Source organism: Empidonax traillii, unplaced genomic scaffold, assembly GCF_003031625.1.
Source record: "Empidonax traillii isolate 1590-97213 ecotype Southwest subspecies unplaced genomic scaffold, ASM303162v1 scaffold1325:size547790, whole genome shotgun sequence".
Classification (NCBI taxonomy): Eukaryota; Metazoa; Chordata; class Aves; order Passeriformes; family Tyrannidae; genus Empidonax; species Empidonax traillii.
Genome location: NW_020956518.1, coordinates 11,878 through 68,988, shown reverse-complemented (window position 1 = coordinate 68,988; position 57,111 = coordinate 11,878). Strand labels below are relative to the sequence as shown.

Genomic DNA, 57,111 nt, shown 5'->3' with positions numbered 1-57,111 from the left:
CCCACAAGCCCGTGAGCAGGAGAGGGGAAAGACTCCAGATTTCACTCTTAATCCTCAAAGTTACTCATGCTACCCCCATTCCCCAGCATTAGGAAGGACAACGTTCCCTTATATGGCCAAGAAAAAGTGGAGAATATCTGCAAGACATTCTCACATCTGTGCTCAGCTGAGCCTGGCAGCGTGTCCTCGTGAATGCAGAGGTCGGAACCGCCAAGAGCTGTGGAGCAAAATGCCTCCACCCTGCTGTGAAAAGGCAGGCAAGGGGGATAAACAGATACGGGTGGAAACATTGCAAAATGGATCACATTAAGCAACGCTGCTCGTGGGTTTATGGTATCTGATCTGGGATGTTTTCCCGTGCAAGCCTGGAGCCCCAGTGGGAAAAGGAGACTTGCAAATGTGAAAACAACAGTAAGAAAACACTGCAGGGCCAAGTCCTGGAGGAGTAACCAGAATGGGGCACGTTGATCCCCAAAGGACCCAGAAGGAAACTGGTCCTGCTTGCTCAAACAAATAGGTGCAGGTTTCCCCTAATGAAATCCTCCAACATCTTGTCTAATATTGAGGTCAAGGTTTGAAACTGTGGAGGTTTAGAAGGAAGAAGGAGGTTTCCAACAGGATCTTCAGGGAAAAAAAAGACATGACCATTGGGGAGATTCTTCAAACAGGTAGCATTAGGGATGTAAAAAGGGAAATTCAGCCACACTTCTCTGCTGATAGAGAATTGTGGAGTATTTAATACCAGTACCTGTGCCACCTCATGCACAAGACACATCTGAGATGTTGCCCAGGCAGTGTTTGCCCAATTAATGATAAAGCTCTTAACCCCACTGATTTCTTAACACCACACCTAGATGTCCAACTTTCTTTCAGAAAGGATCAACTATTTATCAAACAGATTTAGTTTCTGCAAGACCCTTGTATGTACATTAAAGAGAACCAAGCATGTTTTAAAGTGTAATCCACTACTCTGAGAGTTATCTGGGCTAGTGAATATTCAGCCTGTAGTGCTGAAGTCACAGCATGTATCACATCCCTGTAGTGAAACCCAGAGCAGTGTGGCCGCTTCCAAACCAGGCTCAAGGACTGCCTGGAGTCACACTGTCCCAGGCCAGAACAGTGCCAGGGTGTGTGCTGATGACAAAAGTATGTTTGGCTGTGACCTGCTGGTCTTGCAAAAGGGTCTTTCCAGGATACAAGATGCCCCTTCCTCCCCTCCTACTACCTTAACCGGGGCTCTCCAGCCAAAATTCCCCATGATGATGGTTCAGAGGGGAGGTCATTAGGCAACCAGGGCAGCAAGATGGGCTCAAAGACACCCTGGGTTTCCTTCCTGCCTTCCATGTCCAGTCCTATCAGAGGATGTTCCAGGCCCAAGGACAAGACTGGGATCAGAGGTTGCCAGGGCTTGTCTGGCGCTGAGGCATGGACAGGAGGAGACAGACACAACCTCATCTGGATTGCCCCAAATTTCTTTCTTCTGATGAACATTTGGATTCGACCTGGGATGAGACAGTGGAGAAGAATGTTCTGTTTAAGTCACTTGTAGCTGGCTGAAAAGGACACAGAGTTTCAGAACCTGGAATTGCTCATAAGCCCCCTCACCACCTCCAGCCCCAAGGAGCAATAGATGCTCTGGAAATCAGGCCTCCTGTGTCAAGCTCCATATTTGAGAAACTAAACAGAAGCACTCTGATTTTCAAAGGTGCCAAGAAATTTTATCTTCATTTTCCCCTAATGGCCTTTGTTGCTTTCTTTTAAAACTAGAACACTTAAAAAAAAAAACCTTTAACATGTAAGTAGTGTTTGGGGAACATCCTGTTCCAGAACACGGCTTTACACATCAGAAAATGGTCTGATTTTCAGCAAAGACCTTTCCTCCCATAGAGCACCTTTTGAAAGCCAGGCATCTTAAAAGTATCTTGATGCAATAGTATTAAAAAAAAAAAAAAAAATAACACTGGGCAGTAACCCATGCAATGTCCCCCAGCACTCTCAAAGAAGAAAAGCCCACCATCTCTACATCCTGGAGTCTATGCAGCCTCAGGAAAACCCAAAGCCATACTGTTGTGATGAAAAATACCCCAGTGTTTTGATTTTCTCCTGCAAGCTGTATGAGGAGACGTGGCTGGCAGCATGCTCTGGGTCAGCCCTGCTCCTGTTACAAACATTCTGTCCCTTTCTGCCAGGTCTGCAGCAAAAACATCCCTGTCCAAACACATGGAGGGAAAACTTCTTTGAAACCTCTGTGTTGAAGCAGAGGTGACAGGACGAGGATGCACAGGAAAAGTTGGGTGCTGGCTAATTAGACTCCATTTGTGAGCAGGTAATTAAGTGTAGCTGCAGCACTTTCTGATCTTATAGCTGCAATGAGAGACATTCCCGTTGCCTGGATGCCCCTTAACTCTGTGCTCCTCTGGGAAAAGCCTGACTGTCAACAGCCTTAGAGCATCCCTTGAAGGGGGGATGGAGGAAGGAAGGCAGGCTCCAACACAGGAGACTACATCCAGGTCCTGAGAGTGAGATTCCAAGATATTATCACTGCTGTACAGCTTGGACATCCAGGCCATTGGTCAGACACCAGATATGGAGCACTTGGATACAGCAATTATTTAAAAGCACCTTTACTGCCAGTGCCATGATGTGCCTTTTCACTGCAGGTCAGGGGTTCTCTGTTCTCCATCTGCAGAGCATGGCTGGGATACAATCATCAGCAGAGAACAACCTTCTTGGGAAAATGACACTGGGGAGGAGATTACCTGTGTTAGATGGGCACAGACAGCATGGTTCCTCAACCTCTGGCAACTTTCTTATGTGTTCTGCCTCCTTCTTGGTGGTGGGAACACCATGTGTTTGATGTGTTCACTGCACCCCCTCTGCTGCTGCAGCCGCTGGGGCAGCGAGTACAGAATCCATTCCCTCTGCCTTCACAGGCTCCCACCTCCTGCTTTTAAATAAAATTTCCCCTGAATTCATCAATTCTGTTACAGCCAGAGAAGATCCCAGCAATGCCCCTTGGACATGTCTTTGTTTTGTACAATGAATGATGGAAACCAATGACCTGTCTCAGAGCCAAGGTCTTCTGAGATACCCTTTGAAAAATCTACCAGATCCTGAAGTTAGAACATCCTCTATTTTATAATGATTTCATTTACTCTGTGGGAGGCTCTGGAAGCCCCTCAAGGATGAAGCTCCCTTTAGCTGAGTGCTTTGCAAACACATACAGAGACGAGTTCCCTGCTTCAAGGACCTTCACCCAACCTTCCCCAGCTGACTGGGTGAAGAGGAGAGAAAACCCTGCAAAAGAAGAAACGCTCCCCAAAAGTAAGGTGGAAGCGCCCTCTTGTGTCCTCGGAGTGGGTCATGTGGGTTCGTTATCCAAAAATAGATGGGTACACACTGTTCTTCAGCTCGTTGTGCAGAAGTCGGAAACACCATCGGTACCTAAAGTTCAGAGCATGAGGAACAAGGAGTTTTCCCAGTGTGACACTGTGTTCCTGGGAGAAGCTCAATCTCTTTTTGTAAACACAGAGGAAAAGACTGTGCAGAGGTAGAATAGAAATGGGTTCTATCACACTACTGAGAAACCCAGCGCTGACCCCACCATGCTCAGGCAGACAGTTGTGGGGAGGAAAATGCCAGATGGAGGACAGCAGTGAGGGGGTTTGAAAAAATAAGCTGCGCAGAAAGATGAAATAAACTGGACTGATAATCTTAAGCATATTTTTGCCTTCTGAATCCTTTCCAGGATGGGACGTGGTTGAGGTACTGACTTAGGGCATCTTCCAAGAAAACTTTTATGCCTCAAACAAGTTAAGCTGCTTTAGTGTTTCCCAGTCCCCTCTTGGCATAGTGCTCCTTCAAGCATGAGGACAGCAAAGAAGTGTATGGCACTGATTACCTCCATCCATGGAAACGGGCTCTGACCAAGGTGTCTTGTCCCTGGACACACACATCGCTGTAAGCAGGACCCTTGGGCATCACTAGAGGAGCCTTGTCTCGAGCACTGCCCCTTTGCTCACTCAGCTGTGGGCGAGATGCACCAGGGAGAGCAGGGTGTGGATGGAAGTCTCCATGAACAGGCAGACAGAAAACTCAGAGCAGGTGCTTCAGGACAATCCCAGAAGGAAGATATCTATTTGGAATAGTCTTATTTGGAAGCAATACTTCTTGCAGCAGCCCCCCCCCAAACCTGCCATTTTCAGTGTTCTGCCTCCTTTGTGTGGGCAAACTTCCCAAATGCACTTTGGGGGTACTCTTGGCCATTTTACAACAAACCCTCTGAAGTCAAGAGAGAACCGAATCTCAGTCATTCCAGGTAAAATGACTGCAGCAACCCATATTTGGAGGAAAAATATTGGTTATGGAAAACATATGCAAACTGCATGACAACCACTGTATTTAGAGTATTTGCTCCTGAAGACGTGAAGACGAGACAGAACAGGGCTGTAAACAAAGAAACTAAGCTCAAAAATGCAAAGAGGTCAAAAGAAAGGAGACGGGGGGAGAGGGGGAATGCAAAAGGGGTTTGAGTCTGTGCAGTTGAGGGTTTATTCACAGCATCTGTCCACAGGTAACCCTGAGTTTTCCACAGAGACAGCAGAAGTATCTGGTTGAGCGGGCAGCAGCGCCGCCAAATCAGCCTCCCCCCACCACCGCGTGTGCTCCGTGCTCGCCGACTCCTCTCCATCCACAGCCCGCAGCTCCCACAGGGTTTGGTCTTGTCAGAGGCACGATAAGCTCCTGAGGGCACATGCTGTACACGCCTGCCGACACACTCCTCCATATGCCCCCGCGTTGCTGCAGACAGACAACCTCTCTCCTGGTGGGGACGTCCCCAGGGCTCCGTGTGTTTGACAGATGCGAGATGAGCACAGGCAGCTTCCGAATCCCTTAATGCACCATTTCCCGTGGCTGGAGAGCACTCTCTGTGTCTTGAGTAAATGGTGGCACCACGGGCTGGGAGGTTTCGCAAATCTTTCTCTTTGCAGGAAACAAAGAGCTGGAAGCGATCTCTTATTTTTACCTACTCTGCCTTTCATAGACTAGAAGAAGCACGCCACTGTTAATAATAACAATAATAATAATACTGAATAAATCTCACTTGGAGCCTACTTTGGTATGCAAATGATTCCTCCTTATTTGCATCTTCCCAAAGATGCATGCAGATATGAAACCAGATCTATTTCTTAACAGTCGCATCAAGTTGGCACGTGAAGACCTCCAAGATAATTACACGGTATTCGGGAATACAGCTCCTCAGTGAGGACTTGCAGGCATTAAAGTCTAATAAAACTGATAACAAGACAGTTCATCTATAGCCTGCAAGCCCTTGCAGCCCACTGCCAAAAAGCCCAATAGTATATATCTGCACCTTTCAACCTACAGTTCCTTCTGACATCTGATCTTGAAGGTCAGACCAGGCTTGGGGGGGAAGGGGAACGGGGGAACTGGTTTTTAGGCTAACATAAGCAGTTTTGAGTCCTGGCATAGGCAAGGCTAATGCAATTCTGCCCCATTTCCAATCCCCTGGCCCAAAACCCTTTCCCTGCTCCTAACCATGCACCAGGAGGGAGCTCAGCCCAAGAGGAGGCGATGACAGCTGCCAAGCGCCCCAGCCAGCTGGAGAGAGGCTGAGGATGGAGCAGAACTGTCTGGGCTGGGCCCTGGGGAGGTGCCCCACCACCTCCCAGCATCCCCGGATCCTGAGGCAGCCTTCATGCTCCAGATACGCCCAGGGCCAGACCCCAGCTGAGAGCGATGGAGCAACACACATTTGGCTCCTCGTGAGACGAGGCCGGCCGGGTTTGCCGCCTGCGCGGTGACGCAGGACTTGAGCTGCCTCTTGGCCCCTCGCCCACCCTGCTGAGCCTGACGTGGGGAGCATCTCCCCCTCACCCAGACATACATTCCCAAGACAGATCTCAACAGATTTCCCACATCTTTGCTGCAAGGCCAGTGGTCAGGGCTCTGGCAGGCAGCAGCTGCTCGGCCAGATTCCCCAGAGCTGCTCTGCAGTGGTGCCTTTTCTCTGAGTCTACATTTTCAGGTACAAGAGTTTGCACTGCCAAGAGCCTCTAGAGCAGGCATGGGGGATAAGAAAGGGCATACCAGTGGTCACCAAACCTTTGCACACCTTTCAAACAATCCAAAAATGCACTGTAAACTGTGCACAAGAGCGTGTTTACCAGGGAGGGCAGAGATGCTGAGAGGTTGCTGTTGCCTCTCCCCTTCCTTTAATATCAGTGCAGTGTGTATGCTCCAGGTCCTTAAAAAATAAGGAGAAAAGCCTTATATTATGGCTTTTGCCCCATATTATGGCTGCACCCAGCCCCATGTAAGCCCACAGAGCACAACAGCACAGCACATGCACACTGAGTAGTTTGCAGACACGAGCGTGCACAGAGCCCCACAGTGTTTTAGAGGCAGCCAGGAAATATTTCCTCCTCACAAGAAATGTATTTTTGCTGGTTTTAATTTTCAGAGCTTCCCGGGGGGGAATAAAAAAGACACTTTTCAATGAGAAGTTGAAGCCTGAACAATCTGCGGTTTCGCATTTTGCTGGGTAAAAAGAGGGTGGAAGAAACATCCACCTCCGAACACTTTCATAAAACCATCTCAGGCAACCACCCCTTTTCACGGGGAAAAAGCCTGTGAAATAAAAACATGATCAGCTTGAAGGGACACTGCAGCCCTATATGCAAGAATATGATGGTTTATACACCAAAAGACAAGGTCTTTCCCTGAGAAAAAGCAGTGCATGGGATGAGCAGAGCACTCAGCATAAGGAGAGTTACCCAGCTTTTAACTGCATTATCTCATTGAATTCAAAATTAAAGGTAGCTATAGTTCTTCCCTCCCTTCCTTCCTTCCTTCCGTCCCACCATTTGACCATTCATTTTTCACTGCCATATAAATGGGTGGTTTCCCTTCTGTGATAAATAAGTGAAGAGTTAAGAGATGTCACTGTGGAAAGATATGGAAGAAATCAGGGGGATTTGGGGAATGGTCATTTTACTTTGAGACCACCTCAGGAAAGTCTGGGGCATGGATCCACAGGCCCAGTTGCAGCAGTGCATCCTGATCAGCAGAGGAAAACCAAGGTTCCCTTCCCAAGCATCAGCACAGGGGCCCCATGGTGCAGCCAGTCGCACCACTGGATCCATAGAATCATCATAGAATCATAGAATAGATTGGGTTGGAAAAGACCTCCAAGATCATCAAGTCCAACCCCTGATTCAGCTCACGATTCCCACGGATTTATACAGCCATGGGGGTAGGCACATAATCCCTCTGGGAACAGGGCAAAGCAGGTTTTAAGCAGCAGCATTTGGGGGAGATGAGTCAGGTTCTCCCGGGGGGATCTCACGCCTCTGTGATTAAGATGCACCACAAGAGGATGCGAGCATTGAGAGGAGCCAGTGTCTCATTTTCTTACAGCCCAGAGGGAACTTTATCTTCACACATCATGTGGTGGAGAGTGAACTTGGTGGTGGGTGCATCTGTGGTAACACTGATGTCCTGAGGGCCACATCTTGGCTCCACTGGTCCAAGATTTGCTACCTTTCATTTGCTGAGGCCAAGCAGGAACTAAAGTTTGCCTCAGATGTCTCCATAACCTGAACGCTGCATCGCTGGCCATCTCTGCAACTCAACCTCCATGTGAATCTCACAACATGGAGGTCCAAAAAAACTTCAAAATTTTCTTTATCATCTTCTTCTTACCTTAAGGGAGTCAGAGGCCATACAATTTCCTGAAGGGAAAATTACCAAGCATGGTATTTCCAGCCATCGCAAAAAACAGCCACAAAAGAGGTTCCCCCAAGAAAACCCAGTCCCCCAAGCTTTCCACCCTGAATGGGAAAAAAAAAATAAGAAAAAATTAAGAAAAAAAAGACTTTGCAATCAGGGAATATTCAAACAGAACACACAGCAACAGTTTTCCCAGGCTTGCTCCTGCAGACCACGGATTTGTGTTTCAACATGCTGGGGTGAGACTGGGGTGAAACTGGAGTCCCGTGGTCCTGGGGGCACGGAGAGCCCGGGGTGAGCACACACGTGGGCTCCCTCCCCAGCACGTGCCAGTGCTGTGGAAGCTCATTAAAATGGACCAGGGGATGTGCCAGCTGTAAATGCAAAGACAGGTCTTTTCAAATAAGCCCCATTAGTTCCACATGTGCGTTTGATAGATAATTTTTTTTTTTTTTTGGTTACGTAACACGAAACCAATAATTATGGAAATGACTGTGAGGATCCAGATACTACCCACAAGAAAAAGACAGAGTGCGGAGAGCAAACAATACCAGAGAGTTTGCAGGGATTTTTCCTCCCCTAGTGCACCCATCCTTACTAAACTCCTGGTACAGAGCCCTACCCAGCGGACCAAAGGAAAGGAATTGGCTCTGGGAGCATCAGCTCCCTGGAGCTGCACAGGGCCTTCAGCTACGGGATTAAAAACTCACTATGCAGTCACATACCCGACCCTGAGGCCACACAGGCAAACAGCTCTCCTCACCCCCAAAAAATGTGGAGAATGTGCTGGAAAGAGTGCAAAATCTGGTTGTTTCCTCCACTGCTTGTAGCTAGTTTGCCGTAAATTCCCTGACCAAATCTGGAGGAGACACACATCCCAACTGGAATTTTTCAGAGAAGTATTTATGCATCAGTCTGTTTGTAACAAATAGCAGATCTCTATTCACACCCAAAATGAGTTATTCCCTCTCGTGCTCACTCTCATCCCACCATCCCTGCTCACACTCATCTGACAAGCGGGGCACAAACCTGTGTGCAGCAAAGCTGGGCACAGGGGGGAAAAGAAAAAGGAACACACATATTTTTAGTGGGAATACAGCTATCAAAACAACATTATACAATTAGGGGGGAAAAAAAAAAAAAGAAAAAGAAAAAAAAAGTAGATGTGATTATGCAAACCGCTGTCCCTGTCTGGTCAGCACAAATCTCATGTGGGCTTAGGTCAGTCCATTTGACACAGCTAGAAATGACTGCCTGTGTTAACCATTAGTAGCTCCCAGTTCAAAGTTCCCTGCTAGCTGTCTCTATCCCCTGACAGTATTCGCTCTGTCTGGCTCAGATAAGATGCAGGCAGCGTTTCCCACCCCTGGCCATGTCCATGCTGGAGATCTCAGCACTTCAACAGGGCATGAGATACCAAACCACAACTTCCAGCCGGGATGTTCTGCTCCAGAACATCACACGTTGTCTGACCACAGCAAAGAAAACCAAAGAGCAGGCCTTATTGTTCCTGGTGTGGTGGTCAGGAGGTGTCCTGGGCAGGTAGTGAAGCCTTGTAGTGCCTGGAATAAAATTCCAGCCCATACCATGGAAAAGTTGCAACCACAGGACAAGGGAGAGTGGACAGGTCTCACAGGTAAAGTTGTGACCCTATAGAGGAGCGTGGCAGTGGCATAATTTGCTGCCTGTGGAAGCATCTGAAAGACTTTCTACCTCCCATTTCATTTTCTGCAGAGAAATCCTCATTGCTTAAGGGAAAAGAGTGTGATTTGGTTATTTCTCATTGAAGGAGAGAAGCCTGGCTTCTTAAAACCTCTCAGCTACCTTCTCTCACAAGATAAGACCCCACAGAGGTGTCATCAGGATGGAGGTACACGTAAGTAACCAGGTTTTCCCACCTTTCTGCAGGAAACACAGGAGGTATTTGGGGTTGGATGCTCTTCTGGGGAAACTGCTGCAGCTAAAACATCATGTCCCATCAAAGCTTTCAGTTTCTACATGAGATCTCTTCCAGCTTCTCACCAGGCAAGACACAAACCCCAAGAGTCTTCAAAAGTAGTAATTTCCCTTCTTGGCTTGTGGGAGGAAAAGGTGTTTTGGGGACTGGTACATCCAGTCTCTTCATCCCCTAACTAGTCCCCCACTGCCATGCTTTGGTACCTGGAGGCAAATTCGGGCACCTTTCTATGTAAGTCAGTGAAAATACTTGGAGCAGTGTGAAAATGCTTGGAGTAGCCTGAAAATAAGGACAACAAAAGAAGAAGCAGGAATGAAGACAATCGGGGATTTTGTCATGGACAGCAGGGACTAAGAGGGCCAGTCTGGGAGGCTCAGCAGTGTGCAGGTGTGCATAGCCCTAACCCATTCCTCTCTTTCTAGCATGGGTCTCGCCTCTTCTCAGCTCACAGAAACTGTTTGGCATGAAGAATTCCTTCCCATCTTCCCACAGATTCTTGCCAACAGAACAAACCCATTGCACCGCTAATAGCGAAGACTGAAATCACTGTCAGCTGAGCAAGGCCCCCAGCAGAGACAGTAGCTGAGGAATCAGCCTAAGGCCCTGTAATCCTGGCAAAAACAGTTTCAAAACACACTTTATCTAGCCAGTGTGCCTTAGAGCTATGCAGAGAATTGTTTCATGCAGCCTTTTTCTGAAGAGCAGAGATGGATAGCAGCAGTCCCCAAAATAATTCACGGGGCTTTTAGCAGCTTCTATTACTCGCTATTGGATGGACCGCAGTGTTCATTGTTTCATTTTGTCAGCCAAATCCTCCTCCTCTAAAATAAATAACCAACAAGGATGCATCCCAGGTTCAGAGATGTTTTGCCCATTGAATTAAAATCCTTCTCCCCTCCAACAGGTTTGTGTATTTATAGTCCAGCAGCTACTACACTCCACTGGTATTTTCCCATTACCATGCAGGCCATCCTGCACAGTCCTCCAAGAATTCAATCTGGCTCAGCGGGGAGCATCCATCAGGACAGGGAGACCCTGTCTGGCACAAATCTGAGCATGTACAAAGCTGGGGCCGAGCTTTAGGCTGGTTCTTAGGCACTGCTGCAAGGAACAAGACCGATAGCACGAGAAGAGTTCACCTTGTGAAACCAGACTTGCTGGATCTACCCACGGGACAGAGAATTAAAATCGTTAGTGCTTCTCATTTCTTTTAGATGCTGAAATAAAAGCTCAATAAGGAGGTTTGTACCAGTAAGAGCTGAATCACAACACATGGAGAAGTGCAAGCCATTATTTCATACAGCAATGGCACGGACATCAATTTGTTTATCCAGGTCTGCTTTGCCCTGGCTCACTGACTTCTCATCTCAAGGGTTTCTTGCTTAGCTTAAGCATTTCTGGGTAAATTATTTTCCAGCTTTTGATGCCACATACAACTTTTCTTGTTCATTATAAACCAATGCAGTGATCTGCTCCTATTTGTGCCCTGGCATGCGTCAACTTTGCAGCATGAGCAAAGAATAAATCCCAGAGGGAACTTCACAGTAACCCCAGTTATTGTTAGGTGAAAAGCAATTCTTTCTGTGGCCATGATGTTTTTTGAGAGGGTGAGGAGGCTACTTTTGCCAAACTCTGACTGTAATCAGACTTTAGCTAAATCAAATCTCCTCAGAGAGGCCCACCCTCTGCTTCCCCCAGTAATAAAGTATTTCAATTCATCTCATCTGGACTCTGGCCTGCCTTTTGCTTTTGCCAGGAGGAGCAGTGTATTCCCTGGAGCTGTTAACACCCCAGAGAGATGCCTTCTCCTGCAGCTCATGCAGAACCTCCCCAGCGAAGCCACAAGCCCAGGGGACTAGGAGTTGAGCTGAAAGCACTCTCTGTTTTGGAGGATGGATATACGACCTGGGCCAGAAGTACCTATTTGAAAATCCCCATGCAGACAAGCTCATTCCTGCTCCTCCTGAGGCAAGGTGGGGACATGGATTCCAGCAGATTCCCACCTAAATCTAGATGGCTGTGGGTACCCCAGCCAGGATCTGAACTTGTCCAGTGTTTTTATGAGAAAGAATGAGACCTCAGTAACTGGCGACAGGCTGACAGGAGGAGGGAGGAGGCTCCATCTCCTCCACTCTTCAGTGCCAGCTCTCCAACTCACACCAACCCCACTTGCACATCAGTTTTTAATATTTAATTGCAGCTTTGCCAAGGGACTTTGCCTCCTGTCTTGCAGAGAAGGGGGAGAGGAAGGAGTCGAGAGCGTGGTGCTGGAGAGCCCCGAGGAGACTATCAAATGGCAGCTCTCGGGCGGAGGGAAGCGCTGTAGCATGTAAGTGATTTTGCCCAAAAACAGATCATGGAAGATGGAATGAATTAATATCAGAAGAATCCTGTAAGCCCTTAGCAACTGGGGGATGCTGCGCTGGTTGTGGGAACTGTTCGGGGTGGGCTGAGGAGAGCATTTCATCCACTGCCTGTACTGTATTTAAGGAAAAGGGCGGATAGGGAGCACTTCCCTCCTAACAGGCTCATTTTTGCCACAGAGCAAATCCCTCGAGGGCGCTTAACCTGGAATTGTTTAATGTTAGACACCACTGCAAAAACAGGAAACAGCCCCTGAACTGTGGGAGGTGAGAGCCTGCGATCTAACAAACCTGTCTCCTCTCTAACACCGTGAGAAATTACCTGGAAAATAATAACTGAAAAAAATTAAAATAGAATAAATTTTAATTAATTAATTAATTAATTAATTTAAATGAAACTTTTAAAGCGACTAGTGAGAAAGATGTCTCCCTCCCTCTGGACATGCTTTCAGATGTCTTAAAGGCATGAGAAGGGAAGCAGGGATTCTCAAACTGCTAAATGACACCCCTATGTCCTCCAGAATCTGCCCCTCTTCAGTACATCTGGAAGTGGACACCCAAACACGGGTGGACAATGACTCTGGACGCTGAGTAATACTCAGGCCAGCGCCAGAGAAATCGCTGCTGAGACATATTTTACAGACAACGTGGCTTTTAGAACAAATACTTTCAAAATGTAAATACAAGTATTTAATAATCCCGTAGTTCAAATGTCTGTGTCAGTAATTAAAAGGCAATTACATATAACTTGTAGGTCCCCAGAGCTCTGTCTGAATTCAGAAAATGAACCCCAGATGACCCAATGTACTTCCAAGTGTCAGATCAGTCACTGAAAATACAATGCCTGAGACTTCTGCTGCACATTTATGAAGTCTGGAAAACAAGAACATTTTTGGCAGAAGAGGCCAAAGGGTGCTTAAATCTCCAGTAACTGTCTGAATCCAGAGCTGGTTCAGGTCTATGCAATGCTGGAAATGTAAGAAAATTCTAGCTAAAGATAAATATACAAAATGCCACCAAATAACTTTTAATTTATTTAAAGCTAATTGTTCTTTACGTCCTTGCCTTCACACTGTTGCAGAGGTGAACTTGGTGATCTAAGAGAACAGTGTAAGTGGTAGAACTGAGTGGATGAAAACCATTCCCTGCATTAGGAGGGATTTAATTTAACTTGTGACTTCTTTAGCCCCATTTTACTTTTTCAGACGTGAATTTATGTGATGAGGTTTGCAGGTGTACCAGTGAAGACAGCATTTGTTCCACAGCCTTTTAATGAAGCACTGGTCCCGTGAGTGGAGATGGACACACTAACTGTTGGCTCCTTTCCCCTGAATCTTCACATCCAGCACCATAACCTTTGCTCTCTCGTTTCAGTACCAGCAGACAGAAAACATGGAGAAAGCTGAGAAGCTGAGACCAGCTCAGTCCTTTCCTTCTCTGTGCTATTCTCCAAGGAGTAATCCAGAGATCAGAGCAGTTCTTCTGAGGAAAACTGTGTCCGTCTCTGAGCTGGTTGCCAGGTGGGTGGTTAATCTGTGGTGGCTGCAGTTCAGCTCAGATCTGAGGGGCTCCAGGGTGGACTGTCCCTCTCCCATCTCCATAACAAAAAAAATGTCACTCAGATAAGGTCTTTCCCAAGCACAGCATCCCAGATTGTCAGGTCTCAAGGAAGAGGTGGGTATTTTCTGCCACAAGTGCTCTTAGCTGTTATGTATTTCCAATGCACTGTTATGTCTTGGAAGACCAGTCCTGATTTAAAAGCCAGACACACTCGACAAAGATCACTAAATACAATGACACAGAAGAATTTACCCTCCACCCCAGTGACTGGAGCATTCCCAGGTGGACAATTTAAGCTTTTAATCTTGATAGTCTGTAAGGTGCCGCAAGGGAAAGGAGCAAATGCTGGAGGGATAAGCTGACAAGGAGGCAGAAGAGGTATGGGCATTGCATCCCCTCCTGGTTTCTCTCAACTGTCTCTAACCAAAATGCTCCAGGGAGAGTCACATTTCAGTCTGAGCCCCTTAAGGGCTAATTTCTCTTCTGGTTACAACCCATGACTGAGATCAGACCACAACACTGCCAAGCGTGAGACAAATAAGATTAGGAATAGAACCCAAAGGACATCTCCCTCAATATAAGAGTGACAGAGCAGCCGTCAAGGCTGCCTCTTGAACTTCCCCGTGGGATAGTTTAGTTCTGAATATCCCAAACTTGGTTAGTTTTCACTGCAAATGGCCATCTATCTGAGAGAGTCTTTGGAGAAAGCTGAGAGTGCACTCCCCTCAGCAAGGAAGGGAAGGAAGGTGGTTTCTTCTGCAGAGGTCTCATTCATCACTGGTGTTGTATCAAGTCAGGTACTGACTTGGTAAATCACTTTATATTAGGCTAAACCTGAATAAATTGGCCTTCTGGAAAGCCTGACTTCAGGTCCAAGCTATAGATCAGCAAAGTGCAATAATATACCTCTTTCAGGCAATAAAACCCCCCCAACACATCCTCCACCAGTGGGGAGATGGAGCGCTTCAGGGACACATCTGCACGGAGCTGGGGAGGAAAGGGCTCACATGGATCTGCACTGACCTAAAACCAGTCCTCTCTGAGAGGTTTCTCACATGTCTCTCACCTTTCAAGATTGCTTTTGGAGTCTGTTGAGCTGGGGACTTCCAAAGGGTAGGGGGAAGGCAGAACAAGCCTGTCCACAATATGAAAAAATATATCCAGGCTAAAAAGGGATTAAAGAGCCATCACCTGTCTCCCCTGCAGGTACCAGAGCATCCTGGACCGTGAAAGAAACATGACTAAGCAAGAACATCCCAAGGTGAGAGCCAAAGGGGGGGACAGGTTTTCCTAACAACAAAATGTTCCAGTTCTTGGCAATTAGAGAATAATCAAAACCTAACATTTTTTGCAATATCTGATGCCGTTCTGAGGACAGGTTAGATCCAATTGTCTTTTAATAGGCACAGATGGACTGGCACATACAACACGCTATGAGATGGGATGGAAAATTCATGTATAACATTCAGGTTGCTCTGGAGTCAGTGCATTGTAGGAGTAGAGACCATCAGCAGGTGTAGGACCTGGCAGAGGATTTAGTACTGATTAGAAGGTGAGGGAAGGATCCAGCCTGAGGTAAAGGCACACAAACTCATTAAGGCACTCCCTGGGCTGGCAGGGATGATACTGAGGCATCTCTGCCCTTCTGCATCACCAGCTGGAGGTTTTTTGAGGTCGCCCTGTATGTTTCAAATGACACCTACTAAAGAAGGTGGGTGATCGTGTCATTCTACCCCAGGGTGCAGAAATCACTTTCTTGGTGCTTTTGACTGTAATGGGACTTAGACATCAAGTCCACAAGTAGATTTTTCTCACAGCTACATTTAGATGTCTATTTCAGAATCTTACATGGAATTCCCCCATCAACAGAAGCTGTTACTACTGTTCTGACATCATGGCAAAGGTGCACCTCCCACCTACCAGTGTCCCTTATATCATATTTTGCTTGCAAACTCATTGGCATCAGGTGCAGTTGTCAGCTCTGTATTTGCATGTTGAGTCCTGCTTTGTCATAAGGGACCACTCATACCCTGAAATACAAATGATAAAATGGTAAAATGACAAAATTACTCCCTGGAAGACAGATACTCTGGACTTTATTCGACTTTTCTGCTGAAGACAGGGTTGATTCCCACTGATCAGAGAAAGCTGAATTTCACCTCATTAAAAAAAACAAAACAAAACAAAACAAAACAAAAAAGGCAGAATCTGAAAATTTTTCTTTTCAGTCCTGGTTTCTAAGAAGAACTTTGAGGTTTCTTATGAAATGATAGATGGAGAGGGTTGTTTTCTAACTGTTTGAAAACACAGTTTCATAGAGTAGGAGGATGGAGATGGAAATAAAACAATAATCCAACAGGGAAGTCAACCATTTATCACATTTTTTTCTAGTCCAAGGCTTCCTTATATGATCATGGGCAAATGAGGAGGATACACTGAAAATAGGCAAGACAGAAACTTCTTCCACACTTCAAAAAAGGGCTAGAGTTTAGATTGTGCCCCTGACATTTACTCAGAGAACATGAAGCGGAGAGTGTTGGGATAGTCTTTCATTCCAAAAAGTTAGGAGGTCAGTACATGTAATGCCTGAAGTAGAAGAGAGGGAAATAAAAATTTCACATGATTTATTACTGAAGTTATATAAGAACCTATTTCATTGGGGTTTGGGGTTTGTTTGGATTTTTTTAGCTCATGGAGAGAAGATATCCATCACAGGCCAATGTCCTTTCAATGGGGAAGAACTATTCCTTGTCTCCAAGTCATCCCAGCAATATGTGCTCAAGCAAGTCCATGGAGGGTCTTCCCATCCCTAACATCGGTGCCCCAGCAAGGAATCTTGAAGGACTCGCAACAAACTCTGACACTCCTAAAGTCACTCCACGCTGTAAGAGGTCACATTGTGCTCCACTGAAGACACCATCTCCCAAAGGCCTTTCGAGGAAGAGGGAGGATGATGCCAGCACCATGACAACCATCCAGCCCCTGAACATGGAGACCAAACCCCACAAAGACCCACCCTTCCTTTCCTCTCTTCGGAGCATCCAGAGGAAGGCACAGTGGAGTCCTGACACCATCAAATGGAAGGAGTCTTCTGCAAAGGTTAGTAGATGTTCTTCGAAAGCTCCTGGAAATATATTGGGTGTCATCATTAGAAGTGGCTGGGTTTCATGGTGGTGCTTCATCATCCACTGATATCAATCCCTAGGTTTGGGGAATAGGCTTCCCTGTGGAAGTTTATATCTAGTGCCATTCAGCTCTGGGTGATTTAATGGTCTCAGGGGCACAGGTCATATGTTCAACAAACTGTTCCTTGGGATGATCCTCTTCCTGGAGGGAAGGAGTTGATAGGAACGGGCAGCCTAGATTGGAGAGAGACCCACATCAAGGAAACATGAGAGTTAATATCAGCATAAAATTGATATCATATGGAATATTAATTATGGATGAGGTCCTATCTGAAATGGTCGTGTTCATGCCACTGCTGTGTGATATCAGCCCAACCCAGTGATGGCTACTCACATGAGGGACTGGTCCTTCGCTGCAAATACAGCAAAGGGCAACTCCAATCACTACTGGATTTGAGACACCGAAATCACTGTGGGAGCTGGTAAAGGAAATGGATGGATAATCCTGACTCTGAAAGGTGGCATCAGAATCAAAGATGGGTAGAGAAAATGCCAGTCAGCTCTGGAAATGGGGTAGGTGGGGAGCAAGAGGCTGTGAGCCACAGTGTTGGAGAGAATGGAGCAAAGCCAAGACTGGGTCAGGTCTGCAGGAAAAAAAGTCCACCTTTGCCTCTGGAAAGCCTCCCATGCTTTACCTTCCCCACACTGGGCCTTCATGCAGTTCTTCTCCTCTATTTTTGGGAACTTACCTGTTTCCCTGCTGTTGTTCCCACACAGGAAGGAAAGCTCTCCCACGAGAGGCCCACGATCATCCCCTCGGTACCAGGTACAGCCGGTGACTCAGCCACGGGCACAAGCTGTGAGTTGGATTTATTTTGGTTACAGGTCATCACTGCTACTCTACTGCCAGCTCTACAGGTGCAACTGGGAGGGCTCTACTTGTTCCTTGCACTCAGTTGTGTTTCCCACATAACCCAGTAGCAGACGCTGACTGGGTGGTGCTGGCTGGGCATCATGTGGATCCTGCCAGGACTGGCCATGCAGGAATATGGCCAAGGATAGGGAGCACAGAGAGCAGATGACCCTGTGACTGCAGCCTTCCAGCCCTGATCAGTCCCACTGCACAAAGCTGGCAAATCCCAGCACAGCTGGGATCTGGGCCAGTGATGAGTCCACAGAGCCGTGCTGGCTCTCCCTGTGCTGTTATCCCAGCAGTTAAAAATAGCTGCTATGAAATACCAAGGCAGAAGTACCTCCATGTTTAGTTTGGGATGAGTAATATTTCCTTGCACCTCAACCTCGAGAATAGGAAGAGGGAGAAGTTCCTTTGTACCTAACTAAGGAGCTTTGGCTTGGCTCCTCTTTGAATTTGGCAGAGATGGCGTATCAGACACAGTCATCCTTGGCTTAAGATAGGGCATGTAAGGGATCCCTAGTGCTATGATATCATCAGGACTAAAGCAGGTCAGGGATATTTCAGGGCAAGAGGCATCTGTGAAGAGTGACAGATCCAAGCTTTGCATGGGAAAGGGTTGAATTTTACCAAACTTTACTGTTTGATTTGGGGCAGAAAAAGCAGCTCTCCAAAATGACTGAATTAGAGACCACTGGACCATCCTGCCTTCTTTGGGCCTGGATTGGGACCCTTTATACCATCTATTTAGGATTTGTTCTGTTTCCTTCCCATTTCTTTCTTGTCTTTCACACAAGAAGGGGATAAAAATCACACGCTGCCTGGATTTGAGGCACTGTATTTAATTACCCAACTACGTGGGAAAAGACAACCCTTACACAAGCACACAAATGATGGAGCTGAGGTTTCCACAGCATTGCTGGGAATTTGTTTTAATGTCAAAGCACATGATGTCACCACTCTATCTGGCCAAACACTGTCACAGTGTTATCTGTAGTGTGCCTTTTACAGCGCGAGGAACGTCTTTTCCTCTGGCTGGCGAAGGATGAATCATGGTCTATCTTAGAGCCTTACACCACTCCCCAGCCCCTGACTCAAAGGCCTTGTAATAGAAATGGCTTCATGTTGTTGTGCTTCACTGGGAGGGCTTTGTGTGAGGTCCTTCTTGGGAGGCAGTTCCGTCCGTGGAGACGGGAATACGACAGCTACCGCTGATGTAGGTGCTGGATTTGCTCAGAGACGGGAGTTGTAATGTTTCCTAAAAAAGTCCAGGAACCCGTTGTCCCAAATCTCTTCTGTGACAAGGCACGTCCCGGGCTATACCTGTGCTGTGTTGTGTCATGCCCATGGAACGAGAGAGATGTCATTGCTCCACGAGCCTCAGCACGGACCAGGGCAGGGCTTCTATGGAAACTTCCTCACCATCCCACAGGGACTGCCCCACAGCCCTTCCCCGGGGCTGAGGAGCCAATACAGTGACCTGGGATGGGGAAAGCAGTGTCGAGTGGTTTGGAGACACACAATAATGTTAGTTAAAAGCAGGGCACGGTTCTCAGGGTCTACCATGCCATGATATGGAGGACAACAGCTTGGCAGTGTCCAAGACAGCCCTGCTGACTGGCGTTGGGCTCATCAACAAACACATGTCCATGCCACAGTTCAGAGCTAACTACACACATAGCCAAAGCAGCAGTTGCTGCACATCTTTCCAGGCATGGCACAGTCACCTCTGGGACACCTCTGGAGAGCTGAGCATTGCTCAAAGGGGGAGGCTGCTACACCCCTCTGAAAAGCCCATTCCCAGGCAGCTAAACCAGCTCCCTGCTCATGCTGGTGGTATCAGATGATCCAGAGGAAGCTGCCACCAAAGACGTCATCAAGTCACTAATTAAAGAGGTCCAAGTGGCTGTAGTCTGCAGTAATGAGATTAAACTGAGAACTGGAATACTTACACGATGGAACAAAATTCTTCCTAGGAACGAAGATGGCAAATCAAGGCACCGTTTTTTCCTGAAGGGAAATGGTTGAGAGCTTGAGTCATTTAATATTAAAAAGGAGAAAGCACCAGCTAATTTACTGCAGGTAGAGTCTCCTGAGTACTCTGGGTTTAAAAATTAACAACTTCTAGATGAATTTTGGCAGTCAGAGAGAGGAAATTGCGGTCAAGGAGGAGAGAAGAGGAACATGCACACAGGCACACACGCATATGCTTGTGCATGTGTGTATTAACACAGCTCCATTATTCAGGGCTTTCAGCTGAAGGGCACATGTTACCTCGGTGCAGAGCAAAGATGAAACAGGAGCCTGACATGACTGCAAATCACAGAGCGTCCAGGGAGCCTCCAAAATGCCTGTAATCCCCTCCTCCTGCTCTCTCTTCTGCGTTCATTTCGACTTCCACCCACGGGGAATTTTCAAAGCGAGGAGGGGAGGCGAAGGAGAGGGCAGAAAGCAGTGGGATCCCCCATCCTGCCGGTAGGGAGACTCAGGTTTGGTTCAAGGTTTGCTTACCAGGGGAGGCTCCTTCCCCTGCTGACTGCAGCACCCACACTTTCTGCTGCAAGGGGGTGCGGTGCCATCTAGCGACAACGAAACCGCCTCACTTCGGTCCCAAAACTGGTCTTCGCAAGGATGCTCCGGACACTGTGTCCCAGCCCTGGTGGCGGGGGGAGGCTGCCACCCTCCCTCTCTGCATGTCCTGGGGCTTTCAGCCAGCGTTCTCCCGTCTGCATCACGCTGTTCAGCAGACGGGCTGGGGAGAACATCGCTAGTGAACTGGAAAGATCTGAAAGGCGGGGAGGGGAAATGCTGATATAGGATAAAAGGCTGCGCTCATGCTACAGACGGCTCTGAGTTCAAGGTAGCTCTGGCACTCGCAATGATAGAGGCTCCTGCGGTCGAAATAATCCTTAAAAGCTCATTTCCCTTTCAGCAGTCGCTTTTCATGGGCATGACAAGCGGGAGTTGAATGTCGGGACTCCTTTAAGTGGCCAATCTGTGCAGCTCTCAGTGCTTGGTGCCTCTGGGACTCAGCCAGGAGGGAAACCCTGAGTAGAGCACCCCACATCAAAGAAAGAAGGGGCAGAAGCAGGTGCCATCCATCCCCTATCACCTCTCCCATCCCCTGTGACAGCTGGTCGGGGATGCTGGGATCACAGGCATCTTCTGGGGGTCTGTCATGGGAGTGTGTAGTGGTTCTCAGGCAGCCATGGAGGGCGGGGGAGGGATCAGATTCTGCTGATCAGCCTGGCCAGCTCTGCCAGCAATCAAAGCAGACAGACTAGCCCCTTCTATTTGGCTTTTTCTGCAAGTCCTAACCTCTGCTCTCACTCAATCTAACATAAAGAGCCTTCCCCCTGCCAAGACCCTCCTGTCCACTCCATCTGGCTTTCAGCAAGAGCTGTTCCGTCTCAGACGAGGGCTCAGGGCTACCCTCTGCTCCACACCCCCGTGGCTGCTGATCTCCATCATATTCTCAGTGCCTCTCAGAAAATCCCAGTGCCTCACTGATTTTTTTTTCTCATTTCCTGCTTTCTAATTAGTTGCTGTCTTCCAGACAGGGGGAGGAAACCCTTTCCCCAGGAGCTGTGCAGATCTGTCAGGCAGCTCAGATCTCTCAGGGTCGCAGGAGCAGTTTGCAGGGACGCTGATGGGGACACACAGGGAAGTCACAACCCACAGCAGACCAGGTCCTTCACCTAGAGATGGAGAGACACAGCAGGAGTGTGAACAGCCAGCCATGCGTGCAGACAGACCATACACAGGTTGCAGATGAAGAGAGAGCTCCACATAAATATATGCATGCACCCCTTGTGCTCCTGCTGGGCACATGCACACCACAGCACACACATCCCCTCTGTGAGCTGCTGACTGAGCTGATACGCTCTGCCCTTCACCTCCTGCCTTTATGTTGCTCCACCCATATGGAATAAATAAGATATCTCAGTCCCCAGCCTGTCACTGTTTGCTGACATCCCTGGCACCCACTTCATGCTACCTGGGCGGGTGTGGGGTTTGCTGACAGCCTGTGCCATCCCCAGCCCTCTGCCTCACCACCTGCCCGGCAACCAAGGACCTGTCTATCACCCTCCTAACAGATCTTCCCTCTGGCCCTCATTTATTGGAGGAAGCAACAAGGAGCACTTCAGAAGGAGGGGTGATGATCTTCCGAGGCACCAGACTTAACACAGACAGTGGGGGAATGATATTTTGTAGCCTTGCAGGATGTTTAAAGAAACCAGGCCATGGTAGGGAGGAGCAGAGCCCTTCCAGGGGCCTCGGTGAAAGCAGATGGTCATCTGGAGCTGGATGTCTTGATGTGATGTGATATGTGATGTGATGTGATGTGATGTGATGTGATGTGATGTGATGTGATGTGATGTGATGTGATGTGATGTCACGTGGTGTTGGCAAGGAAACCACGTCACACGCTGAACTGCAGCCTGGTTGGTCTGTAGCATCCTCTCCAGGGACTGATACCTGCAGACCCACAGGAAGAAGAGAGGGGCAGCAGCCCCTCCAAACAGCCCTGCAGAACTCCACCAGAGGTATTCAGGAGGAAGGCACCAAAAAACTAAAGCATCTCAGTAACTAAGGAGGGCTTTGAAAAAGAGGGAGAGGGGACCTTTTACATGAGCAATGATAGGGCAAAGGGGAATGATTTTAAACTAAAAAAGGAGATATTTGAATTAGATGTTAGAAAGAAATTCTTTACTCTGAGGGTAGTGAGGGACTGGAATAGGTTGCCCAGAGAATCTGTGGATGTGCCATTCTTGGAAATCCTCAAGACCAGGTCCCTAAGAAAACTGGTCTAGTGGAAGGTGTCCCTGCCCATGGCAGGGGGTTGTAACTAGATTACCTTTAAGATCCCTTCCAAATCAAACCATTCTATGAGTCTGTGAAACTCAAAAATCAGTAGCAGTGAGTTGCCTGGACCCTTGGAGCCAAGAGCATGCAGCCCTTTGGGGACCAGAGCTGAGCTTCATCTACTCACCACAACTCTGCTGAGATCTCCATGTGACCAGTTTGCTCAGCAGAGATGGAGATATCCCTGTGCAGAAACTGTGCAAACACAGTGCAGGGAGGGTGACAGACCCTGGAGAAGTTCCCTTACCCTGTGTTTCTGGTGGTGCACTGGGGCACAGGAAGGCTTAAACAGCTTCTGCACTGGCAGATAAAACAGATAAGGGTTTTGCCCCAAGATCATCTGGTCCAGCACAGCTCCCAGCTGTGCATCTCCCTCCCCCGCTGCTGCTGCCCCAGCCTGTCTGGCACTGGGGGCTCTGGGCCACGGGCATGGCCTGGGAGGGTATGAGCAGAGTGGGACCCAGCCTGGGTCTCTTGCAGCCCTCACTCTGTGTTTTGTGGTTCTAAGAACTTCAGTGTGGGTGTTTTATCTCAGGTGATGGTGAATTCTGCCACTGGCACAGCCAGCCCACATCTTTCATCCCCACAGGGTGATGTACTCCAGCATACGCTCTCTAAAGGTGTCAGAAAAGTAAACCAAAGAGACAATAGCTGGGCCTGACTCAGTATTACTGGGTACATCAGCCATATCCTTATCCCAGCCTGCTAAAGGTGGACTGTTAAAACAAGCCCCAGAGCCCCTGGTTTGTAGTTGTTATTCAGCACAGCCAGGCAGGGTCCCCAGCTCTGACACACTGTTGTACCCACCATTAATACACCAATTAATACCCATTGCCGAGCTGAGCTTTGAGAACATCAGCAGCACTCTGGGGTTGAATGCTTTATTTATCCCCCCTTTATTATTATCCCTCTCCAAACACTGCCCAGAGCAGCTACACCACACAGCTACAGAGGGGCTGCAAGGATGGGGACAATTCCCAGTTTGCCCTAAAGCAGGTAGTGTGGCCACCCTTCTTTCAGTCACTTTCCTAAAGTTTGGTGTTTGTTTTTTTTCCTTCTTAGTTCTAAAATATCAGAACTGATGAGGAAATAGGGAGCCAGAAAATGTAGTTAATACCTGTCACCTTCCCAGCTTTTCTCTTAAAAGTTTGGCTGTGGCCAGAGGTGACAGGGGCCTGGTTGTGTGGATTAAAGCCCGAGGACATGACAATGAGTCAGGGAAATGCCTCTTCCCCGTTGCACCACAGCCTGGAAGCATCCCCCTTCCCGTACTGGGTTACACTGGGGGTATTTTGAATGAACAAATTCTGAAAATAAGCCAGGGCCCCAGCCTATCCCAGCCTCTGTGCAGGATTGCTAGAACTCATGATTGACTCAGCCTGGTGGAAGAGCAGTTTCACTCTTCCCTAAAAATAGACCAAGTGGTTCATCCTCTCAACATAGCCCAGCACTCAGCGATAAAACCAGCTGCCAGGGACCACTGGGAGGCAGTGAACGGGACCGAGGGTGTGGGGAGTGGAGCGGGACTCCTTGTAGGATACCCTAAACGCTGCCTGGCCGTGAGTTTCTCATAGATTTTGGGGCTGTCTGCGGTGCGACACACCTGTTGGGACTACAGAGACCTTCCTGTAAGTAATACTGGGGTAGATTAGAGTGGGGAGATGGGGTAGATTAGAGTGGGGAGAAGTGTTGCATGTTAACAAACAGGGTGACCCTGAAATGCAGGGCAAATGAGGGTGCTTGGCACCTTGTGCCGTGAAAGAGATGTTGCAGCTTCTGGAAAGCCATGGATTTTATTCTGTTGGCCCAGAGCTTGGTAAACTCCACTCTCTTCTGCAGAAGTTGTGTTCCACAGGTGGTGGCTTTGGTCTGGTTCAACACCATCAGCTGGGGTACTTGGGCACGTTCTAGGCAGAAACAAGAGCGTTGTGCTTGTGTGCTTTTCCCCTGTCTTGAAATACTAAAGTCTGCAGATTTGAGGCTTAAATTCATGGAGACAGATCTCAATGTCTACTCTCTTGTCCAAAAAATACTGTTATTTACCATACCTCTGGTCACTGTGACCCCAAACAGGGATAAGAATCTGTGTGGGATTTGTTTGAGCCGGTTGGATGGTGCGAGTGGAGGGGACATTTCCGTGTTCAGGACTGGTAGTTGGGTAGGCAGCAAAATGTTCAGAAGGAAACGAGCTTTTCTTCATCTTACATCCCTAAGGAACAGGAGGCAGGGAGGGATTAGTTAAGGAGGGAATTTCTTTCCTTCCCTCTTCAATTCCCATCTCCAGAGAGGGTTGAGAAATATGTTTGTCACCCTGAGACAAACAAAGGCTTCTGTAGGGTCAGCAGCATTAATATGGCCACACCACTCCCTGCTTGTGCTCACGTGTGTGGAAGGTAACTCCAAAAACCTGTGTCACTCTGTAAGACGGAGCAGAAGTCCAAAAGTCTACCCCTGTGTGCACATGTGTGTCTCAGACCTTATTATCCATCTGCCAAATCCTTTTGGCTCTAAGGTCTGTGCTGTGGCCAGCAGGAGAGGCAGGACTGCAGGTCCAGCCCCTCGGTCACTGTGGGAAGGGCCTGACCTGAGCTGGAATTTTTTCCCTGCTCTTTTTTTTTTTTTTTTTTGCTCATGCATCAGGCAATAGTTGACATTTCCTTCTGAGATTCCCATCCTGCTGATTGTTGCAAGAACAACAGAAATTCCTTAACTTTCCCCTGTTCCCTCAAAGTCTCCAGTTTTCAGCTCAGTCTTTTCCAAAAAATATGTGAAGGAACTTCAGATTTTCATCAGAAAACAGGGATTTAGGGAAAGAGAGGTGGAGTAGCCTTTCTTTCCCTGTGCTTTTGGTACAGACACCACTTTGCAAGAAGAGAAAAAATCTGAAAACCAAGTGGTAGGTGGTTCATTAGTGTCAGTTAAGGGGTCCAGCCTGGGTGGAATTTGTTTTCAGCCCTTGAGTACTTGCAGTGTTTTGTAAGATACAAAAACTTCCTTTTGGGGGGAAACCAAGCAAGGATTCCCTAACCCTGTTCCTAGGAGGGTAAAGATCCTTCTTTCAACACCAGCAAGAGTCCCCAGTCTGGGTCTGAACACAGTAGCAGGAATCTCTGCATTAAGTACTGCATCTTACTGATACCTTACCCTTTTAAGCCAAACATTTCTCTCCCCTCCCGTACTCTTGCTGGCAATTTGCCCTATTCAGAAACAAACGGAAATTCCTGGGAATCTCGATAGCAACAAGTGGGTTGGGGTTTTCTCTTTAAAGGATACTGCCAAGCTGGTATTGGATGTGACTCTTTCTTCCAAAACAGTATTTAATTTTCTTGGCTGCCGGCGATAAAGGGCCAACGGGGCCATGGAAACACCGGGATAAGAATAGAAAGCCAAAGGCAGGGTCTGGCAGCTCCTTGGGAGCGCGTGGCATCCGGGCAATGCCCCCGCGTAAACACCCCCGGCACGGCAAAGAAATCCTTCAAGGTGCACGCCTCAGCCCTGATCCCTGCCGGGCCCTGCATCCCAGGCAGGATGTGGGGCCGGTGATGCTCACAGAGCTCGTGCCCGCACAGACATTCCCAAGGTATCTCTTCCGAGCGGGTTAGGGAGGGCTTCCCTTAAAAGGTCTGGTATTTGCGGCATGCCAAGAAGCCCTCTCCCCCAGGCAGAGATTATTCCAGTGGGCAGCTCGGTGTTGCTTTCCCCGGGGGATGGGGAATCTCGGAGGGAGGGAAGCTGCCGTCGTGAATGGCCATCCTGAATTTCAGCCTGCAAGGGCTGAGATGCCGCACTGAGGGGGGAGGGAGAGCAGAGAGAATATACTGGCAGAGGGGTAAAAGTGGTCCCAGTGGTGGGAAAGGTGAACCAGGGGAACAGGGGAATAAAAACAGTTCTCGCTGGATGTCAAGCGGGGGTGTTTATCACCATTTCAGTGGAAAAACCCTCTGTAAATAACAGACAAAGAGTCACTGGAGGGTACGAGAATGGTGCTGGCGTGAGCGGGGCGTGACAGGATCCCAGCGTGTCAGAGGGCAGGGCTGGGTACTGAGAGCCCAGCGAGGTACAGAGAGAGGAGAGAGTAATTAAACATCCACTCTGCCTTTATTAACCCTTTATTAACTTAGCAGAGAAACACCGAGGTAATGCCGAGCACACAGTCAGGTATGCAGTCACTTTCTCTAGACACTTGGTACCCAAGAAGTGAGGTTATGGGGTGATGCTGGAGCCCACTCTAAGGAAAGACAACCCCACAGCAGTTGGCCCACTCGGGGAGGCCGCGTCCCCAACCAGCAATGCCACTCTGCAGCTGTCTCTCAGCAGAGCTTCTTGGCATTTTTTTTGTTGCCAGGAATAGTCCTCCACATTCCTGGATTTTTGCAAAGCCCAGAAATAGCCCTGAGCTGCCTTGGGGCAGATACTCAGCTCCGCCTGAGGCTAAATTTTCCCAGCTCTTCTCAGAACCTCTTTAAATTACCTGAGGGTCGTGATGTTGCTCCTGCAAAGTCCAGCTGACACTGAGGAGCCACAAACATTTGCAGAAGTGATGGAAGATCATGAACCTTCAGTTTAGAGGTGCTGGAAGTTGCAGAGAGATCTGATTTTGAAACTCAAAGGCAGGAAACCAGGTATTCCTCAGTAGCTTTTTCCTTCATCTCCTTCCACCCCCTCAGATTTGCAAATGCAACTTTATACACGTGCAAAATGTTAATTATTAGACTACAATTTAGTAGGCAATTCCTAAAGCATGAAATGATAATTTAAATCTTATTTCCTCTTCAACACAGCTGGTCTTTAATTACATTATTTTATTTTACTTCTTTGTTTAGCACATACCTCTGGTTCCGGTGCCTTTCAGCCCGTTTCCCACCCCAGAATTCATCTATTAGCTCTGTGCACCAGAGCTTCTCAAGTGATTAAAATATATGGCTTGCAGACAGAGCAAAATCATTCTTAAATCCTTTCAAAAGAGAATGATTTATAAATTTTGATGTGTGTTAGTCATTAAATTTATTTTCTGTACCAGGGATGCCCCTCATCTCCAAATCAGGGATCTATTGTACATGATGCTGTACAAACTTATTTGAAAGGACGAGGTGTACTCATGAAAGTTTAGAATTGGGGGGAAAAAACAGTGGGTTTAGGTTGTATGATTTTTTAAACCATCTAACTGTAATTAGTGCTGCTCTACATGTGAGTTGGTAGGTGCGCCTGTGAAAATCTTACTTCTCACTTTTAAAGGTTGATTCCCAGCCCATATAGTTATAACAAACAGGTAACTTGGACCAAAACAGTAAAACAACACATGATTTCTTTGTAAAAAGAACATGTTTACCATTGCCACTCTGCCACATAATGGGCCAACCCATGGCAAAAAGAAAAAAGCTTGAATTTCAAATCCTCGTGGTCCTTTGTAGGACTGAAAATGAGAGAAAGTACTGCAGTTTGCAAACAGAAAAAAGTGTGATCCTGGTGTCGGGGGGAGCACCCATGAGGGTAAGCAGGTGTTTTAGAGCATGACTCATCCCCAGTCTTTACTAGAGCCTGCCTAAAATCCCACTGATGCTCCCTGTTGCATCTTTGTCCCACCTTCTTTTCCCCTGCTTTCGGAGAAAAACACATGATATTTTAACATTCTCTAAAGCCTCGCAAGTGGGTCATGGGAACATTGAGAAACAGCTAGAGATGTTCTCCCATTCCCAAATCCTCACCACCACCCCCCAGGACTACCCCTCCCTGCTCACCTTCTTGGCAGCCTCCAAACTAGGGCAGCAGGGAGCCTGCCCCACTTCCCACACCTCCTTCAGCATGTGTCTCCTCTGGCAGAGCTTCCCTATGGACCGGGGCCACCGGTTCAGGGATTGGGGCAGAGGTTTAAATCCTTCTCCGCTGACTGAGCATCCCCAATGGGCTGCCTGGCTCCTGGATTAAGCTGCAGCACTGGTTTCCCAGCCACCTTTTATGGGTGCTTACCCATCCATGTAAATTCCCCCAGCCCAGCCCTGGAGCAGTGCCGGTATTCGGGAGTCACTTCTATCTCCCAACTCTCCAGGAAGAAAAGCTGGGAGGAGGATGGGACAGATGTGATTCTGTACATGCAGCTGGAGAGAGGCACTTCAGAAGAGGGTCCCCATGTGCAGGGATGTGCTTCCAGCTTCAGGAGGGGTCACTGAGCTGCTGAGGTTTCACCGACACGCAAGCCAGGGACAAGCAGTTGGAAATGGGGACACACATCCAGCCACACAGCCTGGGTCAGGGGGCTGAGCTGGTTGTGACCATCCAATTGGGGATAGCTCATGGCTAATCCCCTGCAGGGGGGAATAGCAGCCCCAGATTCCCAGGAAACAGCCAGCCCAGAGCACCACAAACCCCGCAGCATTTCCAGGTCAGTTCTCCTCCATCCCCCCTGGAAAAGAAAAAGTTGCTTTCACAATGTGAAGAAACCTCTCTTTTATCTCTGATTCCCCCGGTGCTAAGGAGTTCCAGGACACAGGTCCCTTTGCTCTAACTGGCCTTTGGGTACTGGGTTTTGAGTCCTGCACCATGGGATTCACTGAAAGCCTCGAGGCACCTGAGCCAGGTCATAGCCAAGGGGTGAGACCGTGGGTGCTCCGTGGCACAGGACACGGCAGGTAGAGCAGCCAACGTGGCAAACCCAAAATTGACCTGCGGAGGGACAATGTCAGGCAGCCACAGAGCAGATGGCGGAGGATTCGGGGTGAGATGGTCTCACAGCACTGCTCCCTTCAGCAAGTGATGGAGCGGGGACGGGACCCCGGCAGAGCTTGCCCCGCTGGACTATCCCTTTCCCCCCTGACTCGTGCAAGCCCTGTGCGAGCCCCCAGCTGATCCCGGGCCCCGTTACACAACCCCCAGCTCAGGGACTGCCCGTGGGGCGCGCACGGCCGCACAAAGGGCTTTGCTTAGCAGCTGTGTTTGCTCAGGGCGGCTGATTTTGGGAGCAAAGCCGATGACATGTGGTTGGCCAGGCGACCCGGGAGACTGGTGCTGAGCTTGCAGCTTCTTTTTTTAATAGGTGACTCAGGCGCTGGGTAGCTCACTGGGGTTGGTGGTGGGAGCTGTGAAGGAGTGCCAGAGGCAGCGGTGGTGGACACCAACAGGTGGGTAGCGTTGTTCCTCTATAGGCTAAATAGGTTTAAATAGAAAGCAGAGTGACACAGAGCCGCTGTGTTACTGGTGAGATGGGGTTTTCTCGGGGGAGGGCCGGCGGGGGGTGAGGAGAGGTTTTGTTAGTGATTTGTTTACCACTTGTTGGGAGTTGGCTGTCAGAGGTAACATGATTATGGTTCAAGAGTAATATTATCTTATCTTGTAATATTATCCTCAGTAGGAGACAGAGCAGTTGAGTGATTTATGGGCAATAACTGAAGAGGAAGTGAGTGAACTTTTAGATGAATATTTAAGAGTCTTTTTCCCCCACTGCCTTGCCTTTTCCCCTGTGTCTAGAAAAAAACAGTGAGTACAAACGAATACAAGGAATTGTTTTCCCCCGTTGCAAGTTTCCAGGTCCCACAGCCCTCCCTGCCTTCCTGGGGCGCGACTTATGGGGCAGAGAGGCTGTAAACTGAGCCCGAGTTGCACATGGGTCAGGCATGGGAAGAGCTCAAGAAACCCGACAGCTGCTCCCCATGGACAGTCCTAACATTGCAGCCCCTCACACGAAATGTGCAGATTCATCCGGCGCCAGACACTGGCACGAAGGACATTTTGCCGACAAACGCCAGCGGGGAGGAGCATTCCCTGTATCCTTCACTTAGACAGCAGAGCCGTCGGCCGCAGTGCCAGCCGCTGGGCGGCACGGGAGGAGGGGGTTTTCAGGAGACCTTTCCTTCTATTTTAGCTCGCGGGGGATGCTTTAATGCTGGAGGTATCTGGTTTAAAGTCCCTGGGGCTGCAGTCAGCGCTGGTCAATCAGCGCCGCGCGGGATGCATCACTCAGCGCTGCGTCGGATGCCGAACGTGCCAGCGGAGCCCTTTTGCTCAGCGAGGCAGAAATGCGGAGCCCAGCGCAGGGTTCAAACTGGGCTTCCACCTCAAGCACAACAAATAACACCCTAATTCTGGCCTGCATAACAACCTTTGGCTTTGCTTTAGCATCCCCAGCTGGGAAGCTCCGCTCTCCCCTCCCAGGGGATGCGCCTCGCTCGCAGCTCTGGATGCGTCCTCGGTGCCGCTTGGGTGTTGTTATCCACGCACAAGCGACAGCTCGGCTCCCTCGTTAGCGGAATGAACTGTTGTTCTTCGGCTCTTATCTATAATTAGCAATTTGGAGGGTGGCAGCAGCCTGCTTCGTCAGGCGGAGACGTGTGGAGAGACCAGGCTTTGAGGAAGCGCGGAGCCAGCCGGCCGCCCGGCGGGTTGGAGCGGCCCCTATCTAAGGCGGGCGGGTTTGTGAGAAGTGATAAGCAAACAGAGGGCTGTGCACAGCCTGTGTACTGCAAAAAAGGGGGAAAAAAAAAAAAACGAGAGAGAGAGAGAAAGGAAGGGGGAAAAAAAAGAAAAGAAAACAAAGGCAGCGATAAGGGAATGGCCTCAAAGAAAACCTTGTATCTAATTATATCTGTCATTAAAACAAGCCCTGTGGCCTTTCATCCATCCAAGCTAACGGATGAAGGACTCAGCAGCACTGACACTGTGCTATTTTCCACTGCAGGGACTGGAAATGTTCCTTGAGCTTCACTATTCGTTCCTGGCTGGAGGGGCACGTTGCTTTTCTTTGTGCAGTATCTCAACCTACAGGCCTATAGGTCAATACAAACTGTATCATCTCAGTGGTAATACCCAGAGACTGGGGAGGGAGGAGACCAATAAGTATCATCAGCCCAGCTCTCAGACGTGGGGATTCTTTTGCTGAGCACTTTGCACCAAAGTGGTTAAGCACAGTAACATTTGTGTCGACTTAGGCAGGGTCCCTGTGTTGCCATGAAGTGCTCCCATCTCCTAGAGGTAGTTTTCAAGAAAACCAAGGATTTATGTTCATTTTCCCAGCCAGAAAGGCTGCAAATCTGTGCTTGGTTGCCCTTCTGCTTTGAAGCCAACAAGGCTCACTGTCTCCCCACTGCTCTTACTGGGGGGCTTAGCCAAACCTCATTACCGTACCAGGGAGAAAGCTTTTGCTTGCCAGGCTGATTGGACCCCTTTTTGCCTTTCCACAAGGTAACTGAGCAATAGAGGAGAAAAGAAAGAGATTCCCAGGCAAGATTTTCCAAAGCCCTCCTCAAAGCTTTCTGCAACCAGCTCAGCAAATGCTGCAAGGACCCTCCTGATGTCCGCAGGACAAGGGGGAACAGTTTAAAGCTAAAAGAGGAGATATTTGGATTAGATATGAGGAAGAAATTCTTTACTGTGAGGATAGAGAGGCACTGGTGCAGGATTCCCAGAGAACTTGTGGATGCCCCAACCCTTGATGTGTTCAAGGCCAAGTTGAACAGAGCTTGGAGCAATCTGAACTGGGGGGCGGCATCCCTGCTCATGGCAGTGGGGTTAGAACTAGATGACCTTTAAGGTCCCTTCCAACCCAAACTATTCTAGGATCCTATGATTTCCAGGATGCTGTTCATCTCAAAAAGCCAGGATCTAGTCAAAATTTGGGGTGTCTCGAGTAACATGGGCAAAACTGATGCAACCAGAGGGTGGTTGCAACCTCTCAGCCTATCTCAAGACTCACCAGATCTGCACCAGATCTTGCCACTGTCTCCACTGGCTGTAGACAGATAGTTCCTTTTGACTGGGTGTTTAAGCTGTGCAGAGCAGAAATCAGGGAAAGAGGTGCCATATTTACATGGTGATTTAGCAAAAAAAAAAAAAAAAAAAAAAAGGCATTAAGGAAATACCTTCTTCTGTTTCCTCCTCTGATGTCCTAGTGACCTTCAGCAGAACTGGGCAGCTAAATCTGTATTGCATCCCACTGCTTGCTCTTGTATCCAGCCTTGGTTCATCACAAAATGGAGCAGCTGGAACAAAGGGCAACACAGACCTGGGGAGTTGGCTCCTTCCAGCAGCACACTGGTCAGGGTCTGACAACTCACTGAGGTCCCTCTGCTCCCTCTGTTTGAAACACCAGCTCCTGGAATTCTGTTAGTGCATAACATCAGCTCTTGTCAATTTCAAATAAAACCAGAGTAAATTTCTTTCAGTATTTTAGAGAAAAACTTGAAAATCTGAACTTAAAATGCAAAACATAATGAAAAAGAGTCATTGGGTTTGTTATTTACTAATTTTCGTGATTTGGGGACTGAGATTTGCAGGCAAAGAACGCTGGAATGGCTGCAGTGCTTCTAATGTGCACATACTAAAAAGTACATCAGCCCTTTCCTGGCCATGCAATGGCTGGATTTGTGGAGAGAGAGCCCATTGTTCAAACAGAAAGCACTGCAAATACCGCACTAAATCCAAATGCAGCAGTGCAAGCCTGCAGAGAACAGGAGAACCTTCTCGTGTTTGTGCAGTGGTAACAGAGAAATTACAGCCCTGACTAACCTGGAGAACTGAGGTGCATCATGTAGAAGGAAAGCTCAGTATATGTCTCTGGCGGGAGGTGGGGATGGTGTTACCTAGCAGGGTACTGCAAAAAGGAAGTTCTTAGCTGGAATTTTGGGTTTCTGTGAAAACTGAACCCACTAGCATTAAATCTATTAATTTTAACATGAACCTCTCTCTGTGGATGGACACAGCTTTCATCCTCAGGGGGAGGGGAAGCCCCCACTGTTTTGGGGGATGAGGACCAAGGGGGATGAATTCCAGCAGATAGGAATGAGGCACCATGCCCTGAATATCATTCCAGAAATGCTCCAACCATCCAGTCCCTCTGAGCAGACCCCAGGATGTCTGGCTAGTAGGTCACCTCCTCCCAGACTGGCCATTTCTCCACGAACCCAATAGGGACAACCTCAGCTCCCACGAAACCAATAGGGAAAACCTCCCTCTCCAGGGGAGACATCTGAACAAAGGTAGGAATGCTGACTATCTTGAGTATCTCAGCAATGCCATGCTGGGCTCCAGAGGGGCCCCATGGGAGCTGGTGCAGCTCAGAAAATCAGTTCTCTAAATTAAGAGCAGGGTTTGGTTTTCTGGCTCTGCCAAAGGCTTCCTGCTACATCCTGGGGCAAGTCTTGTAGCCTCACCATCTCTCCATTTCCTGAAACAGGGTGTCAGGGGAGAGGTGAAGATAAATGGATATAACTGCTTGAGAGGCACATCCATAGGAGAGTGGTGGGAATTGGCTCAAGTTAAACATGGGTAGCACCTTCACATCCTCTGAGTCGCTTGTGTTTGGTGATGGTCTTGTCCAGGGATGCAGGAATGGGGGTGGGTCTCTGTGTTCCACCACCAGGATGGTGGCATCAGGTCACTGCCAAACGTGTGACTCTCATGCAGACTCAAAACCCATTTCACCCATGAAAAAAAGTGGAAATCTCCGTGATTTTTCCCTGAACCAAAAGGGTATGATGTTAAGTTTTGGGGGGGAGGGGGGGTGCCAGGGCTGGGGTTGCCAGGGGGGTTGGTGTGCAGACGGCAGAGCCCGTGGTGAGCGATGCTCACTCTCCATCCTGGCCCTGCCCTCCCGCCTTTGGCTCGGGGCTCACCACGCACGTCTGTCCCTGTTTCAGATGATCGGGCACGGTCAGTTTTAGACACATCAGACAACACTATCCACATACTTCACCAAGGACGAGGGAGGTCCTCTGCGCCCTCCGTGAAGGAGCTGTCGGCTCTCTATCTCTCCCAGACAGCTGCCGCTGCTGCTGACGCCGGCAGCCCCGCACAGCCGGTAAGCACCAGCATCCTCCCCCTCCCAAATCACCAGCGGCATCCCAACAATGTCCCGCCCAAGCAAGTGGCTGTAAGAGAGGGAGAGAGAATGTGTCTGGTGAAGTAAATCTGCAGAAACACAGAGTCTGTTTTTCCAAAAATGACCATTTTTTTTCAATTGTCCTGTGAAAATATTGGATGAATGTTATCAGAGGTGCTGGTATGAGCGTGATTTATAAGCTGTGTGCAAACAAACACATATTCTGTACATATTCAATTCACACATGCACACACATACCAAACACACACACCCCAAAGCTCACACACATCCACAGCCACTAGCCCATACAGCTTGTTCATATATGAGATTTCTGCTTTATTTGCAGGTATATATTTACACACATCGGTAGAGGAAATATTTAGCACAGAGCAAGACCTACATCTCCATCCTATCCCCCTTCCAACACACACACATACACACACATTTCCATATATGCCACACTCAGGCATAACTGTGCAGTGCAACCTCCCTGTGTTCCTCTGCTTGTAGTCCTTAGTCTGGATCCAGGGATTTAATGCCCCACTCCAGGATGATCAACGGGGCCATAGGATAATTCAGGTTGTAAGGGTTATAAGGCACATTTTCCCCATTTCCCCAGTATAACTAGTGATCCAAGAGTAACATGGGATAGGATTTCATATCTGGACCATTGCTGCAGGCACATTCATGTTCCCCCCTACTCTCAGCCTTTTATGGGGTTCAGAGATGGGGTCTCTCAAGTGTGTATGGGGACTCTGCACTGGACAAATCCAGGCTGAAACAGTTCCAGCTGAAAATGAGTGAGTGGAGACTGCAACCGGAAAAAATTACAACTGGTTAGAAGACTAAAAAAAAATTTAAAAAAAAATCCAAAACAATGAATTAAGCATTTTGTAATGCAATTACAAATATAGATCAGTCTTGTCTTTTAAAAGTTGAAGTATAAACAAAGCCAGAGCCTAAATCAAACCTGCCTAGTTTTGATTTCCCCTAACTCTAAAAAAATGTGTTTGGGGTTCTATTTGTTGACTGAGACTTCAAGAAATGCACATTTTTGAATAAGATTTTTTTTCTCATCTGCACAGAACTGCCAGTGACCCGAAAAAAAGCCCCCTGACTTGTAATGGTTTTCAGGTTTCTGTATTTGATATACATCTTAATATACATAAACACATAAAAATATATATATGGGTAATGTGTCTTGCTATGCAGTTAAATGTCATTTCTCCTCATATCTTTTACAGAGTGCTGTGAAGGACAACTCCATTCACTCTCCCCACAGGCAGAAAAAAAGCAAGGTAGGAAATGTTTAAGATAAGCACCGTTATCTAACCAAATATTTGTGGCCTGTGAGTGTGATTGAAATACCCACACAAGGCAGCAAGGAGCGCTTTCATACTGAATATAGCTATCAGCTGCTCAGTAGCCCTTCCTCATGCTCAGAAGTTCTTCACAGATTTAAAAAAAAAAAAAAAAAAAAAACACCACATCAAAAACAAACAAACAAAAAGTATTTTAAAAAATGCATTCAAAGTAAGTCAGAGGAAGATTTGCATTTTACACTTGCTGCAGAGTATGCTGGGTTTTGGTATTCTGAGTGTGGGTTTCTTTCACTAATGCTCAAAACTTATTTTTAGCCAGAACAATCTGCGTGTAACAGAGTGAAATAACACCGCGCACCATTGCTTTGAGCCACAACTAATAATATTCCAGGCATAACTCCACAGACGTAACTGCACAGGCATGCCAAGGGTCAGCAGATCTGTTTACTGAAAGGAAAGCCACCAGGATTACAGTCTCTTTTAGACAATGATTAAAGGCTTCAGCTGCCTTCCCTGTGGACAAACGCCCAGGCAGAGCAGGTTGCAGGTATTCAGTTCAGTGTTCGGTGCCCAGGATTCCCAGACTAAGGGGAAAACAATGCAGAAAGGGAGGCTCAGATGTAGGCTGGACATTCACACTCCACTCTGTTCACTCCTGTAGCAATGCTGCTGTGAATATGAGCTGAGCTCAGGCTGAGTATAAACAGGTCTACCTTTCCTGGAACCCAGCTATGGGTGATCCCCAACCTCTGATACCTCAGCCTTGCTTTTTTTTAGTAAGGGAGCACTGAATTTGGCCTGCTGATCCCAGCAGCTTGTAAACCTTAGTTAGTCTACTATCTGTACAGGTCTGCAAGTCAGAAAAGCTTTATTTAAGTCTTTAATAGTGTAACTGTCCATCTATTCTTGTGTAAATGTTGGCATGGGGTACACCCATGAGTCCAACAGAAGAAATCATTAATGGGATGAACATCTTTCCCCCAACCCTCCCTCCTGAGCAGTGGGCAACCCAGGTTGCGACCAAAAGCTCATGGTGCTACCCAGCACCATCAGCTCAGGTTGACAGTTTGGTTCCCTCTCCCCATTTACTTCCTCAGACCTCTTCACAAAAAGCTCCTTGACTTTCTCCTGCACCCGTGTCCTGTGTTCACAGACTCCCTGCATGTCCTCACACTGCCCCAGATGCCTGGGAGCAGGAGGGAGAAGTTAACTTTTAACTCACTGCCCTAAGGCATCCTCTTTCACGTCATTCTTGTGGTCGCTCTCTTGGTGGCACAGTCCAAATCGAGCACCTCTGTTATGCTGTGGCTGGACCGAATCCTGGGGACCGTAGACTAACCAGCTCACCTGGAACAGAGGCCTTGCCTTGAGCCCTTGCAGTGGAACCAGAGCTAACACCAAGCCTGGAGCGTGTGCAGTGGTGTGATATTTTGGAGTGCTGTGTGCTACTGAACCAAAGGTACGGGGCTTAGCTGGTGCATGGAATTCCCTTGCTGGCTTTTCCCTTTGCCGTTCTCACCACTAACAGCCGTGGGGCTGGCGGGAGAGAGACGGTTCTGACGTTTAAAACTGTTTCCCCAAAGATGTCAGAAGCTCAGAAACCGTCTAAAGTGGCCACCAAGAAAATGGAAGACGACTTGCCTCCCCCCCCCGCCGTGAGCTCAGTCCAGGTGATCGCTCCGGGGAGTCAGGATCTCAACCCGCTCCCTGTGCCTCCCCCAAAACAAGCCTTCTCCAAGTTCTACCAGCAGCGCCAGGTGAACGAGCTAAAGAGGCTCTACAGACACATGCATCCCGAGCTCAGGAAGAACCTGGAAGAAGCTGTGACTGAGGACCTGGCAGAAATGCTTAATACCGAAGACCCCAATGCACAGGCCTCTGTGAACCTGGATAAAGTTCTCCCAGGGGAGGTTCAGTCCATGCGCTGGATTTTTGAGAACTGGGCGCTGGACTCCATCGGGGACCACCAAGCCACCAAGAAGCTGGCGGAAGAAGAGATCATTCCTGGTGGGGATGTGAAAAGTACTTCCCTGAGGTTTGAAAGCCAGTCAATCAACGGATACAGCCTGTCAACATCAGCCAAGGTGTCAGAAACAGACCTTGCCAGGGGAGATGTTCGTACTGCCCGGTGGCTCTTTGAGACCCAACCACTGGACGCATTAAACAAACTGTATTCAGATGAAACCGAAGTGCAGGAGGCAGTTCTCAAGGAGCCTGTCCAAGGAGGTGACGTGAAAGGGGCCAAACAGCTCTTTGAAGCACAGTCCTTGGATGCTATAGGGCGCTGCTCCTCAGTGGAGGAGAAGAGCATCCTACAACTCAAGTCAGAAATCCAGGAGCTAAAAGGCGATGTTAAGAAGACTGTCAGGCTCTTCCAAACAGAGCCCCTTTGTGCCATCAGAGACAAAACGGGGACTATCCATGAAATCAAGTCCGTCTGCCGGGAAGAAATTCAGAGCAATGCAGTCAGAACGGCTCGCTGGCTGTTTGAGACTCAGCCCCTGGACACCATCAACAAGGACACTTCCAAAGTGCAGATAATCCGTGGTATTTCACTGGAAGAAATTGGAAGGCCAGATGTCAGTGGAGCAAGGTGGATATTTGAAACTCAGCCCCTGGATGCCATCAGAGAAATCACAGTTGAAGAACAGGACTTCAAGGCTTCCACAGATTTTGTCACAGGGGCAGATGTCACTAAGCAGAGGTTGCTCTTCGAGACCCAGACTCTTGACTCCCTGAAAGGAGAAGCTTCAGAAAGTGTTGTAGCCAAAGAACAAGTCATTGGAGGTGATGTGAAATCCACACTCTGGCTATTCGAGACACAGCCAATGGAAACGCTGAAAGACAATTTTGAGGTGGGGCGCTTAAAGAAAGTAGAGCTTTCAGCAGAGGAGAAGGGAGATGTGAAGCAAAGAAAACACGTCTTTGAGACCTGTCCCCTCGGCAGCATCTCCAAAGCATTTGAAGAAGAAATTCCAGCCACCAGCATGGAAGAAGTAGTGAAAGGAGATGTGAAGTCTTTCAAGACCTTGTTTGAGACTCTCCCCTTAGACAGCATTAAACAAGCTGATGCCGAGCCCATCACGAAAGAAGAGGAGGAGGAGAAGATTCCAACTGGCAACGTCAAAGCCAACCAAATCCTGTTTGAGACGACACCTCTGTATGCCATCAAGGATAGCTTTGGCAATTTCCATGAAGTCACCTCTGTAAGCAGAGAGCAGATCATCAGTGGGGACGTCAAGAACTACAAGTGGATGTTTGAAACCAGGCCCCTGGACCAGTTTGATGAAAGCATCAAGAAAGTGGATATAATACGGGGGATCACAAAGCAAGAGGTGGTGGCTGGTGATGTCAGAACAGCCAAGTGGCTCTTTGAAACTCAGCCTATGGATGTCATTCATCACAAAGCCATGGAAGGAGAGGAGCACCCCTCAGTGAAGCGGGAGATCTCCCAGAGGGGGGATGTGAAGACCTGCCGGTGGCTTTTTGAGACCCAGCCCATGCACACCCTGTATGAGAAGGCTGAAAAGAAGCAGGAGGAGGACGGCAGCGTGCCCCAAGCTGATGTGAAGTCCTACACGTGGATGTTTGAGACTCAGCCCCTGGACTCCCTGAAAGGCCAGGAGGAGCAGTATCTGCAAGTCAGTAAGGCGTACAGTCAGGAGGAGTTACAGGGAGTTGATGTCAAAACTGTCCGGCACCTCTTTGAGACTGAGCCCTTGGGCAACAGCACTGTGGGTGAAGCTGACAGGAAAAAGACCATGCGGTATTCCAGTCGAGTGGAGATACAGTCTGGGGAAGTGTCCAGGGTGAAGGAGTTCTTTGAAGCTAAGCCCTTGGATACAGCCACCAAACCAAAATCCCAGAAAGATGCTGGGACGATTGAAGCCGGATCCGTGCACAAGTTCACATGGCTTTTTGAGAACTACCCCATGGATACCCTGAAGGACAACTCTGAGGGCATCCAGGAAATCCCTCCAGAAAAGGATATCAAGGGGGGAGACGTTGGAGGCAAAAGGTTTGTATTTGAGACTTATTCCCTTGACCAAATCCATGACAAAGTGGACGAGACAGAGCTCCAGAAGATCCAGAAAGACACCATGAGCAAAGCAAATGTCAAGTCCTGCACGATGCTGTTTGAAAGCCAACCCTTATATGCTATCCAGGACAAAGAGGGGGGATACCATGAGGTCACCTCAGTGAAGAAAGAAGAAATCATGAAAGGTGATGTGAAAGGTGCCCGGTGGTTGTTTGAAACTAAGCCCTTGGATCAGATCAAGAAGGAAGAAGAGGTGTTTGTGATCAGAGCTGTCACCCAAGAAGACATTAAGAAAGGAGATGTCCAGGCTGCCCGGTGGAGGTTTGAGACAGAGCCTCTTGACTCCTTCTCAGTAGGAAAGTTGTCTGTGCCCAGAACTGTAGACGATGTGCAGAGGGGAGATGTTCAGTCCAACAAGCAGCTCTTTGAGTCCCAGCAGGTGGGCCAGAAGAAGTACGTGAGGATGGTCAGTGTCAGCGACGTTCAGCGGGGTGACGTGAGGACATCCACCTGGCTTTTCGAGAACCACCCTGTGGATTCCCTGTACGGGGATGCGGAGAGAAGCTCATCCATGAGCACGGTGCAGAGGGAGGACAGCCAGAAGGGGGATGTGAAACGCTGCACCTGGTTGTTTGAAACCCAGCCGATGGACACGCTTAAGGACACGGAGGTGACGGCCAGTGCTGGGGCCCAAGAAGCAATCCCTCGTGCAGATGTGAAAAGCACAACGTGGCTCTTCGAGAGCACGCCCTTGGATAAATTCAGCGCTTCTGAAGGCAGCATAGAAATAGAACTGAAAGAAAGAACCATGAAGGAGACTTTAGAGACTCTCTGCACTTGCCAGGCGATCCAGCACGATGGGATCCTCATTGAAGCCAATGATACGGAGAGTGTGAAGATGGTGAAGTACCAGCTCAGCAGCCCAGGTGCTCCAGAGATCCTGAAGGAGGAGGTTGTGGGAGGCCATTTGCAGAGGATTATGCTGCAGCTCCTCCACAGGACCGATGTGGAAGCACAGAGTGTGCTGGTGGAGGAGGACAGAGATGGCAAGATCAAAGTAAGCCCATTGCAGCTGTTGGACCAGAGTGAAGCTAAAGGCAAAGAGGACTTGAGTGGGGATGTAGCCAAGGCTTTACAGGGCCTTCTTAGTCAAGATGCTTCCATCAAAAAGGGGATGGTCCTACAAGAGACAAAGTCGGGGTCAGTGAAGATGACTCTCTACTCCCTCCTGTTCCATTCTGTCCAGCAGAAAGTCGTCAAGGGGGATGTGAAGTCAACCATTGGGAACCTGTTGGCTTCTTCTCAGGAGCAGAAAGCAGCAGCAACCATCAAACGGGAGGACAATGAGAAGGGAAACGTCCAGCTTTTTGCGAGCTGCATTGAGAAGGGAGATCTCAGCTATCTGAAGAATCTGCAGCAGGAGTCAGAGATACAATCCCTCATCAATGCCCAAGCAGAGCAGGGGGAAGATGAGAGCGTCCCACGGGTTGTGCAGGGGGCTAACATGCATATCTTACCGAATAAAGAACAAATGGGGAAAGTAATTGCAGAAAGTGAGCCGGGGACTACGCAGGGAGCAAAAAAGGGATTTGTAAGTGAAAGCACAGGCAGAGAGGGTGTGTTAGAGAGAGAGGCTGTGCATGCAGCAAGTGTGACAGGCACCACAGTGCAATGTCTTGGGAAACCCCTGCCCACAGGGGTGGGAAAGGAAGAAATTCTGTCTGGAGGTCTTAAAGTGGCTACAAAGTCAATCCAAAGGGTGTCTGATGCCAGCAAGAAGGCAGAAAAAGAAGAAACCACTGCTGCCCAGTGGAAGGAACCCAAAACTATGATGCAAGGCACGTTTCCAACCCAAGTGACATCTCAGGGGGCAGAAGTGGATGGGAAACAGCAGAGTGTGGTGACTGGGGGAGCAAGCCAGACTCAGACGGAAGAAAAGGCCCTTGGGAGCGATCTCCAGGCTGCAATGCAAAGCCTGAGGCTGGCAACAGCAGAAGCAAAAAACATCCAGCACCATGTCCAGAGCAAGTTCCAGAGGAACAGGGAGGAGGTCCACACAGCCTGCAGGCAGCAGACAGTCAGCACACAGGGGACAATGACCCTTCAATCAACCATGCACCAACAGGACTCTTCATCCACCAAGCAGGAGAGCAGCAGCACTGCCACCAGGACCACCACCACCAGAGTTCAGGAGGCATCCAAGACCCACACAAGCGTGTCTCAGAAGAGCATAGCATCACACAAAAAGGTCAGTGCTTCTGAGGAAGTACAGGCAGGACAACTATTGAGCCAGGAAAGCCAAGTTGTGCCTAGTAGAGATTTTAGCATTAAGGATGGCCTTTATACTGCCACGCCAGTGAAAACCTATATAAACCCTTGTGTTGAGTCTGATTACAAAGAGCAATCAGTGCAAGAAGAAAGAGATGTTGTTGTCAGAGGGGATGTGCAGACAGCTATCAGAGCACTGCAAAGTGCCGCCACAGAACAGCGCCTGGTAGAAAAGGAGGATGTTGTCCGAGGTAATTTAAAGGCCACACTTCAGTCGCTGGAAAAGTCTAACGTTAATGTCTCCAGAGGGGACTTTAAAGCTGCTATGATATACAGAAATGCAGGGCAGTCCTATTCTGTGTGTAAAAAGAAAAATGAGACTCAAGTCACTAGTAACCAGACTGCTGTAGTGGCTTCAGGGTCACAGGCTGATAATGACTTTCCTCCTCCTCCTCCCCCAGCTGCTGTGATGAAAGCAGAACATTGCCCACCCTCAACTAAAGCAGCAAGAGAAGGTGCCCTTCCATTACCAACCACCAAAGATGAAGTCCAAGGATGCTCTGCACCACTCCAGACCCCTCTTCCTACCCTCCCTTCTCTGTCCTGCAAACCCAGTGATCAGAGTCCTGCAGAGAAGCCCAAGACTCCCCCAAAACCAGAAATTACTGCCCCACACAGGATAAAACCTGTTCCCCCTCCAAAACCTGAGCACTTCTCGCACGAGGCACATTCTGCCTCTGCAAGTAACAGCACAAGCAGGTCAGCCAAACCCATCCCTCCTCCCCTGCCTCCAAAACCTCTAGGCTTGAAGGAAATCATCAGGCCAAAGACTCCCACCATGGAGCTGGGATCAAGCTGCGTGGAAGTTCATGAACAATCAGGCTATGAGGAAGTTCAGGCAAAATCCTACAATTTGGAGGCATCTGTGAAGAAGACTGTCACAGTTCAGGGTACAAACACTGAGAGAAAGGTGCCAAAATACTCTGCCAAAACCCCTCTTCAAATAGCAGAAGAAAGGTACAAGGCCAACAAAGCAGGACAAGGAAAGGTGGAATCAGACAGTGCTAAGACTTCAAAGCCAATGAAAAATGGAGTGGTTAGTTTAGAAGTCAAGCAGGGAACGGTGAGTGGGAAAGCTGCTGCTCCAAGGAGATGCCCAGGGGAGGTGGTTCAGGGACACACAGAGCTGTGCCCAGATGAGAACGGGTGCTCTCCACTGTCACCTCCCACCTGTCCTGGCAGGCCCCAGACAAACAATGTGCCAGGACAAACTGAGCCAAGAACCTCCCCTGTGGGCCACACCGCTCCTCCAAAGAGAGATGACATTGCACAAAATGCCTCATCCAAGGTGGAAAGGGAAAGTGTATCTAATTCTTACGGATCGTGGGATAGTCAGAGGGTTGTGCAGCAGGTGCATGAGAGGAGGCAAATGTCTCATTCAATGTCCTTCCATCAGCAGTCAATGAACTCCTTTGAGAAGCAACATCAGGAGACTAGTGGGCAACTGAAGTGTCCTGATGGGGAGGCAGAGACACCTGCCCAGGAGAAGCCAGTGGTTGTTATGAGAGAAAAAAAAACGAGAGAAACAGAAGATGAGCGTCGGAAGAGGCTGTCAGTACACAAAGAGGAGATCATGAAAGGCAATGTCAAGGAGGCTATGGAGATCTTTGAGAACCTCAGGAGGCAGGAGCAGCTGCAGGAAATCTTGACTCGAGTGAGGGAGTTTGAGGAGGAGACAAGCAAAGTGGATGTGAAAGCTCTGAAGAGCTTCTTTGAGAAGGTCCCTGAGTGGGTTGTTCGTCAGAAGGCCCACCAGGCCAAGCAACAGGGCAAGGCTGAGGCACTGGAAAAGGAGGACACTGACAGTGTCTCCTCAGTGGAGCTGGTTTTTGAGGACCTGGAACGAGCAAGTGCTGAGATTATGCACCTGAAGGAACAGACACTTGCACGGATCCTGGACATTGAGGAGGCCATCAAGAAAGCTATTTATTCTGTTTCTAGTCTCAAGTCTGAGTCAGACATTGCAGGGCTGTCAGGGCTGTTCAAGGAGTCTCTGGGGAACACCCAAAGCTCTGTGAGCAGTAGCAATATCCGTAAAATCAGTATTGTCTCAAGCAAAGCCAAACAGGAGGAAGTCACACTGGAGTCAGGGGAAGCAGCATCTGTGGAAAGTGCAAAGGTGGCAGAAAAGACTGAGGCAACCAAGGCAGAGCTGGGGGTCCCCCGCCTCGTTCAGTCTCGTGTCAGCTCTCCCTCCTCACCTTCCTACATCTCCATCGAGTCTGCTGCCAGGAAACCAGCAGAATCACCCAGGACAGCGCATTCCCCCCAGGATGCCCCTTCGCCAGACTGTCTTGACTCTCCAGGAAGGAGGGGTGCTTTTGCTCAGAACAGTTTTAGCCCCATTAGCCATCCATCAGCTGGGCCTACTGGGCATGACACGAAACCCTTAGAGAAGAGACCAGACCCCGTCCAAACAAAACCTGGGCTGAGCTCCGTGAAACAGCACAGCCTTGGCAGTGCCAGCCATCCAATCAGCGACAAAGAGAAGGGCTCCCCGGACACCTCCAAGGACAGCTGCCACTGTGGGAAGAAAGGAAGCTTTTCGGAGTACTGCTCCCTGAATGTCTCCAGCCCACAAAATCCGCGGAGGCAGAAGAGCATCTTGGAGCTGCAGACGGGGCCCGATGGGTCCAAGCTCTACGGAGCCACCCGGACTGTCATGGAGCAGTACGAGGAAATGGACCAGTTTGGAAACAAAATCATCACCTCGTCCACCACCGTCACCAAACAGTCTGAGACACAAACATCTTCCATGTGCGATGTGGTGGCTCATCCCCAGTACGAGGTCTCTGCCTCACCCGTGTTTCGGAGGTACTTGAAGAGCCCGGGCGAAAACTTCCACACCAACGGGGGTTTCCAGGAGCCAGGTGTGGTCTTTGTCACCTTTGGCAACTCCAAGCCAAAGAAATAGGAGGCTCTGGAGAGTAAGAGAGGACTCTTTGAGACAAAAGAGAAAGGCCACCATAAACATCTCTCCTCTTTCAGCTACATGACACACAGGGATTCACCTACACCCCAGGGACTTCTCAGGGTCATCGTCTTGGTGTTTGCGTACAGACAGGACAAATGCAGTCTGCCTTGACACTGGAGGAGAACAGCCCTCCCCTGGCCAACCCAACAGGCTTGGTGCTGCACCACAACCCAGAGTCCTGGCACTCTTAGAAGCACAAGGGAAAAATCCATCCATGGGCACCTTAGGGTATCATCTTCCCCCCGACAGTTTGGAGGGGGGGCTGGTGGTGTTGTCTCGGGCTTCTCTGAACTACTGCAGAAGGAAGGATAGGTAGGATCAATTAAAGAGCCAACCAACCTGGTCACTGGCAAACAAACACCTTTATGGTACCTTCTTTTTTTTCTAAGAAGGGCATCCTACACACACACACACACATATATATATACACACAAGCTCATATTGATGGGTGGGTTTGATAAGTTTTCTTTTAACCATTAAGAAAAAGAAAAGGAAAAAGAAAAAAAAAAAAAAGAAGTCTTGAATTGCTGTCACTATTGGTTTTGGGGGAGGTGTTTATCAGTTTATTTTTCGGTTCCTGGAAAGTGTTTGATGCTCCTGGAAATTGTCAAGCCAAGACCTACAGCTATTACCAATGCCATTCCCCCAGAGAAAGATGCTATGAAAGATTCTCTACTTGAGTCAGAATGGTTACAGCTTTCCTTTGTTTTTTTCTAGAATTGTAATTTATTATTCAATATATACAAAACCCTTATTTTAGATTTTCCATGCTTTCCTACATGTTTACTGTTTAAATTCACTTTGAGACTTTGTAAAACAATTTTCTTATTATCATGACTTCGTTTTGTACATTCTCAACTGAAGATTTTAGATATTTTGTGGCTTTTTTTTTTTTTTAACTTCTATTGCTGCATTCTGAAGGTAAACATTACCTCTAAAAATACTTTGGTCTGGTTGAGTTTCTTTTGTTCAGTGCCTGTTTCCTTTCAAAGTACCTTGTCTTTCTGAGATCGGAACAGTAACCTCATTCCAAAAAAAAAAAAAAAATTAGTAGGTGGTTATGATTAATGTTTGCCTACACTAATCAGTTAAGAGCAAAACACTGGGGAGGAAGGGACTGTTCAGAGTCCATCACTCCATATCCTTGAGTCCTTAGATAGGTTTTTAAATAGCAGATCTCATCTTGCATCATGCAACACCTTGTTCAAGGTGTTGTAGACCACATAGGAGTTTTGCTTCCTTCCCCAAAAACACGTACATGCCCAGAACTTACTGATTTACATCTGGGACCCCATAAAATTGAAAGTAAGACATGCCAGAAGAAGAGTAAGAACATGATTTTCAGTTCCACCAAAGTAAACACTGAAGGCTGAGCTAGAAGAGCAGATCATCATAAACTGAGCATATCTGGTTTCAGACAGTCAGAAAAAAAAAAAAAAAGTGTTTAGGCCTTCCCAATCCTTTTAGTAGGGCCAATGGTAAAAATAAGGGAGTGTTGGTAATCTGGACCTTCTCTTCAAAATTTTTCCAACACTCCTTTCTCATCCTTGTTCATTTCCATCTCAGTTTGCTTCAGGGTGCCCATCACACATGTTTGTTTCACTTCTGTTGAAGAACAACTGTGGAGCAGTTTTGGTGAGCTGCAAACAGGTTGCTTGGGCAATGAGAATGATTCTACAGGAACTCAAATAAACCCAAATATCCTGCACTGCCAGTGTTTAAAAATACCGATCTTTTTGTTTGTTTCTCATTTTGCAGGATTACTGAATGTCTCAAAGAGCCATTTATGAGGCTAAGATCATTTAAGCTGTGTTTCTTTCATGGTATTTCCATCAGCCAGGAACTGAAATATGATGAGGACACAGATGCTGCATTATTTCAGCACCATACATGGCTCCTTGAAACACTGAAAGGGCTGGAGAGAAAAAACAAATGCAAAGATTTGAAATTCAAATACAAGCTGAAGGATCAGCTCATATTCTCCGTGCTTCAGACCTTGCAATAATAAACCAGCAGAGCACATACAAACTTTCAAATCCCAAGGGAGTTGCCACAGATTTTCTGTGATTTTTGGTTACAACACATGACATTGTTCGCTGTTCTTTCCTTTTCTTTGTGGGTCGCTGCATTCTCACACAGTGCTGGGTAGGTATTTTCAAGAGCAAACAGGCTGGGAGAATTACCTGGACCAGTGGACAGAGGACAGTTGTCCCTGTCTAAACTGTGCCTTCTTGAGTGGTCAGAGGACAAGTTCAGCTACAGGCCTGGTTCTCTTGCAGCAGTGGGCATGAATTACACCACATTTGAAGTGCCCACAGCAGGTATGCTCTTGCCATCAGTCACTGGCCTCCCTGGGGATACTCAGTGTGAGGTCTGAAAGATTTGTGCTCACCATGGAATCACAGAATCATTAAGGCTGGAAAAGACCTCTAAGAGTCCAACCATTAACTCAACATTGCCAACTCCACCACTAAACCATGTTCTTAAATGCCACATCGACACATTTTTTAATCTCTCCAGGGACGGTGAGTCCACAATTTCCCTGGGCAGCCTGTTACAGTGCTTGACAGCCCTTTCCATGAAGAAATTTTCCCCGATATCTAATCTGAACCTCCCCTAGTGTGAGCTGAGGCCATTCCCTCTGGTCCTATTGCTTGTTACCTGGAAGAAGAGACTGATCCCCATCTGGCCACAACCTCCTGTCAGGGAGCTGTTGAGAGCAAGAAGGTCCCCCCTGAGCCTCCTCTTTCCCCAGGTTGAACAAGCCCATCTCTCTCAGTCGCTTCTCATAAGGCTTGTGCTCCAGACCTTTCACCAGCTTCTCCACCTATCAATAACACGAGCATTTCAAGGCTGACTCCTCCTACTATATAAAGGTTCTAATTCACCCTAGGTAAAAAAAAAAAAAAAAAAAAAAGACAACGACTGATAAGCCATGAGCCAGCTGCAACTTTCAGCGCTGCAGTAATCAGCAGTGTGCTGGAAGAGCCGTCCAGGAACACTCTGTTACTGCTTTTCACAGAAGCCTCAAGATAATCTCCTTGCCCACAGCGCCGTTCAGTTGCTGCTGATCACCTCTCTATCTTCCAAACCATTAGGAAGGCTTGTTCCTGGGGCTGACAAATGTACCTTGTGCAGTATGAGAGCTTGTCACTGCCAGAGGAAGTGCCTGCCAGAGTGCCTACGTGTAACTGTGATCTCTCCTGCCCCGTGCAGCAAAGCCCATCCCTTGGCCGAGGTTTGTTATGGCCAGCACTGGCATTTTGCTGCATCACAGCAGATGATGCTGCCTTCGTGCAGCTGCCCATCACCACTTACTGTTCTCTGCCAAAGAACCTGCTCATTTCCTCCCATGAAATGACACCCATGCCAAAGGTGCAGAGTTTCCATTTCTCTTGGATGCACCTGCTGACACGGCACCACTTTCCATCTGGTTTCTGATACCATTTTCCTCTTGAAGTCTCTGTATTACATTTGCACAAGGGCATATTTCTCCTTCACCTTCACCAGCACTGCCCTCCCACTGGCATCAGCACAGCTCTGCAGTAATATTGGGGAAATTCATCTTGCAAACTGACTGATTTTGTACAACTATATGGGCCTGGCTTAGGGTAGATGTGTCACCCTCCAGATTCCCTTAACTGGCCCTCCACTGAGTATGCTGGGAGTTTGGACACCTATTACTCATGTATTCACCACTAGACCAGTTTGCTCAGGGTCCCATCCCACTTGGCCTTGAACATTTCCAGGGATGGGGCTTCTCTAGACAAACTGTTTCATCCAGTCAAAGCCAAAATTTGGCCATCAGCCCCACTCCACGTGAGAGCAGAAATCAAGCTTTCCTTTTCTCTGATCTAACACTGCAAACAAGGGTGAGAACACATGGAGAAAAAAAAAAAAAACCAGAGGAATCAGAGAGCCCCAGCAGAACTGTGGCGAATTACACCCCTAAAAGAGGCAGAGTTGTGCCTCACATCAGAGCCCTGATGAGAGGGAGTGTCAGTGCTCAGAGAACTGACCTGTCAGAGTTAGGCTGGGCTCACCCTGTGCTCCTGCTGGGGCTTTGGACAGACCTGACCTGCAGATCAACTCACCAGGTAGCCTGAGCCTCTGCTTTGCACCACAGTGAGAAGGAATGCACAGAGACACCAACATTGCCCCCTGCATCCTGTGGGTCACTTGGCCATGCAGAGTACCTGGAGCTATTTCTGGAGCTGGGCTGATATCCAAGATTCTTTATTCCCTTTCTCTCTCCACTGACATAGCTGGTGTTGGCAACACTTTCCAGAGAGATTCCCTGGGCTTTTCACATAAAGAAGTGTTTGAGGAATCAGGTCATGGCATAAAACACAGTCCAGAGGGGGAACATGCTGGAGTAAAGCACCAGGTTTGTGGACCTGTGGAAGCTTTAATGCTGATATCTGTTGTCTTTTTAATGTTTGGACTATGTGTCAGTGTGAGCAGCCATATTCCAGGAGCTGAACAGCCAGAGTTTTTGAGTCAGAGGCTCTGAAGAACATTTCTAACTTTACTCAAGGTTTTTAAATTATTCAACTGAATGAATCATTTGCTCCCAAACGATTGAATAATTTTTCTCATTGAGGGTCCAACAGTTTTCTGTCTTTCTGCCCTGACTGGAAATGAACAGTGACTTATCCAAGCTGACAAATAATTGAGTCAGACGCGAAGCTGAACTCTCACAACAGACCCGCGAAGGGAACAGCAAGAAAATGCAACCCAGCAGAAGATCCACTAAACTGGCTTGCAGATACATTTCCAGGTGGTCACGATTCAGTTATTTAACTTCAGTTTCTCCTTCTTCAGCCCATGTTGAAAGAAACATGTGCCTCCTGCCTGAAGCCCATCTACTCCATGGAGCGATTTGTCATTGACGGGGTCTGCGTGCACCGCGCGTGTTTCTGCTGCCAGGTCTGTGGGAGGAAGCTGAGGTGAGTGGTAGGACCCAGGTGCACTTATTTTTAAGGGATGTCCAAGCAGTTTCCATCACAATTGTCCAAGGGTAGTTCCAGCAGGACACGATTCAGGGAATGAGAAAGGCCAGGCAGTTTCCCTGGTACGATCTGCCTCTCCATCACTAGTCTGAAGAGTGCTTACCTCAAGGCTGTAGACACTTGTGCACCAGGAATCTGCGTGGCTGGTGGGGCCAAAGGTGAGCTGAAACTGCAATAGATATTTACAGTTTGGGAATACTGATATGGGATTTAATTGGAGGAGTCATTTGGGTGCCTCGTGTTCTTAGAGTCGTAGAAACATTAAGGTTGGAAAAGATCTGTAAGATCATCGAGTCCAATCATTACCTTAACACTGACAGGTCCACCACTAAACCATGTCCCTAAGCACCACATTGAGCCAGGTAGGTTGGAAAGTACCTCTGGAAGTCTCCACCCAGCCTTCTGCAGGTCTGAGGCAGCCAGGTAGCTCAGGATCATGTCCAGGAGAGGTGTGAGGTTACACAGTCAGTTCAGTGGGGCCCCTCTCTGAAGAATTAACCACCAGTGAAAATGGTTTTTCTTGTATCTCATCACCATTTCCCCTGTTCCAGCTCGTTCCCACTGCCTCTTATCCTATCACTGTCAACCTCCAAGAGCACTCCACAACTCCTCTCACAACCGGCCTCAGAAGGCGAGGGTAACCCTGGTTCTTGTTAATAGCTCACTTGGGGCAGATTGGAGTGAAATGGCACCGAATAACTGATGTTTGTAAATACAGATGTGTGGGGTTTATTTTGGAACAGCTTGGTTTCAAAGGAAAACAGGTGTGTAGCCGTTTTGGTTGTTATTATCTGTAGTAAAACACCAATACAAAAGCATAAAAATAACAATTAGGAAAATGTATAAGGAAAGAGAAAGAAAATATAAAGGTAGGAAGATATAGAGTCACCACCAGCTGGATCCAGTGATGAAACTTGGTAGTTGCAGCTTCAGTGTCTGTTGGTTGAAATGATGGTCTTGTTCCATCAGGGGTAGGGGAAGCCCAAAAAACTCAAAGATTTCATGAGTTTTATACACTCAAGCTCAGGTGGAAATGCCTTTTAACTCCCCTGGGGCAGTGGGGTTTGGATCACAGGACAGGTCAAGAGCTTTTGACACCTCCTGAGATGTTACAGCATCAATCATGGCCCATTATGGTCCATTATCTGAGATCAATAGCTCAGGCTAGGTGTGAGTGTCACAGTTTCCACAGCTGCAGTCCTCATGCAAGGGAGGACATTGGCATGATAAGAAGGATTTGCCTCTTATCAGCCTTTTCTCTTATCTGGAGATACGTTTTGTAGCTTCAGGTAGGCACGCCCTTCCGTACCTGGGATAGCTGGACAATGGCACCCCCTTATGTTATCTCATATCTCATCTCATCTCATCTCATCTCATCTCAAGGTCTTTTCCCAGTCCAAATTAGGAGGCCTATTCAGGAGGGAGGGGTTGCTGGATGAGCAGTTGTTTCTTTGCAGTTTGTCGCTGTGGACAAAAGTGATCTTAACAATATTTAAGCCATTAACCATTTCAGTCTCTGAGGGTTCCAGGTCCCTGACCACCTTGCTGGATCCCTTGCAGTGTACCAATGGCTTTCTTGCACTGAGAAGCCCAAAACTGGGCAAAGTGCCCCACGTGGGGTCCTACAAGTGGCAAATGTAGAGGAATGGTCGCTTCTTTTGACCCATTGGCAGGCTCTTGTTAGTGCAGCCCAGGATATAGTTGACTTCTCTGCCACAAGGGCACACTGCTGGCTTGTTTTCAGCTTACCAGTCACTGAGAGAACCCTCTCCTCTGAGGCTGCTTGACATCCTGTTGACCCCTGAGCTCTACAGACACTTTCTCCCATCAAGCTGTTGTTGCACCGTGGGAGCCCTTGTGCAGCGCCAAGAACAGCGCTGTGCATACAGGGGAAGAGATGAAGTGCTGGTATTGAAGCCTGGCCTGTAAAATGAGAAAGGGAGTGCACACAACCTGGGCTACAGCTCCCAGAGGTATCGCAGGGAAATGTTTAATTTCTCACACGTTTTGGTTTTTGAAAGAAAAATCAAACACGTGCTCAGAAAGCCGGCACCACTTCTGAAAGGTTTCATTCTTCAATCCCCACCCCCCTCCCTTCCCCACTGAAAGGGTAATTTTGCTGAAAACCCCTCCACCAGTGCTACAGCTTCCCTCCCACACAGCCACTAACAGCCATGCCCATGTGTGTCTTCCAGCTTGCAAAACTATGCTGCCCTCCGTGGGGTGTTCTGCTGCCAAGTCCACTCCAAGCAGATGGCTGGAGCAGGAAGCAGAAGTGAGACGGAAAGGCTGGAGCACCGACCTGGAGGACCACAGCCCCAGGAGTGGGGTAACAGCCCCAAAAACAGTGAAACAAGAGAGAAACCCACGTCCCTCAATGCACAGCGTCCTCTGCGGCTGGACAGCAGGTCTGTCCTCTTGGGGAACAAGCTCGGAACAGTCTGGCCACCGTCAGGAACAGCCTTGCTGGCTGTGGATGGAAAAGGTGGAAATGGAGCGTGTTCCTGGAAAAAGCCTGCCCTGAGCCTGCAAACCTACCAGGCTGCGGGCTGCAGGGCAGGCAGGACGGTGCTCAGGGGGCAGGAGGGAAAACCAGCAGCAGAGGCAGAGGTGGAGAAGGGAAGATTCTTACCCGGCATCACCTGCACCAAGGAAAGAGAGCAAGTGTGCTCCTGGCCCAAGAAGGGAGGACACAGAGGCAGGGAAAAGGTTGGGGATGGGGATGTGCCTGCAGGGAAGAGAGGGGGAAAGGTGTCCCAGCGAGTGGCTGCAATCCAGCAGGGCCAAGCCCAGCTGAAGAGAGGACCTGCCTCTGCCCCTTTCCCTGCAGTCCTGGAGCCTGTGAAGCCCCTGCCTCGTGGCTCACTCGTCCCCCACACCACACCTCAAAGCGCTAAACCCACCGAGAGGGTGGGCCTGGGGGGCACAGGGGGCTGCACCCTCCCTGCTACAGAGGCCCTAACGAAGGAAAACAAGGTCTGTGGGTCTCTGAGCACACCCAGTGAAGGAAACACGACACCTGCCCTGATAAATAAGAAACCTAAACTGATCCCAATCCCCCCAGATACTACAGGAGACAAACATCTTGGGGGGGGAATGAACAGCACACAGCCCACCCCTGTGCCAGGAGAGCCCGAAATCAGAAACTCTACATGTACTGAACTAAAATGTGAAGCTGAGGGTACTGATACCCCTGAAAGTGCAGTTGAAGAAGCCCCTTCCCCCTCTGGTATATCAAGAACCTCTTATGTATCTTCTGGTTCCCTGGAGCTGGGAGGGCTGAGCGTTTTACCTGAGATCACTGGAACGTTGAATGAGAAATCAAAGCCAAACACCAAGGAGCTCCCTGTGAAACAGATGCCAGTGACTTTGGTGGAAAGTAGGCAGCCATCCAGCGTGAGTGATTTGCCTGGAACTGAGAGCAAAGGGGCAGAGTTTGAGAAGACAAAAGAAGAGAAAGCAGTAAGTATGTCAGGGTCTCTGGAAGAGCCTGGTGCTGAGCACACATCTCAGGAAAACAAAGCAGAAAAGAGCAGAGATTCTCCACCTGGATTGCCAGAGAAGACAGATGGTCACGGTCTGTCCTGTCTGCAAGAAACAGAACTTCAGGACACAAGTGGCCCACTGAAAACTAACACTCACCAGGATATTTTGAGACGTGACATTAAATCACCTGGTAAGGATTTTCCAGGATCAACAGACACACCTCTGAAAGGAACTTGTGCCGCTCGCCCCTCACATGATGGAGCCATCAACTCCAAGTCAGAAGATTCCAGGGAAGTTCTTGGTGAAAACATCTCACACATTTCTGAGCAACCAGCCAAGACAGCAGAATATTCCAAACCAAATATATCCTTGGACAAACCCGGAGGCCACCCAGGGGGTGAGGAAAAAGCGGATCTGAAACTCCCAGAGGAAAGCACTGTGCCTACGTCACAGAGTGGTGCCCAGAGCAAGGAGGCCAGAAGCATTCAAGCCTGCAGAGAGACACCAGGGAAAGGTTTCAGGTTCAGGAAAAATCCCTTCGTTATACTTTTTGGGTCTGAGGACAAAGGCAGCGCTCCCAAGAAAGAAACAACAACCCAAAGGAAACCCATGAAGCCCCAGTCAGCCCTTGTCACTCTGTTTGGTGACTGCTCAGAGAAGAAGCAGAGCCCACGAGGAAAACCTGCAGGAGGATCCTCAGAGCAAACAACTGTTGATGACGACAGGCCAGAAAAGCCCCAGGGCCTCCTCAGCTCCTCCAGCCAAGCAAAACAAAAGGCCTCCAAGAGTGATCAGCTGCCACAGACAGGAAAGATGGAGGTCTTCCCTAAACATATCCAGGAGAGCTCTGGAGGTTTCTCAGAGTCTGCTGAGGGCAAGGAGACGGACGTCCTGTTGTTGGCTCCTGGCACAAGCAGGTCACATGATGATGAACACGAGAAAACTGAACCTGACATTGGTGACCAACTGTCTTTAAATAGCCAGGTTTGGCAGCAGTGGGACAGCTGTTGGCCCCCTCTCGTAACAGCAAAGGAAAATCAGAAACAAGCTGCAGAAATCTCAGAGGGTGGAACAAACCCTCTACATCCTCCTCCAGAGCTTGCTCCTGCAGCTGACAACAGCAAAAATCCCACCAGGGTAGGAAATCATCACGGTGCTCACCTACCAGAAGCCCAGAACCTGTTGGGTTTGGATGTCCAGGACACAGTGATAGAAGATGGGATAATTTTTTCACCAGGTGATTCAGAAAAATTATCCGAGAAAGCTGAGCTGCAGTTTGGCAACGTGGGTTTTCTGGAGGACAACAACTTGTTCTTTTCTGGAGGACAAGATTTTTCCAGCATAGCAAGTAAAACCCTAAATTCAGACTTGCAAAACTCAGAGGCAGAAAATCCTCCTTTCTTTGATCCAAACACTTCGGAATTACTCCAGGAAATCCCAGCAGAGACAAATGCCCCACTGGAGCTGTGGGACACCTCCAGTCTCTCACTTCTTGATGGTCAGGATGAGATTAATATTAGAGAACTGGAAGGGATTCAGAGCTGTGCAATGCTGCAGCAGCTGGATCCACAGTGCCAGGCTCCCAAGGCAGCAGAAGAAATGTTTGGATTGGGTCTCAGTGCTGAAGGCTCAACAAACAAGCATCCCTCTACACAGGAAGACAATTTTCCCTTAACATACATGTCCACCAGCTGTGCTTTTGAAACCTTTCATCAGGATGCCTTTGATCCAGGCCAGGAGGCTCCTGAAAAAATGAACAGGAGCAGAAAAGCTTTAGGAGTTGAAGAAGATTATGAAAGTCTCTCTTCTGAAGATTGGGATGAGTTAAATGATGACCTTTCAGAGAAGGAGTTCTTTATATAGTTGAAGAAAAACAGTGAAAAGCACCCAGCCCTGCAGCACAAGTTAGCTGATATGGGATCAAAAGAGATTCATGAAATCAGTTTAGAAATGCCCCACTCCTCTGGCACAAGACAAATTCAGTTGTGCACAGACTGATTTATTAATGCCTTAAGGAGCTAAATTTAAGTTCTCTGTCCTGGCCAGAGTGGGTCAGTGGTCAGTTCCCAAAAAAGAACATTGCAGGAACTGGGTTTAGTGTGAGGAACCTCCGAGTAGAGACCAACCAGCACCCCCTGTTCTCTGCAGCCAGGGGGCTTCTGCAGAGGGGATCTTCTGCTGCCAATGTCCCTCAAAGGATTTCTGCAGGGAGGAGGGAAGACAGAGGACCAAAAAGGTCCAACCAGCACACAGCCATGAACAACAAGCCAATTAAGAACTAGAAACTCAAACGAGAAGAGATAGTGTCTCAGGAAGGAGCTGAATCCTTGGCCACAAGTGTGCAAGTAAAATGCAATGGGCAAAGGCAAAGCTGAGAAGGACAAGGTGAAAGTTCAGGTTTGGGTGTCTGCAGTATCAACATTTCAAGGCAAAGCAGATGCTTAAGCCCGCATCAGAGTCAATGGAGAATTAGCAAGTACAGTCTGGGGAGTGATTCAGCCCACCCTAAACCTGAGAACTGCTCTTGAAAAGGGATCGGCCCTCTGGACTCTGTGAACTGTGTCAATCCATCTCCACTCACCACAGTGCAGCCCTAGGGGTCTGTTTCACATGTGGACAACTCCACAGAGACATCCTGAGATGAACCCAACCCAAAACCTCGTTCACCTTTTCGCCGTGTGACTTGCCTGCACTTAATTACGATGATATCTCTCCCCCCCCCTCACTGCGTTTTTCCTTCTGTAAACTGCAAAGTTGCTCCACACAGGAGGTCACCACCATCAGCCTCGCTGTACAGGGATGAGCAAAGATAAGTGAAATGACCTTGCCAAGATCAGAGGGGCAGAGGGGGAAAAGGAACCCGGGTGTCTTGAAGTCCTGAAGGGTGTGGGGACATTGCTACATCTGCTCTTCCCGTGTGATTGCACTCTGATCCTCCCTGACTGCCCTTTGCATATATATTAAATACCATAAATGTTAGAGGAGTTAACAATTATATTAAAGATAAACAAGCTCACGAGAAAACTCAGAGGGTCAAAGCGAGAACACGTGCCTTACGGAAAGGGTCGTAGATCGTATGACTGCACGTGTTTTAATCAGCTCTCTGTAAAAAAAGAGAAGGAATAAAAAGATAAAGATGTTAAAATAATTAATTTTTAAAATAAAGATAATTAAAAAAATAAAAAACAACAACCCTCCCTGCTTCATCAGTGCCAAAATAACCCCGGCTCTGTCAGGTCTGCTGGAGGAATAAAGCTGCTTAGTGAGTGCATCTGCTGCAAAGCAGTGTCAGTGCTCAATCAACATAGATCAGGGAAAAGAGGTGTGTCCTTGAAAATTAGATGAATCATTAGATGCTGAAGTTGGTCTCACCTTAGGATGGGGCAAGAGGTTTGGGATACAGGCACCGACATCTCACAGCCCTGCCTGAAACCTGGTCAAGCTGTGCTTAGAGATGGAGAGGTTTGCAGAGATCAAGCACCTTCCACTGGAGCAGTGGGAAGTGGGTGGCCCTGTTACCTGTGCAAAAGATGCTCAGAGTGATGCCCAGACCAAGCTGTCACTGCCAGGTGACACCCATAAACCTGTTCTCTCCCTGCCAGCCCTAA

General features: G+C 48.4%; 1 protein-coding gene across 5 annotated transcripts; it reads left to right on the top strand.

The window, feature by feature from the left end:
• Nucleotides 1-11,917: 11,917 nt before the first annotated feature.
• LOC114069655 (xin actin-binding repeat-containing protein 1-like) lies at nucleotides 11,918-45,948 on the top strand. Of its 5 annotated transcripts, none has more exons than XM_027906599.1 (8): nucleotides 11,918-12,038; nucleotides 13,453-13,592; nucleotides 14,839-14,893; nucleotides 16,321-16,731; nucleotides 17,535-17,616; nucleotides 34,161-34,321; nucleotides 35,587-35,640; nucleotides 37,248-45,948. In XM_027906599.1, exons 2-8 carry the CDS (start codon nucleotides 13,465-13,467, stop codon nucleotides 44,943-44,945), a joined length of 8,589 nt encoding a protein of 2,862 aa, XP_027762400.1. In that variant the 5' UTR covers nucleotides 11,918-12,038; nucleotides 13,453-13,464; the 3' UTR covers nucleotides 44,946-45,948. The 5 variants fall into 5 exon arrangements, with proteins under 5 accessions (XP_027762400.1, XP_027762402.1, XP_027762399.1 ...); XM_027906601.1 differs by having other exon boundaries at nucleotides 11,919-12,038; nucleotides 13,447-13,592; nucleotides 16,669-16,731; XM_027906598.1 differs by having other exon boundaries at nucleotides 11,919-12,038; nucleotides 13,447-13,592.
• Nucleotides 45,949-57,111: the final 11,163 nt, after the last annotated feature.

Excerpts from the sequence above, each read along its gene's own strand:
- LOC114069655 (XM_027906599.1), top strand. The coding sequence starts at position 13,465 with ATGGAGAAAGCTGAGAAGCTGAGACCAGCTCAGTCCTTTCCTTCTCTG. Across the intron at positions 13,593-14,838 it reads GTCTCTGAGCTGGTTGCCAG|GTACCAGAGCATCCTGGACC; the intron begins GTGGGTGGTTAA and ends TCTCCCCTGCAG. Across the intron at positions 14,894-16,320 it reads CTAAGCAAGAACATCCCAAG|CTCATGGAGAGAAGATATCC; the intron begins GTGAGAGCCAAA and ends GGATTTTTTTAG.